Source organism: Musa acuminata, unplaced genomic scaffold (genome assembly GCF_036884655.1).
Source record: "Musa acuminata AAA Group cultivar baxijiao unplaced genomic scaffold, Cavendish_Baxijiao_AAA HiC_scaffold_1038, whole genome shotgun sequence".
Classification (NCBI taxonomy): Eukaryota; Viridiplantae; Streptophyta; class Magnoliopsida; order Zingiberales; family Musaceae; genus Musa; species Musa acuminata.
In genome coordinates this window covers 804,401-876,489 of record NW_027021252.1, presented here as the reverse complement: position 1 = coordinate 876,489, position 72,089 = coordinate 804,401, and positions in this window count along the sequence as shown.

Sequence of the window (72,089 nt, the reverse complement as noted above, 5' to 3'; positions counted from 1 at the left end):
TTTCCTTCCTACTTGCTGGTTCACTTACTGGTTCTGTTAGCGCAAGTCCTTTGTTCAAGCGGCTGCGAGTTCCCCCGGCAAGCTTAGTTGTAAGTAAAGTAGTTCGTCAGAAAGATCCCTTAGAGTCAGAGTCAGAAATACGAATGAAGTTAGCAGAGAGGAGCAATAAAAGTAGGAGAGTTCTCAAAAGGAGGAGAGCAATGATATGTATGTTTGAACAGCTGCCACACGTGGAGACATAAGGGCGTGGTCCAAGAGAAAGAGATGAGAGCAGTAGTTCCCTGTTTACTAAGTTCTCCCAAAGTAAAGGATGCTCAAAAGTCAAACGGAGGCGTGAATGCAAGATGCCAGCGGAATGATCGGCCGGACAGAGGCTCCGCGAATGACTTCCCTGATTTTCCCGACCACTTATGTGCCCTTCAGTACGGGTTTAGCTTACGACGACGACGTGTTTGGAAGTCCTCGGCTAAACGAGTATTTCTATTTTTTGAGAGAATCATTGCACTATATTAATGAAAAGGCTGCCCTAGCCCCCTAATGGCCGGTCCCGGTCCCGTTACCTTTCGGAATGGGGCGGTAAGTGTTCAACTCCCAGAGAACAGAGCAGCAGCAATACTTTGACTTCCTTTGCATTTCTGATGATCCAATGAATCCCTTTCTCAGCAAGCACAGCAAAGAGATGAACCTTCCTACTCTCAGCTAAGATATGAACCTACCCCATACAATATTATATCATCATCATCTATGGGTGGTGTATATAAGCAGTTCAGTTACCACGCCTTTCACTCACTCGCTTGAGTCGGCGTAAGATAGATTGAATGATTAGTTGACTTCAGCGTTAAGTTAAGTATTGCCAGTCCCAACTCTCTCTCTTGACAGCTAGGTTTATGCGATACGAACTGTTCAAGGTGGCTGTAGTTCATGATAAAGTCTCTAGTAGCTCATAGTAGGTTAAGGTAAAAGGTAAGGTGTCAGGTCTATGTTAGGGAAGGGAGTTTCTATTTCCATTCATGTTTGAGTTGACTCGAGGTCCGCAGCTGAATGTCCAGTTACTGTTAAAGGATCAGCTAGAGACCCCCTCGGGCTAATGATTATGTTTCTTACCTTGGGACAGGGCGAAAAGAAGGAGACTTTCCCCAAGAAGGAAGCGCTTTCCTACCAATTCAATTGACATTACCTTCATTGCTTAACACAATTCCACCTTTTCTTCTTGAGTAGCAAACAACAAACGCATCTTTTCATTCCACTGGGGACAGGCCATTCTCCTTACTTGCAAAAAGGGAAAGCAAAGAACTTAGCTCTACGACTTCACTCGCTCAGGCAACTCATCATTGAACCCTGCTAGCTACAATACCTATCAATTCATTTAAACCTGCCGGCTACAATACCTATGGCAACTGGATTCAATTCTATTTTGAGTCACATTATTATATATGCTATTTCTGGAGCATTCCCACTTTCATTCTATCTTAGAGCAGTTATTGACTTTCCCCTTTCCCGAGTCTTGTCTCTTCTACTTACTATAAGAATGAACAACCTAGAGTTAAAGGCTTAACCGAAGAGGATAGAGTGCTAAGGCAACTGAGTGGAATACGGAATACTCTTATTCTGGGTCGGCCCCTAAAAGCCAGGGAAATGAAACAAACCCTACTAAACAGGACTTACTCATAACTGCGGAAAGGTTGGTTACCTGATTGGATTCTATCTTACTAATAGGCAGAGTGAAGAGTGACTTGGCCCCTAGTTGCATCTGTGTTTGTTGGGTCAAGAAAAAGTAAGCAGTTAGAGCGGAGCCAGTAGGAATTGGTAGCGCATTCCATTCTTTTATAGCAGACTTAGAGCTAGAGCACCAGTGCCTGTGAGAAAGTTAGGAAAGGGAGCTGCTCTAGTTTCATCTCGAGCACCGAACCTATCTCCACGACAAGAAAGTGAGGAACTGCTAGTATACTTTCAAGATCCCGATCAACCTCTGCTTTAAGCGCCTACCTAATTCACTTCATGGTTGCCTACCTAATCAAGTCTCAAGTAAGCTCCCCGCTAGGCTAGCTAAGATAACAAAGGTCGAGTATCGGTCTCAGAGCCGGAAGAGGGCAACATATGGTATAGAACCCAAAGTAAAGATACTGAACACACAGGTACTTCCTCACCAGCTCCACTATCTGATGTCGGATACATATCTCTCAGTTGCTTCATCTACTGATCTCGTTTACAAAACCATAACTTCGGATTCAGTTGCTGGTTCAGAGGATCTGATTGCCCTCACTCCCGGTGTCATATATGGAAGCTACTCTCTGGGTTTGTTTACAGCCAGCCCGATCCTTGTACTTACCATAGCTTGTTGCGTTCCAGAAGCCGTTGCATAAACTCTTGTTAGTTAGTTTTCTTAAGGATCAGAATAAGGTGAATAAGCGGGATCGAGTCAAGGAACAGTATAAGAATCATCATAAGGTCAAGGTCAAGGTGTTTAGTATAGAACTCGATAATAGGAATAACTTAGATGCTCTTATATATAGAGATAGAGTGTTTAGTATAGAACTCGATAATAGGAATAACTTAGATGCTCTTATATATAGAGATAGACTGATTGATGCTCTCTTATATATAGAGATAGACTGAGCTGAGCAATCTTATAGTGTTTGACTCGGCGCAATAAGTTCTTTACGTCGGCCAGGCCCTGCCCTACTTGTCCTGTTGCTTGTGTCTAAGTCATTAAGGAGAGTTTCATAAGAACAGCGTAATCTACTGGATCGAGAGAATCGAGGCATAAGCTATATCCGGCCAGAGTAGGAACTAAACTCAATAAGAAACTGTGCGAACAAGAGAATAGAGAATCGGATGGATCGGGATCTTTAGCTGTTCTCAAGTAAGGTGAAGCCTAAAGTTCCCTTCAAGCAAGTCGAGTTCGGGCATTGTCTTGGAGATAAGTGGGAGTTCAAGTTGCAAGTATACTAGTTCAAAAAGCAGGATCTTTATATGAAACAGGATTGGAAGCGGAAGCGTTAAGTATTGCCAGGTCCAGTCAGCAAAGCAAAGAGATGGTAAGGCACACAAAGCAAAAGGAAGGCCATTACTCGGGAAAGCTAAGCAAGCAAAGGGAAAGTCAAGTCGCTCCACATAGGTCAAGTATCCAGCCCTTATAGACAAGCTTGGGGACAATTATTCCAGTTTTCCAAAAAGTTTAGGATAGGTCGGCAAAAGAACCGGGAACCATCAAGTGCATCTGCTCTGGCTTTATGTTCGAGACTTTCCAACTTCTATGTGCTTTGCAATTCCAGTTTTCGGGAGTTAACCTTTTGAATGTTCAGGAAGTATTTCTTATAAGTGCAGCAGGAAGTTCATGTTGACTTGGCTCTTTTACATTCCATAATTATAGAACCTTCAGTGGAAAGTGAAATATTGAAATATGCGGCTGCGCTATGATCTTATCTTATCTGCTGTTCTTGTTCACCAATACGTTTTTTGCCTTTACCTTGGTTTGCCCTAGTCTAGTAGGAGTCTCGGCTTAGAATAGCTCTCGTTTTTTACCCAGAGAGTAGGTATTACTGTAGGCTAGTCTTTTCAATGTGTTTTCCGCTTTGAAGGAAGGTGCTAAGAGCCTGGAGGAATAAGATAGGCTCCTCTCCTTTAGTTTGGCAGAGGGAAATCAAGTCTTAGTTTCCTTCTTAACAACTGCCCCATAGAAAAGAAAAAACCTCTCTGGAAAGTCCTTCCATCTTTCGATCACCCGTTTCGGTTCAACACTTTGGAAATCCCCCGTCCATGAAATGTGGGTCTGTATGATTAAAGGGGGAAGTCACTTTGCTTCGTGAGCCATTTATCCGAATTCTTATTTCATTCTACGAAGACAGTTGGAAGGGGAAGAAAATAGGAAGATAGGGTGGGCTTTGCCTGCTCTCTTAATGGGAATTATTTCATATAGACCCTTTTTGACTCACATAGAATAGAAGCTGACTTGCGCTTCGTACTAGCCGATATCCAAGATTCCTCCAAGAACAATGAGCTTCGCTCTACTCTAACGCTAGGTAAGCTGGGTCCTTGACGGGCGGTAACTATATCCATGCAATTCCTCAGATCCAACGCACTCAGCAGCCTTTCCGCTATCAGAACAATGAACTCCTGATAGACGCTGAGTACGCTTTTTTGCAACCCAAGAACTCAAATCACTACTGAATTCACACTCCAACGACCGACTCTTTCCTGTTTGCACTGTATTGCTCCCAACCAGAATGAATCTATAGTATTCTGTCCGAGACTAGCGAAAGGTGGCTTAGTAATGCCTAAATTCCTTGTCCGGGACATAGTCATTGGCTGGTGACATAGTCATTGTCTGGTATAGAAAGTTAGGGTGGATAAGCATCCCTACCCACAACTAGTTCATAGCTGCTATATTCCGTAATACGCTGTTTTTTGTCTGTGCTGCTCTGCCAGCTTTCTTCATTGTATCGCAGGCCTATTTCTTTAGGTTGTTAATACACAAGCTCGACACGCCTTAAGTCCACTTAAGCAGCAGCCTGGAAATCCTTATCAATCTGGGAGGAAACTAAGTCCTAAACTTCGGAGTGGCAAGCAGCAGAAAGAGAAGAGAAAGGGATTATTGTAAGCAAGCAAACAAACCACTGACTTGAGTTTAGGGGTGGGTCCGGTAAAGGAAGGTTGCGCTAATGCGAGTGACACCTCGGCTTAAAGTCAAACATCACATTTTGGGTTTCTAAAGTAAAGTAAGTGATTTGCTTGTTCCGGTATAGACTAATAAGATCCGTGAAGGCACCTTCGGGCGAGATGAGATCTACTAGAACTTGCTTTATACTTCTTCTTTCTACTTAAACACTGCCTCAAAAGACTTCTTTTCTTCAGTCCAGAAGTTCAGTCTTTGATTGAAGTAGAGACCTGAGCCCAACAAGCTTACGGGAGTTAGCCGACATTCGTTCTTAAAGTTCGAAAGCAAGGGAACTAACAAGGGAGTTAAAGCGACAAGGGTTTATTTACTTAAAGTGGAAAGTAGAGATAAGGTTCTTTACCGCCACAAGGGCTCCGTTATAGGCATACAGGTAAAAGCGATGCAAAAGAAGGATAAGAAGCCGAAGATAGAAAGTCAAGTGAAGGCACTTATACGTTGTTGCCTGCCCCGGAACTGCACTTTCCAAGCCTATACACAAGCACCGAACCTAGACACCGCGCTGAAGAAGTTTCTCATGAAACCAGAGACCTGAGAATAAGGCAAGTAAGGCAGAACTCAAACTCCCTTAACAAGAGACCTTAGTATGCCCTTTTTTCATCATTTAAGACAGGGGGGAAACTCAGAGAATTATAGGAATCTTTTACTGCCCCGTAAAGCTATTATACGGCATTTGACGCCTCAACGTTAGGAGCTCATCACCACACCACCTTTTGAATTGAACCGCTCAATCCTATGTATAATTACCAATAATGTCTATACTCAACTCCCTTCCTATTAGGTGGGGCAATAAGAATTCTCAGGATATTCATTCTCCACTACCAAGGTCAAGAAGAAACGGAACTCTATGACAAGGAGCTACAGCCTTAAATATGAGCACAAGAAGTTTCATTACCAACAAGAGGCCGACTCGGTTAAAGCAGAAGAACCACTAGTCTAGTTAAGGCTGAATAGGACTTATTTCTCTAAGTTGAACCTATGGGAAACTCATCTTATTGCAATTACCTATCTTGACTTCCTATCGGCTGTTCGTAGACATTGGAGCTTCCAATCCATCTTGCTCCCTTCCGCTTGCAGATTACTTTCTTTCTGAACCTTACCAAGGTTGAGTATACAGAGTTGAGTTCGCTTGTATCGTATAGAAAGGTTAATTGGAATCAAATCTTATATGCGAGCAGAAAGAAGGAGTTAAGAGCCTGTCTTCAGTGTTAGTGAGAATCCTAATGCCTATATCAGAAATTATTACCCTTGCTTCTTGTCTTGCTGTAGCTCCTTTGTTTGTATTTCATACTCATATTCTGTGGGTGCTTATGCAGTTGCTTTCAGAATAGAATTGGATTATTCCTCCTATCTCTTGGAGACTTAGCGCTTGGAGCTTACTTTCTACTTACGCATGAGAAAAGAAGAGATGATATTCGAGATTCCACTCAAGCTCTAGCCCTTTCCCTTTAACAGAGACCTTAGCTTAGCGCTTTATCGTCGTTTATAGACTGTTAACGGATATTATGGCAAATGACCTATACAACCACCTATCGCCTGTAGAAATTCTTTTAGCCTATGTAAAGATCGCCCCCTCACGCTAGAATAAGGAACCAGACTAACGCTTCTAACATAACTCCCTAAAACACTTGCTCACTCTATTACTCCTTGACTCTAAGCTAAGCTAGAAAAACGACCTGACCCCATATAGCGCTCACTTTTTATTGTAGTTCGGGACACTAACACTTATTATAGTTCAGTTGTGCGTTCTTTTGCCTTTGTTTCTTCCCTTGCTTATGAAAATCATAGAATTGAGGAGCTCACTGATGCACCACGCGCTTTACTTCGAGCAGTGAGATTACTTTACTTCATGCTACACAGTGTCGGTAAAGGCTAAAGTCAGGTCAGAGTGATTCTTGTAAGTTGGTCAGCTAAACCCATCGCTTTAAGAAGCTTCATCTAGCTCTTTTCGAACGCTGAGAGCAAGTCAAGTAGAAGGCATCAGAATCAGAAGCGGTGTAAAAGGTAAGTGGTAGGGTCTGCTCCAGTGAGAGTTTCATCCCTTGTTTGAGTTTCATCCTAGTCTTAGAGAGAAAAAGCAGTGTGAGTGTCATCACCACCACTTGCAACTTGACCGACGCTGTAAAGAGCATTCCCATTTCTGAATTCAACAAGTAAGTAAGAGACTCAATTCTATCTTATCTATCCTTATATAGAATGCCGATCACACCTAAAATAAACAAGCTAGTTCTTGCTAGGCATATCTATGAAATTAGGATACAGGTACTGGCTGCTATACTAGCGACTCTCCTATCAATCTGGTTACCAGTAACATGCTAAAAGCAAGCTTACTTTGACTGGATTCTGTCTACTAGCTTCTATTAGAATGGGCGACTTGCCTGGCACTGTATCCAATCTGTTACCTGACAGGCAGCTTATTGATTGTTTCCTGTCCGCTTCCCCATCCCAAGCATAGACCAGCTCTGTCACTTGTCACTCTATCTTCTCGGAAACTGCACAGGATAAGCTATGGGATCTATTGCAAGCTAGGCTACCTTTTGCAATTGGAAAGGGACCAGTTATATGTCGATTGGCAAGCTAGGTTAAGGTAGCGAGCAAGAAACAAGCCATGCCTAAACGTAGTGGTTGCCTGCTATTTGCCTAGTGTTAGCTGCCCGCCCTATCGGATAAGAACGTTCCCACTTTTGGAGCGGACTACTCGTTTGGATGACCTGAGGCATCAGGATAGCACTCTGCCAGCAGGGTTCGGGAACTCTGACTATCTCCATCCTTGGATGCCGCGATAAGTTCAACAGGCAAGGCCGGCTTTGCTTCAGATGTAGTGGATCGGTATTCTGCTATTCTCTATCGCTTGATACCAGACATAGAACCCTATCTCTATCAACCCAACAGTATCACCTTTCTTTCACATCACAGCTATAAACTCTCCTTTCTTGTCTGGACAGTCAATCATTTTTCGACGCTAGGCTTTAGTCATCCCCCAAGCTACTACTATACAAGTGGAACTCCTAACTCAGGTACCAGTGTACAAATTGCAAGACATCTTAGATGCTAAAGAGAGTGCAGAGAGTGACAAAACTAGTAGGCTAGAGGGGCTGGTACAGAGCCAAAGGCCGGGAGAAACTCTATTATGTGGCAGTTACGAAGCCAAAGGCCAGGGACAAAGGCTCTTTAGTCTGAATATACGAAACGAAGCCTAACCGTAGTTGTGTAGGAGCTAATCGACCTCAACTCCTTTCTATGTATGAATACTCGAAAGAATTGATTTCTCCTTTATAGATTACAAACAAACTGATCTGAAGCTATTGTGTAACTCATAAGAATGGAATTCCATACAAAGGACAGGTCCGTGGGAAGTGACCTTATAACAGGAATCGTCTATTTGCCCCTCTATGTTCGATGTCCGAGCGGGCGCATAACATGACATGGCAGGAAAGCAAGATGTGTTAATCGTCCCTACGGTCCTTGTACCTGTTCCGAGGGTCGTTTACTGCTTTTCGTCTTGGACTCTTTGATCTTTTCTTCTTATTTGGATTGGTTACTTGCTTGTTATAGAATCATTCCACTTCCTTTCTTTTCCTAGTTAACCCCCTAAAAAAGAAAAGAGTGACTGGAAATTGAGGAGACTAGTACCGATGGAGTACAAGATATCTGGGCCTGTTCGTAACGTTTGCTTTCTTAATAGAGAGAGGGATTGACTGCCTCTTTCTTTTCAAACGCGGATCAGGTGTTCAATACAATACATACAGATGGAAGTATGGGGAAAGGAATTCTCTCCAAGGCTGTAGCAAGCCGGATTCCAGACAGTAGGGAGCCATCAAGTGAAGTACTATCTTAGACTTATAAAGGTGGAGCCGAAAGCAAGCCATCGAGCCTAAAAAGCCGCAGCCAAAGGGATTACCGAGTCGAATGAGATGTACCGATTGGAATCCTTAAGAAATGCTTATGGAGTGGAAAGACCACGAGTATTGACTTATAGGATGGAAAGGAGTATAATAGGCAGCTTTAACAAAGCAGCAAAGGCAGAAAGAAAGCATTGACCCTTCACTAACAAGAAAGGCGAAGGACAATCTGGACTTCCTTATTGAGCTGGTACAACAAATAGAGGCGCGTAGCGGCATTTCCGCTTATGCTCTAGAAATACAGAAAGCAAAAGAAAAAAACAACCGAATGAGCAAATTCAGAAGATGGCTTCTTGTTCACGAATGCCCTGTGAAAAGGAATTATTTAATCAGAAGCATCGAATGCAAGCAGTGAGGAAGACTAATTCTCTCTTATGAAACTAGAATGAAATGCAAATTAGTCCCACACTTACCACAGGAAGGTACGCAAGCACATTTATGGAATCAGAAAAAGCGAAATATTGACATTCTGCACCTGTGATCCTACTCTCTTTATGTATTAAGCAACCGATCTCACGACGATGAGTCACCCCCTCCACGGGCAATCATTTCCTATTATTTGATTCGTCAGTGTCCAGACGACCTTTTCTTTTGTTTTGATGCGGGGTAAGGATTCGTTCCTACATCTCCTGAAGTCTACTGACCAGACCTTATTAAGTAAGAGGTAAGTAATAGGATGGCATTACTGTAACTCAAGTGAAGGTAGGTTAGGGAGTGACTTCTTTGACTCTTATCTAGTATCGGGTAAATGCCTATGCGCTATTACGCTATCCGTCTGATCTTATAATCGATAAAGTGGAAAGAGCTTTCCTTCGCTTCTAAGTCTATCTCTTAGTACTTTTGTTACATCCCTTGGGGAGTTCTTCTACCTTACCCTTATAATTCTAACGTTTCAAATAAATCATAGATGGACTCAAGCGCATATCCCCTTCCTAGGCGCTTTCCTTAAAATAGTCAGAGTCTATAGGCGGTCGGTAATTCTCAAGTGTTCTCAAGGTTTTGATTCGGGTAAGGAATGCCTCGCTTGATGCTTTATAGAATGTGCGAAAGTGTGGCATTCTATTCTTCGAAAGATAGTGAAGATGGACTGACTCGCTACTTAGGCGAACTACAATCAATAAGACGATGTTATACCGCACTTCAAACTAACCTCCTGCTCGAAGCTATTGCTTCCATGCTACGCTCAGTGAATCCCGTGCGCTCGCTATAGTTTATCGAGATGAAATGGAAAGAAGGATCTGACCATGATCTAGTCTTATACATGTCGTAGAAACTGCTATTGAAAGAATAAAGCGTCTTGACTCCTACCCATGCTGATGCTGATAGATCGGTTTACGCACCTCCACTATGAAATAAGAAAATGAAAGCTCAAGCTCCCAATCGATATAGATGGAGAAAGACTAATTAGGACGGAGTTATGTAAACCTAGCAACAACCTTATAAATGAAGCAAGGAATTTAGGTATTGGAAGATCTCTTCTATGTTCTAAGTAAAGGGTAAGCTCCATACTTATAGGGTTTGTTTGGGGATGCGCTAGTACCAGCATTACATTTCAGTGGGGCCCCACGGCGGAGTCGTTCAAAGATATAAAAGCAGAGTCGTCAATTATTATCTAAAAGCAAGCAGTCGTCAATTATAGGCATCGGTTTTCTAAAGGATTAGGGCTAAACGATAGATGAGGCAGAATTCAAGTCAAACAAATAAGAAAACAAATAAGAATTCCGAAGTTACCAGGCAGAGAATCCTAAAGAAATCTTTACTAAATCAATCTTGAGAAGTTATGTCTTTTCATTAAATAGAGAAAGTGCTGTGGATCCTAGCCTTTCTTCTAGCTACTTTGGAGAGTCACCTTTAGCTGTTGGCTGTCGAAAATAAGCAACTAAGCTAACGAATGGGACTAGCCGGGGTAAGTCGACTTAGGAGCTATACAATGAATGCCATCTATTGGAAAGAAAGCGCTATTCGTGGACCTATACCGAAACCCGCCCCCACAGCAGAAGGCCTTAAGGATGATCTTCTATCCGTCCGTAAGCTAATCTCTTGAACTCATGAAAAGCAAAGAAGGCAGAAGCCTTAAGGCGAGCGGCCAAACAAAGCCAAAAAACGAATTGCTAAACCTGTCTGCCATTTGACATAGACACCCTTACCTTATTGCTCGAGTCCATATTCTGAATACCCAACACACTAAGTATTTGGATAATAGAGGCCTATAGACACGGTTTCTAGGACAGGACCATAACCTAGCATTTCCTCCGGTAAAGGTAAACCATTGCCCCCACTAACAATTCATATAGATTGGCGGAGTGTTTACTTTCTCTCCTTTTAGTTCTACTTTAGGTTCAATCACTATATTAGTTTCAGATCGCACCAAAGTTCTATTTTGGAGAGAGAAAGTCCTACCTATTTAGAAAGAGTGGCACTCTGGCTCCAGATCTATCAACTGTGGAAGCTCGTGCAAAGAAGAAAGGCTGGCAATTACTGCGCATGAAGACGATAATGCCCCCTAAGAAAAGCTATATATCACTGGCGATACCCTAATTGAAGCTATATATCACTGGCGATAAGAGAAAGGGGAACCAGAGCAGCTTGTGACTTTAGAAGCTATAGCAAATGGCCCTACAACAATCCAAATAATAGTATAGGAAGCTTACCGGATAGTCTTAGCAGCGAGGAGCAGAGGTCGCCAGGCTCACCAATTCCTGATTGATCTGGCTTCCTTCCCGTAAGCAGTCCGTCTCGTAGGAAATGTATCAAAGTGGTCTTTCTGTAAGGACATAAGCTCGAGTTAATCCTCTGTAAGGTCCTATCAATCAGTCGAACTTTCTTCTTGCTTTCCAATTCAGTTATACAAATAGGCTCCCGGGCCATTGACTTTTCTTTGAGTTTCTTTCTTCTGTGTGTTTGACTAAGTCACTAAACAATCTATTTTTCTTGATTTCTTCCCCCGGTTGGTTAGTTCCTCATTAGTGTTGGTATGGTGCAAGGAGTTATGTAAGATCTTAGGGTTCATACCCATTCCCCCGATCCTTTCTTTTCTGTCGGAGAAGAGGAAATCACTGCCCTTGTCTTATACTTTCTACTTGAAGTTCACGTGGCCGGTATGCACCATTCTTTAAGCAAGCTTTCTTAGTTGATGTAGTGCTTGACAACTAGTAACTCACTCTCCGTAATCCTCTGATCCTTCTTTCTGTCGAAGGTAATGCTCTGCTTCCACTTTCTAATCTCGTACGCATTCTCTCTGTCAGATCCAAGCCTCTCTCAAGGAAGATCTCGCCCTTAAGCTAACTCAATACTTACCCCCTATCTAAGGTCCTATCTTATTTTAGTGAGGCAGGAGATTGAATCTTCTTTCTTCTGCTTTCCTGCACTCTCTTATAAATGCCTTATCTCAGATCTTGTCATATATCTTTTTCATTCTCTTTGGGGTTGTTTCATATATATATATCTATCTTTTTCATTCTCTTTGGGGTTTTCTCGGGTAATAGGCTTGAAAGCTTACCCGAGCGGATGATAATCTCTTGCTTAGGTTTCTCGTGCTTAATTGTACCTATGCAATCCCTCCACTCGAAACTACCCACTTCCTATAATTGCAGTTCACCTATAATTGCAGTTAACCAATAATGGCAGTTCACTAATTTCTCCTGCTATCAATTATGACATTAGAGTATTGACTTTTCGACACTCAAGATAGCAGAAAGCAGAGGAATAGACAACTCTACTCGTTCGGGTGCCATAATCCAATGGTATCCTTAACTCCCTTAACCTTACTGTTAGAGTACGAGGAGCTAGCTAGTAAGCAACAAACTCGATGGAACGCCCCAATAGGCTATAGCTATCCGAAGTCCTAAAAACTCTCATTACCCTACTAAGACCATATAAACAAGTTCGTTTTTCGACCATCAACAACTAGTTTGTTTTTCTTTAGTGACTTTTGCCATTCAATTGATTTTGATAAGCTCACGTGAACCCCTAAAACTCAGAAGGTATCACTAGCCTCACTTCAAGCCGAGGAAGCAATAACGCTCTAGCGGGTGCAATACCTATTCCCACCCTCTTTTCTTCCTGTTCTATCCGCGAGTGTTCTAACGGTGAAAGAGAAGCGGAACTGTCCTTTTGAGTCTCAAGATGTACGCGCGAAAGAGTTCAGGAGGCTAGACAGTAGCTAGCTTGACTCTATTCTCTCCCATAAGCTTTAGTAATAGGAGAATCCTCGTATGGTCGCTAGCTTGACTCTATTCTCTCCCATAAGCTTAGTAATAGGAGAATCCTCGTATTTCCACTGGATGGATCGATGGGATAGATAGGGTGAGTGCCCTTCTCCTCTCTTGCTTGTCTGAAGACTGGTCTCCAATCCACTGACTGGCGGGATAGTTTGGAGGAAAGAATAGCTATGAATTATAAGACCCTTTGAACTCGAGTAGGAGAACAATCTGCCCAGCGTTGATTCAAACTCAAACCGGTCTTAAGAAGAAGAGCTTAACCGGGCGGGCTCAGGCAGTTCCAAAGTCCAAAGTGCTTTTTTCACTGCTTTTACTAGTTTTGTTGTTATTAGATAGGAGAACCTAATCCAAAAGCATCATTTGCGGATACAGAGTAAGTAGAAAAGAAACAGAAGAAGAACCTACTGAGGGCAGAAAGAGCAGACGAAGATGGCAGCATCAAGGGAAGTCGTTTTATACGCATAAGTGCTTTCTAAGGTGGTTGTTGGTGTGGCATCATCTCACTCATCGCTAACAGCGTAAAAGGCAACAGCTTCCAAAATAACACCTTCTTAGTTCTGGGAGACCAGTGAAGAGCGAGAAGAGAACTCAAAACAAGGGCGTAAAGCAACTCGTCTCTAATAGAGCATGTTGTTCGGAGTCAAGAAGGGCATTCAGATGCTTCATTTAGTAGGAATTCCTTTACATCATAGCGTGGATAACAATAAACATAACCAAATGCAAATGGAATAGCAATGAATGAGATTTTGTAGAGTATATAGGAAATTTGGGTCTTTCACTTTGTTAAGAGGGGTATATCATAGCTCATTATCTGTAACCTCACTTACACTTACTCAGTAAAGTAAGATCGACCCCGCTAGTCGTCGTCTGATAGATCTTATCGTAGTGCTTGGCTCCTAGCTCGCCTTCTGCTTACAAGTGAATCGGAATAAAGAGCTCAATAGCACCTGACTGAGCGCCTGAGGACATAGCATCCATCGTACAATTACCCAACATAACTCCCCTAACTCCCGGCCCTCGTATTCGGCCTCTGCGGTTTGTTACCTTTGTCTTGGCTCTGGGGTATCCAACCAATTCCATTTACCCGGGTATTTGGTAGAAAAGTACTCTTCATTTTGATACGAATACAAAGAAAAGCACTTAGAGGAGCGTTCGATCGAACTACGATCTTCAAGTGCTCACTAATAAGTGGTGTCAAGGTACTCTGCTGCAGCGGAAGCGGCGAAAGAAGAAGCAAAGCAAGCCCTCTTATTGTGCGGCGTGGCAAGCACGAAAGACAGAAAATACACCCTTTTTCGTAGTGAAGTGACCGATTAGCATAGTTTAGAAGCGCTGTGAGAATAATCTGACTAGTCTTTCATCACCCCTTGTTGTGGCATGAGTTTCTTAAGCCATTGGTTCTCGGCGTGCTCCTAGCTTTACTCGATGGTTGGTCACTAGCAGACTTGTCACTCAGCGGATCAATTCCAATCTTGTGCTAATAATTCATATATGACACCTCACACACTATACTGATCTTTGTAAAACCTAAGGCCTGAACTTCGAGGCGCTCATCGGAACAAATTGAGCGTGCTCCCTCACGACCGAGACCCACCTGTTGGATATATGGATGGAGAGGTCTCTTTGACCGGAGTGTTGAAGAAAGAGTTATATACTCTTTGATCTTACAAGTTAACTGGACAACTAAGGTGGATTAATAACATACTACTATGAAATAATGGATGGTTAGTCTCTACTTTATGTGGTCGGATGGTTAGTCTCTACTTTATGTGGTCGTATTTCTAAAGCAAGAATCGAAGGTTTGTAGCAGGTATAACCATTGGCGTCCGATCCGATCTCTCACTTCAAGCTTCCAAGCCCATGAGAAACGACTGGTGGCCGTGTGCACATGCTCTACTCAATCGATCCTATATAATTGTTTGATTGGAACCCTGCTTTATGTATTTAGTATCCTCCTACCAAAGAGTATCAGCCGGAACTCATATGCCTTTGCCCGAACCTCACGGGTAGAAAACAGTAACCTCGCATGAACTCATGGCATGCCTGCATTAGAAGTATACCCTCTGGATCTTCCTCTCGTACCTTGCCGTTTACCCTCGTGCCGCAAAATCTCTAACTGTCCCATCTGACTTTCGAGGCTCTTCAATACCCGCTCCCCTTTTAGCTGCCTTCCTCAGAGGCCAAGACAGATTATATCCACTTTCGTAGTCGTAACCTGCTCTGAGATCTGTTACCCTGATCTCTGACTCTTGTTCCCCACTCTGGGGTATAGCATCGTTTTTCCTTTTTTCGGTAAAGGAGAAGTAGGTGCAAGCCCAACTCCCCAGTCTGCTTACCTACTTCCTTCCCTTATAGCAAGCAGCCTTTCTAGGAGATGTCTTACTGTCTGGACAAGGGAATGAGCTACTTGGTCCTTTCTTCGTCGGCGTCAGAACGAGTTATGTACAAGTCCTTATTCCAGTCTGCTCTTTTCTCTTCCGTTTTCTTTTCTTCACAGCGGGAACATAGATTGGTAAGAACAAGACGTTATTGATTAACATTGCATCTTCAAGACAAAGAAAGCTTTCCTGAACAAAGGAAAGTGCACGTACTTCAATACGCACATAAGCCTATTTCTCTTTCTTTTCTTATTTAGAAATCAAGACCATCCGGAAAGATGTATTCTTTCTATTCATATATAATGAAAGCATCTTATACAAAGGATTCCCCTTACCTGTGAAAAAGCCAGAATCCCGTGCTCTGCTCTCTTTCTTTCGTTTGAACCTTGATGTTAAGGTAAGTAGGACCACTAGAGATGTTAATTTACCTTACCCCTTAAGCAAGCCACACAGCAAGAAGGTACGCATGATTGATTGCTTTAAGTCGGAGACACTTTCACTAAGTAAGGCAGCTAGCTAATCCACGGAAAGTAAGGAGTCGGGGAATATAGTGAGTTTAGACCGCGTGTGGAGCTAGAATGGTGTCTATTGGTTAGGCCGTGATAGCCTCTATTTCCCATATATAATGGGCAGCCCTTACCTCATTTTAAGGTTTTAGTAAGGTAGCCAAAAGTCCGGGGCCAAGCAACGGCGGCCAAGGAAAACAGTGTGAAACCGCCCACAGCACGCACGAAGAGTGAGATCTTGCCTGTTTTCTTTTTGATGTATGCTCGCCTGTAGCCTTGAAGGAAATCTGAATTACTTACTATACTATATTCTGGATGTAAGCCTTATCTATTTTCGAATGATCAACTGCAGAAGTCAAGTATCAAAGAACCGTAGCGCAACGCAAGTAAACTGTACATGGCTAAGATGTGAGTCAAGAAGGTAAGGGAATAGAACAAGTATCGGCGCTGAGCGCTATGCAACATTTTTCTCTTCACTCCTAACAGCGGATGCAAAACTCAGATCATAGGCGCATCCCTTCACCCTTCTTTCTTTCCTGAACCCGGACCTGCTTTATACTCTCTCTTTCTTCCCCACCCGATCTAGCGTTGCTTGTCGATAAGTAATAAAACCTAACAGTTTTAAGTCAAGCTCGAGAACATGATGCGCTAGGTTTCGATCAGCTAATCGAGATAGGCTGTACTTTTCATTCTATTTGGTTACCACGTACTTTTCACTTCATGATCATGGCTCATTTCCCTCAGCTAAGAATCTTATACCTTTTGGGGGACCTTCGCAGGCATAAATCGAAGGAGAGAGAAATAGGGTTCCGACCTCGAGACCTATAGGGATGGACGCTAGTCAAAACTTCATTGTTTCATCCGCTGGTCTTAACCAACCAGCAGCAGGCGGGGGTCTAATCTTTGCGGGGATCAATTCTTTGGCGACCCACTGCCAGACGGAGACCGGATTTACCTTGACCGGGGTGAAAGCAAGCATTTTCTGACTTGGTTTTCGAAAGCCTTCTATCACTGGTGGGTGGAAGAATGAGCGAAGCCTTAAAGATCCAGTCAATGCTCGATTGATTGAAAGAAGGAATCAAAGTACTAGGTGTGTCTGTGATCTAGAATCGGTCTTTCAGAAGATAGTGGATTACTGGCGTGAAGCAAGGTGCCCCGAAGGTCTAAAGCTAGCTCTTTAGTTTATCCTGATCCTACTAGGGCTTCGGTGAATAGTTAATACTCCGCCCAGACGTTTACCCGCTTGTGACCCGGGGCTAATTAGGTTTGGATGGGATATAGTGCATGAAAGACCTTTTTTTCTATAGAGCTTTTTTCTTGGATGAAAGATACGATCCTGACTTAGAGGAAATGCCAAGACGAAACCACATAGGTGTAGGCAGGTTAGCCGCCCTCGTGTCCTACGAAAGGAGCCGAGTCAGGAGCTTGCTTGTGCTTGACTAAGAGGGGGAAGCAGAATAGTCCTGGTAGTCTGTCCTGTCCCGGTAGTGGTCCTATGTGAGCAAACCAGCCCAACGATTCATGCTTAAGGTTCTTCCTGTCCCATTTATAGGCAGAGGCTCTTAGCCCCTTGCTTGTTCCTGCATTAGTAGGGAAAGATACTAACCAAAAAAGAAGGGCTTCCGCGTGTTCTGGTTATTCCTATTATCTTGGTCGGAGGTAACTGTCAGCGATTGGGCCATAGGGCAATGGGCCTGCAGCGAGCAAGAGAACTTCTTTTATGCCTTTGTAGCTCTCTGACTTCCATTCCCGAAGACTTGTAAAGTCAGGAAGCTAAAGCAAGTAAAGCCTAGCGTTCCACTAATAGAAGAACCGAACATCACTGCTTAATCACTTCCACTAATAGAAGAACCGAACATCATATATAAGCATAGGCGTCACAATAAATGAAGAGTCAGAAAGTCAGTAGTCAGTCAGCAATTCTTTGAAGGAGTTTGTTAGCAGTAAGCTATGTTTTCGGCTGTGTTTCTATTAGTTGCGAGATAGATGCTATTGCTGGAACAAGTAATGGAACAAGTGAGCTTTCTTTGTACTTAAGTGAGTTTCGCAGTTAGGTGTTGTTACTTCTATTCTATAAGTGTCACTCACGCTAGATGATTTGATTGTGGATAGCTCTATTCTGCACTTATTGTCGACTTGAACTTGTGGATAGCTCTATTCTGCACTTATTGTCGACTTTCCACCGTACTCGTAGACAACACTCGCAACTTACATCATTCTGTCTTCTCCCATAGACTAGTATCAGAGTGAAGTGAGGAAAGAGAAAGTGAAGTAGTCTCAGAGTAGAGCGAGGAAAGAGAAAGTGCATTAGTTAGAGTGAAATGAAGAGAGAGTTAGGTAGGTGACCGCTCAGTGAACAGACTTAGAGACAATAAAACTTCTCTTGGATACTTAGCGCTTGATACGTAACTGGAGACTTTACCTGGAACAGAAACATCATTTCCTTGCTAAGATTCAGATCTCGTTGATTTAACTCGAACAGTAGCTGACTTGCGAACTGCTTCCTCTGTTGGACCTTGACCTAGACTTGTTTCTTGCGCCGAGGAAACTTCATTCATAAATGCATTCTTTTTAGCGCCTATAAGTGTATTGAATAGAAACAAGTAATATGAAATACTCCACTCTTTTTCCTTGTCTCTATCTCTGGTGTCGCCAACAGATACAGATGAAACAATAACAGTCAATTCTTAGGCTTATGATTCCATTCTTTTCAAGCTTCTTCAATACCCTGACTTTGTTACCTAACTGCTTCCCTATCTTTTTGAATCAGATCCCGCATCTTATGTTGCTCGATCAAGCTACTGATCTTATAGAATAAACTCGCACCGCACTAGCTTCAACACCTTTAATTGCTAAAGATCCTGATAAAGCTCCTTAAACGAGAACTACACATTCAGAACGATAACGTCTTTCGCCTGCATACTCACTAACACTGAACTTTGATGCTTGGACCACTACTCAACTCGGCTCGGGTAAGGCTTAACTTCAGAGAAACCCCTATTTCTGGTTAAGCCATGGGAAACTACTCTTATATCAAATCGTAAGGAGTCAGAAGTGTTTTTACTGTATTCTATCATATGAGGTGCATATTTCTTTTATTCCATTCTGAAAGCAACCTAGGGACGGGGTGAATTTGTTCTGAAAGGAAGCAGTAACTGAGAGAGTTTGTTTGCAGTCCGGTGTAGCGCTTTAGTTGGCGTGCAGATGAAAAAACGGTTATTGTGCTGTATGAAATGAAACAAGGCGTTCTGTTCTGCTAAGCATCAGTGTGTTAGTGAGCTGAGCTGCTTTGACTTGCGCTTACTTAAAGTTCTTTGACGATGCTGTAAACCCATCTTGACGATTTGGACCATAACTCTCGAAAGGATGGTAAACCCGGGGCCAAGCTACTACTAACGTAGCGACCAAGCTTAGGCGGCCAAGCAACGGACCAATGTTTGCCTTTTAGTCCTGTCTTTGTCCTTCTCGTCAACCCCCGGTAGTACTGTTCTGGTTCTTGTTCCCCACACTGCGTATTATAGAATTGAGTATCACCAACCACCCCGCTCGCTAACGCCATAATGAGTATCACCAACCACCCCGCTCGCTAACGCCATAAATCAATAAGTGAATCAGGTGTTCCTGCCTCAACTACAAGATCTGCATTAGCAGTAGGATCCGCAAGAGGGCGAGAAGCAGAGGTTGGATTGTCAGCTGCTTGTTTCCATTCTTTGACTTACTGGGTTCATTCTGTGTTTAAGGTCGTAGTGAGGCCAACTCTACTTCCTCTACTTGAGTACTTATAACTTCCTGCTCCTAAGGTATCAAATCAATAGTCTCTTTAATAACTGAATCATGACTTTCTAACTCTGGCTATACAAATACTTCTTTCAACTAGCCAAGCCAACAAGCAACCTCGATAAGAAATGGAATTGATGTTTTCCGACTTACTTACTAGTCAGTTAAGGGAGTGAGTTACGCGGCGTTGTTGACAGTTCAAGAAACACATAGCAAGTAGACAGATAAAGCCCAATTACTTAAGGGCATCCGCTTGTACTGGTCCTATATTCTCTATTTCCTCAGGGCCTATATTCTCTATTTTCTCATAGCTTAGCACAACCACTTTATCCTATTCTCTGGCAACTGACACAAGGGGCTCACTACCGTTTTAACTCAACTCCTACCGCGCCTAAGTCTCAAAACGCCTGCCGCTATTATAACTCGCTGACATTTAGCTCAACTCCCGAAAGCATCTATTGTAATAACTTTGTTATGGCTATTACTGGCTGCCGCGTAACGTTAGTAGTTACTTGGCCGCCTAGATCGGCTTGGTCATTAGTAGTTGTTTGTCTAGTAGTTGCTTGGCGGTCATTAGTAGTTGTTTGGTGGGATGAAACTGGGCATGAAACTTCCAGTCAAACATCCGACTGGTCTAGTTGCATCAGTAGCAACGGCAGCCAATAAGGAGAGAGTGAGAGTCGATGTCGGCAAGGGGACAACAAGCTACTAAGGATATTTATACAGATCCTTAAGATTACTCTTCTATTGTAGACTAGGATGAAACTAGGGGTATTCCACTAACTACTACTGATGAGAATGAGAACATCACTTATTTGGTGTTGCTGCGTGTACGCCTTTGCATACTCCTAATCGGGCTTTAATGCATTTCAAGCCTTTACTTTAACACCTTAAGCCTAAGGCCGGAGTAGACTCCAGATACACAATGAAATAGGCCACTATAAGACTCGAACAGCAGGAGTTAGGTCAAGAGAAAGGTTTGGAAGCGGGAGAGTTATGCTCAATCTAAGATCCGGATCAGCTGTACAGAAAGCAAGTATGCAAGGGTAGGCTCGGGAAGCTCCGTGTCATTATAGTCCTTAGTATATTAATGATTCTTATGGTAATGAGTTGAAATGCCAGAGAGAAATCTATTGCTACTGAAACGGATCCCTACTTATGAAAACTAGTATTGTTTACACTAGCTATAGCCTTGTTAGCAGCAGTGTCACTCCTCTTTTTGATAAATATGCGAATTCGCTCTACTAGATGGGGGGCGTAAGCAAGGCTTAGAGCCACGGATATAAGATTTGGCATGTCAAGGCTTGGGTGGGAGCCAGTAGATTGAATTGAAGCTGTTTCAAGATCAGAAGCTTTGGAAGCAGTTATGCCTTGCAAGGAAGCACTAACGGGAGCCAGAGGAGGAGCAATTGTTAACCTGTTTTCGACCTTAGCAACAACCAGTTCAAAAGAAGCATTCCTTTGCTGTTTGACTCGGTGCAAGAAACAAGTGCTGTGTTCGCCTGTCCGGTAAGAGATAGGAAATAGATACCCTGTCTGGGGTAGAGCAACTGTCTTACATCCTCACTTTCTTTCTGTCTTTCCTCTCCCCTGTAGTTTCCTTAACTCAATTCTTAAAGGAGTAGTGCTGGTCTAGTTCAAGGTCTGTTATTCAAGTCTAGTTCTTGCCCCTTCAAGTAGTGGGAAAGTGGAAGGAGGAGAACCCATTTGTTTAGTTAAGGGATAGGGGTAGTTTCATTCCAACCTTCAATTGACTAGCGGCAGGAGTTCATTTCCAGAGTGTCATTCATTTACAATAGAAGCCGGGTCAGAGACAGGTTTTGAGTTAGCTTTCCCCTTTGCGTGCTTTACCTTCTACTTAATAGTGTTTTTCTTTCCCTTGCAGCGGTCGACCCGAGGTTGGTTGTCCTGGAAAGTCATTTACCCTATCTCGGAGTTACCCTATCTCATAGTTCTCCTATCTCAGAGTTCTCCTATCTCAGAGTCATTTATACCCCATCTCAATACAATATGTGTATAGCTGGATTCCATTCCCATTCTTTCTTTAGAGTTGTGCGCTTACGCTTATTCTCGGGGAACAAGGACCTAATAAGCGCTTATGTGAGGGGTGCGCCTACTCGTTAAAGTAGTAAGTCAGGAGTTTTTTTAGGAAAGGAAAGGAAGCAAGCAACAGAATAAACAGAATCATTATTGTTGCGAGGTGTGCTAACGTGGTGTGCTCACGTGAGTTCGAATAAGAATATAGAGATAGGGTAGCTTCAACCTGGCTGGCCCAGACTTATTTAATGGTTGCACTGGACTGATGGAGATACTAAGTAATTTCAATGAGAATGACTAAAAGAAATTCCAGGGTTCACTGATATTTCATTATAATAATCAATAAGGTGGTAGCTGATTCCAATAGCACCAGTGAAAGTTTGAAACCACGGGGTAGTATAGACTCGACTCCAAACAAGCAGAGGGTTTAAGAAGAGAGTATCCAATGTGCTCTTTATAGCCTTAAAGCAGTGGTTCGGGAATGAAACACGGACATCAGAGGAATACGTAGTAAGTCAAGTAAGAAAACAATTCGAAAGTAGGAATAAGGAGTAGGATAATCAAACAAAGAATCAATATTGACACAAGAAAAGGGAATTCACCAGTGCACTAAGAGACTGAAACTGCACTCGGGAATGAAAGAAACCGGAATTCAACCATCAAGTAAGGGCACCGAGATTCTACAGTTTTGTAAAGAATTAGTGGAAAAGCAAGGGTACCAATATCATATAGAACTGTCATGGCACCAATAAGACCTTAGTCGGGAACTCAAACTCTCACTAGGATAGAAACGATGTCAACAAGACTGACCTTAGAGCCTTGCTTGTGCTAGTTCGACCTTGTCCCAAGTCTTATATACTGAGCTACAAAACGGAGAGTGGAGTTATTTACCGCGGGAGCACATTTCCTTAGTGGTACGCTGAGTTGCACTAAGTAGATAGGAGAATCAAAAAAGGGGGTAATAAGGAATCCAGATAATAAGTAGGAGTCATAAGTAGGAGAGTGACCCCAGTGCTAACAAGAATAGAGCTAACGGACGGAAAGGTGGAACCCAACTACTGATAAGAGGAATCAAACCTATGCTAATCGGAATGACGCAAAGAAGCTTGAATCCAACTACTATTATTAGACCTTAGCTACTGACTTCGAAGCGGAACCTATTACTTATGGGAATCAAACTGTTAACAAACGGATAGTAGTAGAGGACATAGAACCAAACTCCGTATTAGAAGAATTGCACCCGGAATGCGACTAGTAAGTCATAGGCTTAAATCACTACAGGAAAGAAAGGCATTAGTAATAACAAGAATAGAACAGGGGAATACGAGAGTCAAGTGTCAATCAAAAGAATAGAACGCGAGAGCCAACACCAAGAACTGTAAGCGTTAACCTAGGAGCGGAGCCTATATCTACTGCTTTAAGCCTGGGTTCACCTCTTCCTTTCTTTCAAGCTATTATTCCTTTCAGAAAGTCTGGATCAGCTGTAAAAGAGCCTCGAGGCTATTCTTCCCCACTGAAATGGTTCCCCCCATACTAAATACATACTATAGGAATGAAACCTAGGAAGTCAGAACTCAACTCGATACATGGAATCTGGAGCGTGGGAATGCAATAGGAAAACGAGAACCAAACACGTATTACACAAAACATACACACATCAACTTAGGGCTACCTTCGCTAATTCTGCGAGGAGCCATTCACTCGTTCTGTGTGTGCGCGGCCGTGTACTCAACTAGGTGTTTGACGTGTACTCCACTAAGCCCTAAGCCCTTGAGTAGCACCATTCATTCAGAAAGTCTCTAAGTTCATTCTGCAAAGTGGCAGAAAGTCTCTAAGCTAATTCTGCAAAGTGGTATCGCTCATTCGGCGAGGATTCGAATTACATACAGACAGCAGAACCAGGTTGGAAGTTGGAATGAAAGAATTGAGTTTACCAGCGAAAAACAAAGACTGGTTTTTGGCCCCCCATTGGTCTATCAATTCGCCTCATCTCTCGAGAGAGAAGTCCGACATCTGATTCACTTGCTGCGCTGTCTATGGCAGAAATTCCTTGCTTTACTCCCGCTTTCATATATAAGGAAACTCAAGCCAACAGGTTCAAGTGAGTCAACGATATCCCCATGGCCTTTCGTTAACTCAACTCTTCCTTACTTTAGCGATAGCGATGGTTCAGCAATTCCTATGGTTTTTCTTTTCGGGTGCGTTAAGACCAGAGTTGGATTCAAAGCGAAATCAGCTCTCGCTCGCCCCTACTAACGGGCTTAACCGAACCGGGGAACGTAAGTTCAATAACCGTGGGTCCTATCTCTTGGACCAGAACTCATCTTATGGCTCACAGGCAGGCAGGCTTAATCAATGAGAGAGAGTTGCGTATAGGTAGGGTAGGCGGCTCATAAAAGGCATTTCCCCAGCTTTATGGGTGCTCCAAACTGATGGTTCTCCCCACCTCTTTCTTTGAAGCAGAAAGGCAAAGAGCTGTTCGCGGTTTCTCTTGTTCAAACTAATAAGTTTCTCTTGTTCAAACTAATCAAAAGGGTGATGAAAGAAATTCGAAGGCGAAAGATTCCTGAAAATAGCTCATCACGAGAAGTAGTCCTTTGGTTCCAGATTCACACGCCCGGCACAAGAGAAGGAAGGGCAATATCATAGGCACTGGCATCTTGACTACTTGCAATACTAACTATATAAGAGCACTTTCCATACTGACTATATTCCATACTTACTATATAAGAGAAAGTGGAGGGAATGATAGGAGAGCCTATTTGCGCTGATTTGCTGCTTTCTTAGCTTAGAAAAGGAGTTACCTAGCTAGTGGAGCGAGGGGAGGTGCTGTGATGTGACATCATTTTCCACGATTCCCACATTTCTATATCTCTGCCTTATGTTTAGTTTATAAATCAATAGTTTATATAATCAAATCAATAGTTTATATAATCTGCCAGCAATAAGAGGAATAGGATATATGTGAGCCCAGTCTTGGCTTGCTTCGCATAGGCTACACATGGGTGGGAAGAATCGATTGAATCCGAAATGCACTTAACTTAGATTAGATAAGTGGGCATTAGAATGAATAGGTCTTCGATTGCTTACTCTTTGTTTTTTGACCTTACTCTCGAGTATCAATCAACATAAAGTTAGGTAGGACTAAACTATTAGCATAGAAAGAGGAGTTCCCTGATCCGGACCTGATAAAGACTGGGATTTCTCTTTTCTTTCCTAGGGGCAGTTGCGGGATAAGATAAAAAGAAGGAAGAACCGAATCTTTCTCTGTGAACGAATCCTAGTTAAAGTTAGCCTGGCACTCAGAGGATAAGATCAAGGTGTGACCTAAGCAAGTCTCTTCTGTTAGAGCACTAATTCCGTTATCGAATCTGCTACAAGGTCAATAGGAGTAGGACCTTTGATTGGGATTGGTAGTTCCGTCACTTCAGGATTCAATGGTTGTTTGTTAACTGTGAAAGAACCTGGCAAAAAAGTCCTAATCAAAGCAGGCGAAATGCGATGAACCAGGCTCCAGGCCAAGGGAAATGATTGAGCGAAAGGGCCAAGCAACGACTAGACAAGACGGCAAGCAACTACGGTTACTTCTTTCTATTATACCCCCTAAGGCTAGGCACACCTATAAGGCACCAGTGGATCTGAAGTCAACAAAGTACCTTCTTCATGGGTGGGGGTTCGGGTGATTCTCTTTCTGACCTTGCCGACCTAGACCTTACTTTAGCCTCGGATTCCTCACCAGCTCCTTCTGATTCTCGAACTCCCCTGGCCCACCTCTCTTATTAATGACTATCTTCTCCTTTACCGACCCTACCTCTACTCAAGCTCTTCTAACTTCATTCTGACTTGCTTCATTCTGTAACTACCTAAGTCAATTCTCAGTGGTACCGGTTTAAGACCTGAGCTACCCAACATCAGTCTGAGCAGCACTGGTATCAGGCTTGGAAGCTGCAGTTGGGGTCTGATTGGTACTTGTTTCAGCCTTTGACTGCTTAGGCCAATTCTGTATACGTGGAGACAGGGCTTAGGCTTCTACTTACTAGCTCCACTCTGCCACTCCTTGGTTTGAGTCTATCCCTCCTTAGCATCAGGCTGAGCAGCCACCGTAGCAGACTTGGATTGACTGGTTTGTTTCTGTAACTGGTTAGCTCTATTCTCAGCGGCACTAGCTCCATTCCCGGTACTGCTTAAGGACAGTCTGGTTGGGGCAGTGTTCTAGTCTGTTAGTACACTGTTGCATTCTCGAGCTACCTAGGTCAATTCTGTAGAGTCAACTTAAGGCTTAAGGCTTATACTGCCTAGTTTGATTCCTTGACTCTCATCTACCTCTTCTCTGGGTCCTATACTCATATACCTCTGACAACTATACCTCTGGCTCATAACTCTAACTCGACCTTCCACTTATGCTCATTCACCAGGCAAGTAACTACTAACGACCAAGGTATGATGGATATGGGTCAAAAACAATAGGCAGCATAGCTACGTTTGAATCACGAATAGAGGCACCCCGAAGTAAGCTCCCCGCTCTGCTACTGGAAACACTCTACTTTTGCCGCGCTGAGTCTTGTTCCGAGTCCACAAAGACTATCATTTCTTATTGATCGGTAAACTTTGAATCCAACAACTCGAGAGTGGATTCGGCTTCTAGAACTGGAACTGGGGCAGATGCGGATATATAAGTGGTTTTCGACAAGCATACGGCTCTACAGGATCAGAAGATGGAGCGGGTGAGGGCCAAGGTTTGGTTCCGATACTGCTTAGGGGCATTCTGAGTCTATCTAGCACTGGTTCAAGTCTGGCTGTTATTAGATTAGTTCTATCTTTGCTATCCGTAATTCGATTCTGTTAGCAGTAAGTGTATTCTGACTCTTTATTTGTATTCTGTAAGACATAGCTGTTGACTTCCCAGTTCCCAGTTTCGTTCTTTCCATTAGTAGTGACTTTGTGGATCCTTACTTTAGTTGTAAGTCGCTAGGCAGTGTTGGATTCTTGATTGCGGGTTTCTTTCTTATTGATTGAATTCCCGGTTGGTTGGGGGTTAAATATACTAGGTTTGTGTCAGTAAGGGAAATAGACTAGGTTTGTGCCCGGCAGTACCCCACTACTAAGTGGGATTCCTTATTCTTGTATTGATTCTACAAGTTAGTCGTGGAAGAGACAAGTACAAATACCAGTTTTGAGCAAGGGGAAATAAGAGCAGGGCTAATATCATAGGGCAGTAGGCCAGAGCCCGGGGGACAGTATTTCAGAATAAAAGCAAGGAGCTGAGAGCCTTTGAGATCAGTAAGATAAGCCCGAGTTCTAAGGTAAAGTACGAGAAGCTGTAACCGTATTCTGATTTCTTTGCTCAACTCCTCTTATTGTTAGTCTAGTTCGAATCTTTCTATTAGTAGTCGATTTCTCCTAGTTCCCTGTTCCATTATTTCTATAGGCAGTTTAGGAGCAGTAAGCGAGAATACAAGTCAAAGGAGTTTCGTTCAGATCGTATGGGTTGGTAGCTCAGTCTCTTACTACAGTGTTTTATTCTGGGGTTCCTTACTGGTACTTGAGAGCGCGGGAGGGGCAGGACCAAACCCATAAACTATAATTGCAATAAATAAGTGTGAGTTTGGTAGCCAGGAGGGGTAGACTGAATAACAGGATAGTCAGAGTACACAAACGTTGGAGAACGAAAGCGAGGAGAGCCAGATACAATGTCAGTAGATAAAGAATGCAAATGGCAAACCACCAATATGAATAAGAATCCAGAAGTTAATAAAGAATCTAGCTATCCAGTAGAAGACTCACAATCAAACTAAAGCATTGATGACGTGAGTAATAGAGTGATACAGTTAAGAGTTGGGTATCCTGACTTATTGGAATGTCGGGAACAGGCCTAGTCGCTGGTAGAGTAGAATACCGAACTAAACTCATCAATTTCAGAATGAGATAGGGAAAATCCAGACTCAAACATAGGAATGTAGGTCGGGAGCAGAAGAGTCAAAAGAAAACCCTACAGTAAGGAGAGAAAATGTCAGTTTAAAGAACGAAAGAAGGAGATGCCTGGTCCTTAGAAGGTATAGGCAGACTGAGCGACAGGGTAAGTTGGAATAGGAGTTAGCGGAGGTCTCTCACTATGGAATGTCAGTATGAATTGTCAGAACCAAAGGAGAGATACATAATTGAAGTCCGAGAAGCGGTAGGTAAAACATGAAAGTCAAGAAAAGAGCATCGTAATGGTAGTGTAAGGTCGGTAGCACTTGCTCGATTGCCTGTTTTTGAGTGAAAGTAGAAGAAGCTATAGTTAGAGCCTTTTGTCCAGCCCAGGAGTCAATTCCGTTTTGACCTTTTGTATTCCTCTGTTCGATGTTTCAGTATAATAAGTACGAGTTAGATCCTTTGTATTGAGATTGAGTGCCCAGGACACATAGTGGAATCCCATATAGAGTAGTATAGAATAGTAAAGTAATCCAACTAAAAGCCAGGAAAGGGAGGTTAACACTAATAAGTCAGAGTGGATAGCTGTTCGTAGGGAATACCAATAATAAAGTAGTGGATCCCCGGGTATCGAGTTAACGTATTAGAAGTCATAGTTGCTTGGTTAGTTCAGTTCCCATGCTTATTACGTATTTACTTCTCCGGTTGTTGTTATTGTATACTTTTACTGTTGTTGTTGTCATTGGGCTAATGCAGACTTACCTACTTGTCTATACTTGGCAGTTGAGTTCCCGAACACAGGACGCAGTTGTCTTGACTTAACTCCCTTCTTGATGAAGAGCATTACCCATTAATACATGATACTCCCTTATTGATACCTAACTTTATACCTTTAGACAAGCAATATAGTCGGGTAACTGCTTTACTTCGAGCTGTAGGGCTAATTTTCCGTAAATCATTCATTCATTCAATCATCATTAATCAAATAAGGATAAGTCGCATACATACTCTATCAAAGTAGCAACACAGCACAGCAGACTCTATTCTGCCTTACAACCCTTCAAATACTCCGTTCCTAAGCGCGTGAACTCTTCACTTGTTTCTTAGAATTCCATAAACACTGCTTACTCCTAACGCACTAGTATCTTGCTTAGTGACTTTGTTTTCTTTTCGCCTAGTTACGGAATGGAATGCTTATAGCTTCCTTTAATCACGAGTTGAGGCATAAGAGGTTATAGTGCACCCATTACGGAATAGAGGCATAAGAGGTTATAGTGCACCCATTACGGAATAGAGGTACCCTCACTGCTTACTCAACCCTTGACTTGCTTGGGCCCTTCTTTCGACCCGGGCCCCTTACTATAAAGAATGGAATCTAGCGTTCATATGAGATATAAATGAGTAACAACACTGCAACAAGCTTTGTATAATGAACAATCCACTCGAAAACTAACGTAAGCTCCCCCAAGAGTCTGGAAGCTAACGCACTTGTTCTGTTCGAAAACGCTAACTCTTGACGCTCTTTCTTTTCCTTATTGTCCCCACTTCTTCTGCACCAACACTGACTCTCGCTTATTTCCTGCCCTTACATCCTCTGCGCCAACGCTTACTCTCGGGGTGCTGACGCGGACTTTCGGGTTCTTTGCGAGTGTGAAGCATCTATTTACTCAGTTGTGCTTGGACTTAATAAAGAATCTAATCTCTACAGCCCACTACACTCCTAGCTAACCTTCTATTTTCTAAGCTTGTTCTGTGAAGACCACTCATACGTTAGCGCAACTTGCATTCTATTTTCGAAGCTTGTTTCTCTCTTGTGAAGGCTCTTTTCTTTGGGTGTGCAAGGGAAGCTGTGTATTTACAACCATCAAGGGAATCAGCTAGTGCCCCTCAGCTTGTTGTGGGAAGTCAAGAAAGGGTAGCCAGAAGTCTTGTCTGATATAAGAGATGAGCCAGAGGAGAGAGAAGTATCAGCTTTGAGGCTCGGGTAGTTTACTTACTTGCTGAATCCCAGTAGTAGGAGTCCTGTTTACAGGTAAGGGAGTCGAGGTAGGCTAGGAAAGAAGCTAGTCCAGAGCCAGGGGTTTAGGATCAGAGAAGAGCCAGCCCTTAAGCTTGTTGTGGGAAGTAAATAAAGATGAGCCAGAGTTCAAAGATCATAAGTTTCAAGCAGCCCTTAAGTGAATGGTTAGAGTCTTCAGACCGGGAGTCCAGGTTAGGTTGGAAAGGGATGTTTTGTTTGGTGCTCTAGCTCTAAGTCATAGTGATAGGTCATAGGGGTAGGTTTGGTATACAAGTCCAGTGCCCTTAAGTAATTGGCATGGTTTTGAAAGCCCTAAGTAGTAAAGTTTAATCAGTAGTTGTTAGTTGACAGAACACTAGCTTAAGGAGCTGAGCTAGAAGTTCCGTTGATTCATAAGTCGTAGTAGTACTTTTCTAGTTCCTGTTCTAAAGTATGGTTATGAGAGGTGGGCAAGGGAACCATCAAGCTAAGTTTGAGAAGAAGCTTATTCATTACCTGTTATAGTGAAATCCCTAGTTGAGTCTTCAGCTGACAAGTATTGTAGTAGTAAAGTGGAATCTCCAGTAGTAGGCTTTCAGCACCTTATTTAAAGTAGTAATCAAAGTAGTAGTCCAGAAGTACTGAGTTGTGCCGCGTATTAAGTATAAGACTCGGAATTGAACTGAACTCTGACCTAAGTAATCAAAGAATAAGAATGGACCTCAGTTGTTGGAATGAAAGAGAAGAGAGGGCCGAAAACAGGAGTGGTTAGTTTCCAGAGCAATAGGGTCAAGATGTTAGGAAGAAATGACTTCTAAGGCCAGTTGCAATCTACAGTGTGCGTATAGGCGGAATGGAACTCGTTTTTCTCTTGTTTTTCATTGAACTAGGGGACAATCAACAACTACAAAGGCGGGAATCGGACAGGACAAGCTGACAAGTAACTCGAAACTAAGGAGCCAGTAGTTTATGAGAGGGTAGCAAGTATACGAGGCCCTTATAGTAAGTTGGTCAGCTATTCAAGAAAGTCTAGTTCTTGCCCCAACTGGTAGTATATTAGTCTAAAGGTCGGGTCGGGCACTTATAAGAGGTCGGGGTAGTGTTCGCTCAAAGCTCAGAATTGAACTAACTAAACTCAGACTGAAACCTGTATGTATGAGAATGCAGCTAAGTAGGTGTAGACTGAAGCTAGGGCTGCTAAGGATCAAACTAGTGCCAGCGAGAATGAGGCTAAGGAGTAACAGACTAGTACTGGTGCCGATCAGACTCATGAGCTAACTAATATAAGAATCAAACCGGTAACAACAAGCCTGAAAGCACTAAAGATAGGGCTCGCAGGTATAGCACTAAGAATTGCACTCACTCGTCCAAGGCTTAAAGCAAGGGTAGCGAGATTACACCCAGTTCTGCTCTAGTTGCATCCTATTTAGAAGCTGTGCCAGGAATTTCGTATTGATGATTGGCAAGACCAATATCCTTCTTTCTTATAGAATCTGCTCTCCTTTTTTCATAAGAGAATATATTCTTTAGTAAGTTGTCTTCTACTGTGTCGGTAGAGAAGCCGAGTATTGAGCTCCTGTCGCGCAACAAGAGAAATAAGGTGAACTCTGGACTTGACTTGACTTTAATCTGATATGATACCGCTTCTTTTGATCCACTTTCCACTGACTTCTGAAGTGGAGCTACTGGCTATTAAGTTAGTTAAGCATGAATCCAGCTATATGGACAGTTGAGTCCTAAGTGAAGACCTGTCTTATTTATCCATTTGCTATAAGCCAAGGAACGTAGTTAGTGTAGCGCCCTTATTGTAAGTTGCTGTTTTACGGGTTTGATGAAATCGGTAACCATCTATCGGTAACTATCTATCTTACGAATCTTTCGACTTAATATAAGGGCAACTAAAACAACCATCCTATGGCTCTGCGAACTCTTTCTCTTCCACCTCTGTAAACTGTCAACAAATCTATACTTAACTTACTAGAAGGCCTCTTGCAACTGGTAACATCTCTTTGAAACTTCCCGCAGACCTCTTACTTGCGCCTGCTCCTTCATACGATGAAACCAGAACTTTTCACTATACTTGCTTACTTAGAGCTAGAGCACCAACACTCCCAGACTTTAGATCTTTAGGTTGATACCTTCTTTCTTATATGATACTAGAGTGAAGAGTGACTTGCCCCAGAGTGAAGAGTGACTTGCCCCTGCTAGACAAAGAGACAGGCGACTCGAAAACACGTTAACTCAGGACTTGGTCAAGAACAGGAGCAGACCCACTTTCCTACTTGCTCACCTCGCCTACTATCTCACCTCTTAGTTCCATTCTTTAATGCAATTACTAGATGCACTGGTGGAATACTAGATGCACTGGTGGAATTCTGATCTTAGTAGTTTCCGTTCCATTCTGATCTTTAGAATAGTTATATAGACCAGCCAGCCCGTATACCTCGACCCCGTCTACCTCGACTCGCGTTACAATTCTTCCTTTCGGGGGATTCTTTCAATTCTGTAATTCTGTTAGTATAGTTTCCTTTCCTGGCACTGCTTACAGCCTTCCTTCGATTGCGCTATTTGGAGTACCTATTTTCTTCTCTCTCTTTCATTCTCTCCCTACAGGACCATAAGTAGACTCATCGCCAACAAATACAGATGAAACTAGACCACGACCACTAGACTACTATACAACTAGTATTTCTTCTGGGCTGGCAACCAGGACTACTACGCCTAGAAGTAACTAAAACTACCGGCTAGAATCCCTTAGTTCCCTACTGAGCCTAGAATCCCTTAGTTCCCTACGGAGCACATTGGTTCTACTACTCCACTCAATTTGTCTAGGTTCTCGTCGTTCTCTTTCTCCATTTACTACTTGCTTAACACATAGGTTATACTAATGGATTAATTGACTACAAGGGTAATACGACAACCAGTCCCCGACATCCACCTTTTCTCTCTTAACAAGGGTCGATGTAATTGAGCAAGAGCAAGAACTGGCAATGAACTTACCGCTTCATAAGTTTCCAGTTGAAGGAGAAGCATCGGAAGTAACCAACCCCAGCAACTAGTCTACCTATCCTTTATCTTAGGCTCGCTCACTACCCCTAGTAGAAAGAACCCAACGACGAATAATAAGAAGAAAAACTCAGAATAGGGAATTGAACACTATCCCCGTGCCGACAACTTCATAATATACAAATACAGATTGGAACCACGGGCAACAAGACTAGAGTCGGGCATACAATAATGGAAATGAAACCTAATGCCTTGGTACCGAGGAACACTATACAAGAACTCAACTCGGAACTAGGGCTTCTCATACTCAAAAAGGAAATAGGGACATTCAATCAATGCTAACAGAAATGCATAGAACACAGGCTTTCACCGGTGCTTCTAAGAACCAACCTCATAATAAAGAATACACCTTACTTATAACAGGGCTTTGGTACTAGGCCGCCAACTATTCACATTGGAACTAAGCTCGCTAGCTACATTCTCTAATTAACGATCCGATCCTTGCTTTTACTTATCAACACCTGTACTACTTCCTGGTATTCTCTCTACCTCGACTTCGAACCTTGCCTTACCGGCTATCACTATTGCCTTTCGCTCTTCTACCGCTACCTATGAGCATACCTTGCCTTACCTTCTCTTAGGCTCTCAGCACCTTGCTTTTGAATTCCCAAACCTCCCTTACCGGAGCTGAACTCTACCTTGAATCTTGGCATCCCGCTACCTCAACTCTCAAGTAATATATGGTTATTTGCGCTGAGGGAACTAACTATCTTATATAAGAGATATATAATAGAATATCATTGGCACGGATGAAACTAGCTTAAGAAGAGAAGGAGCCTTCTGAATCACCTAAGCAGTGAAAGCCCGCAAGCAAGGACTATGCTTTGGGCAAGAAAGACAATGAATTCCAGAAAGATAACGAATTTGATGAAAAGTCTAATTAGAGAAATCAAATGTACTATGCCTCTACAAGCTGGCTACGTTACCTACACCATCATCTGGCAATAAATAGACTGTTGAAGTGAAGCGACATAGAATAGAGTTCTTTCTTGCGTGATCCACATATCTATTGATTCTGTAAAGCTAATACCATTCAACGTTAAGTCAGCATCTACATCACGATACGTACACTACTCATACCATCATTGCAAGGCTAAGCAAAGGGCGGGCTCTAGCCTATGTTCGTAAGTCTCTAAGTTTCCTTCTTTACTGTGTAGAAAGATTGAGCTATAAAGGCATAGCTAACTATCATATACTGGACTGGCGATAGATGGTGCGTAGCAGCTCGACATAGGGTAGCTAGCTCGACAGCTAAGGCCATCAGCTTTCTTTATTTGTTAGCTTCCCGAAGAGATGAGATGCGTCTTCGAATCAAAGGGAGAGGAAGTATGGTCTTGCTTGGGAAAATGGATGGAATTCTGAATGGAACAAGCCCCCAAGAAGGCAGGCAGGATTTAGTACCAAAAGAAGGCAGGCAGGATTTAGTAGGGTCATTTTTCTTGAAAGACGTAGGGGATGCAGGATAGCCTCTTATATTCTCATTTGGATTCCGAGACTCCGTTTACCCGGGCCCCTTTTTCCTTGCTCACCCTTTCTTTCTCTTTCGGGGATTTTCGAAGTGTTCCTATTCTTATGATGAGATCAGTAGTATTCCTATTCTTATGATTAGATCAGTAGGAAGGAAGAACAACTTAACGGGATCTATTTTTCATTACCAAAACGGAGGTAACCCTTTTTCTTCTTTCTTTGCTAAGCTCTTCAATTTGAGGAGTGAACCCGAGCCGAGTCTAATAATGAATTCGTTTTTGGAAATTGTCCATGTCTGCTTGTTCTTCTGTACGGCCATATTACAAGTCATTTGCTAACATTTCGGGAACCTTTGGTGGTCTTTTTGTTCCAAACATCGCATCCTGTATTGCTGGTTCCTTTTTCAAAGAGCTAGCTCATTAGCTATCAGTGATTGGGGCTTGTTGAAAGCATCTACTCGAGTGTTTCGATAAACGTACCAGTCATCTCAACCATTCCAAATTCCTATCTTTCTAGCCAGCAGCCTATTACGTAAACAGCTTTGTCAACAAAGACATATACATTGTCAAATAAATCCTTTGGCCAGGTTAAGTCAAGAGAAATCGCAGGATAAACCGTGGGGAGATTAGTGAAGCTAACGGTCGATATAAGCTCAAACAATTCCCAAGCACAACAATTGCAATAGCTGCTGCTTGAAAAGCTCAGGTAGTTCTTGGGACCTTCACATTCACAAGATCTCAATGGATAAGGTAGTGGTTATAGAGTAATGAAAGAGCCGATTGTCTGATGTGCTCGTCAGGTAGGAAGGAGATGACCATCGTGCTGATTCGGGGAAAAGACAGCAAAGAAGCTCTATCGAATGAAGACCGTGCTCCCTTCTTTATAGGGAGGATATCCAAGAATGAAGACCGTGCTCCCTTCTTTATAGGGAGGATATCTTCTGCCCGCGGCTAAGTAGTGAAAGGGTGGTTCTCCCCTAAGGCTGGAGAGGATCCTTACCGCTAAGAAATATTCTAATGTTATATCTACGCCATGATATCAATCAGGTGGTTTAGAACTCAATGAATATGGCTTCATCTTCCGCTATATTCTCTCTTTGAAATCAGGCTTTACCTGGGCCGCTTCTCTACCGAGATCCCTTCGATGGATGTCACCGTGCTTGTCTCTTCTCAACAGGATTTGGATGCTATTTAAGACTTCTGGAATATGGAATATAACTACTAGCATCGGTCCCTTCCACTCGGCAAAGACCCCTCTATCGTTCGAGCAAAGGACGCCTAACCTTACAGAGGAAATACCTCGATGCGAAAGAGCTAGATCATTAGTTTATCTGGGAGGAATTCCTTAGGACTTTTCTTAGTAATGGTAACGAAGGTATGCCAAGGGAAGCTCGGGCCAACCTATGTCTCAGTAGCTGCCCGAGAAAGGACCACTCAATCCAGACAGGTTCTCGCAAGTGCCTTTCAAACGAGAGGCAAGCCATGGAAGTACCGCTAGGTAGGGAGCTCGCTCCTACGGAATTGGATGTCTGATCCAAATAAGGGCCTTCCAACGGAGATTCATGAAGAGAAGAGAGGACCCGTAGTCACAACGCGTGTCGAGCCTATGAGTGGAGTGGAACTTATAAGAAAAAAAGACCCGACAGAGCAGGAAGTGACCAAGTGCGGTTTACTACAGAACCCGCCCCGTCTATCTAATCGAGATCTAGAGGATTACACCTTACCCCTGAACAGATTAAGATCAGCTTCGACCAAACCTAGGGTAAACTACCGGTTCTTTACAAGGGCCGGGCCCACTATGAAATAAAGTGGTACGTGAGTCTTCTGCACAGGTAGCAAGAACAAGGTTCCTCTCGCACTCGCCCGCATAAGATAGAAAGGAGGCTATGACAACCACTACTGGATTTGAGACTCTTTCTTTACAGGATTTACAACATGAGAAGCTTTACAGACAGATATGTGAGAAAGGAATGAATTGAATCTGATAGATAAACCGGCTTAGGAGACTACTTTTGTATACCCTGATTCCAGAACTAATAGCCTAATTCCAGCGTAGATTTGCTTGCTCCCCCAATATAAAGGATTCTATGGCATCTAGGTTCGCTTTCATCCCCTCAGTAACGAATTCCCTTACTAACAACCAATCGAACTCTGCGCCATGCCAGAAAGATTGATTTCATGTGTACGGTGAGGAGCCCCTTGCCTCTAACCCTTTCAGCACCGAGGCATTCCAAGTCTCCGGCCGTGTTTTTGGTATACCGCATCCTTCTTTCTTGTGTAGGGTTAAACGTTCCCTTCCCTTCCTATTGCCTCAGCTACTATGGAAATTGCTAGGGAGAATGGCTCGACGGAAAAGGGATAGGTAAGAGAATAAGATCTCCGACCAGCGCCCAGTCGCCTTCTCTTTCCTAGCTAACAGATCGAACAACGTTGACCCCGAACCTACTCCGGATCCCTTCATGTTGATTTCTCTCTTTATCACATCACCTGGTGAATTTGTTGATTTCTCTCTTTATCACATCACTGGCTTTCAGCACCTTCTGACGGAACTGCTTGCTTAATGAAATATATCTCTTCTCTTGCGCATCGCATACATATCCGTTATGATTATTACCGCCCCGTGTGGATCTATACTCCCCTCATAGTTGTTTTTACTTGCCCACAAACAAAGGACTTGCTCATAACCTTAGGACATTGCCGCCAATACTAAACTGGAACTGGCAAGAAAGCAGCTGACAAGCGTACTGCGGATTCCATTGATCCATATTATTTACCTGAGAAAGCTTTTGATCTCGGCTACTTGAAGTTCAGAATCCAATCTATCTCTTGTGCATCGAGCACCCAGTATTGAATTTAGTAAATACCGACCATCCGCACAACGTATTGTTGCTTCGAGTCAAACAGTCATCTAATCCTTCTTTCGAGTCGTTTAACCTATGCCCATGGTCAAGAGCTGGGCAATGAGGAACCCCTGCCCTGGTTGTTGTTGTTGACGATGAGTATCTTTCTGTTTGATCTCCCCTCTCTTTAATACTGCTGAGGTGTTGTCTCCAGGAAAAGACTCTCAATGGGCTGGCAGGTATGAAAGCCTAAAACTAAAGGTGCTGAAAGCCACTCAAGCAAGCACAATAAGAAGAAGAATAAGAGTCAGAAGATCCCATTTGGTAATCAATAACGGAATAAGTAAGCGAGGAGAGCCCATATGGAAGTCATTAAGTAGAGTTTTCGGGAGTGAGCTTGGAGCTTACGGAGTTGACCGCGATAGAGGAGAAATGACAGTAGCAGAAGAATTTGTTGACCACGATAGATTCAATGAAATAAAGCAGTGCTCTTCAATTCCTAAATGATATGAGTGAGATGCTAGCTCGATAGATGAGATTAATGTTTGACAAGGGCGAGAGCACTTATAGAGTAATGGAGCATAACCCCAACCTAGGTATTACTAGACTCTAGGTACAATCCAGTACATCTAACAATCGAACTCGAAACAGGCAATTTCGCTATATTAAGTAGGAGAATGAAAAAGGGAATTAAGAGACGAGCTACTAACTTGGATTCTGAGAATGGGTCTACTTTTGACTGCCACTACACTCTTATAGTGCTTTTCATCCTGTATTGATAGCTTTTGTATGTCACATCCACCACCAACACACACCTAGTTATATCTATTTCTCATTTCAAAACCATGCCTTTTACCTTTCCGAGCAGAGATATAGGTTCGGGCAAGCCGAGCAGAGAGATAGGTGTAGACAAGCCATAACCGGCAAGCTTAGTATAATGTTACACGGCAGTGTGTTGTTAAGAAGCAAGTATGCAAGGAAGTAGTATTGGTTTGGCATAAGAGTATAGTAATTCTACTGAGCCGTAGCGGTTAAAAGAATAAAGGAAGGAAGCGACAAAGCCATCAGGATTGCCCGCCTCGCCTTTAGTTAAGTCTGCCTTTATTGTGTCTATTGGTCCGATACCTTGGAACACAAATATGATTCCATTGCCTATGAGAATGGAGCTACTTCTTCTAATACTAAAAACAGAAAGAAATAGGGTACTGCTGGCTACAGGGAATCCAAACACCACTACTTTTTGACCAACCCCAGCTACGGCTTCTTAGAACCGAACTAGTGCTTTGAACTCTCCCCTTTTTCCTAATCATTCAGTATTTCTTAACCACATATACAAAATGGAATAATCAAATACAAAAGCCAGAATTTCATTTATGGGTACGCTCCCTCGATCCAGCCTTATCTAATACACAAAGCCTTATTGCATTAAGTAGGGGGCTTTCAGCACCTTACTTTCTTCCCTACTTCTTTAGACAACTACGACTATACTATAAGACAACAACTACTACCATTAGAATCCAATTACTAGCTATCATACTTTAGCACTACAGAGGAGCTTTCACTCTTCCGCTACCCCTTGAGTCCACAACTACTAGATCCAAATCCGTATGCACTTTATCCTAGCCTGCCCTGCCAGCCCTTAACTCTCTAGCTACTGATCTAGATCCTTTCTTTAATCAATCAATACTATAATAACCCTCATAAGGGAATTACACCGGTGCCCATAAGAATCAAAACCCGGCTAACAATATCTTAAACCCAGCCCGGGAACTACACGAAAAAGCAGGAATCCGACTACTCACTATTAGACTGAAAACACTGACCTAAATACTGTATCTTAAGAAAAAGAATCGAGCTAGGCGCCCGGGTCCTATGCTTGATTGTTAGCATGCCACAACCAATAGAAACTTCTATGCTCCGGTTTGAGTCTAAGAACTCCCGTCGATGCTTCCAAGTCGGCTACCTGTCTAATGTATACGAACCATCAGACTAATAGCAGTACTTACTGATAAGAGGACAGCGCAATCCAAGAATATACTTTCTTTGTGGGCATATATTAAATAGACTCAGAACGGTAAGCAGAAGAACTGGACTCAGCAGTACAATAAGAAGTAGGCATATAGAGAAAGAAGAGCTGCAATCACACTACAAAGACGAAGAGGAACTGCACCTAAAAGGGAAGAATCAAGCACTACCTTATTCGATTGGCCCAGTAGGCAAAGGACTAGACCAGTACCAACACAGCAGCCCGAGCCTTAACTCTTGACTTTCACTCTCACGATCCCGCTTCCACGCCGCTACTCCTTAGTTGTATCCTTGCTTCCAAAGATCGGTCTCCCGCTCCCTCTTCAACTTAGAGCTATTATTAACCTGACATCTCTTCCTTTTAGTTGTGCTTTCCTGTATATCAACCTTATTTCCTGCTGTTAGAGGTCTTTATCCCTTTGCTTTCATCCTATAGCTATTGATCTCAAAGCTGTCCTTCTTGTCTTTAACTCTTCAATTACTGCTTCTCGTTCTGCAATTACTTCCATATATAAGAATGGACTACTGCCCTTCCATACTTAAACAAAGAAATAGGGTTTGAACTCGGAACTAGGAATTCTACACTACCCGGGCACATAGATTGAACCCCTACTGCCAGTTAGTCTCCTACTGCTATATCTCATTCTTTACCTTAACCCTGATAGGCTGCATTCTGAAATTGCTTATTACCACATTTAACTGTAGAGAAACCGGGAATGGAATAGAGGTACTGGCGAGAATGGAATGATGCCTTATAATACATTAACTCCAAACAGGTGACCAAGCTACAGCTTATGAGAATTCACCAGTATAGTATCCGATGAAACTCAAATACATAATAAAGAAATAACACCCAAGAGAGTTAATAAGGAATCCTACTCAACGGCGCAAGAAAGGTAGACTAAGAGAGGGAGATGGTAGACTTACAGGTGAAATAGGTGATCCGAATCAGTAGAAGTAGAATGCATGTAAAGCATTAGTGTGAGGCTAAGGGATAGGAAAGTCAGGCTCTAGGCAAAGAAGCCAGGATCCAATTTCTTATTTATATAGAAGCAAGGGTGCGTATAGAAAGGTAGGCTTTCAAACAAGCAAAGTCAGACCAATAGCAAGGAAGGGTTATTCTTGTTGGCACCAAGCCAAGTCCGAGAAACACTAATTCCATTAATTACTACAAGATAAAGTATGAGAAACACTAGGTTTTGTTTGCCGGGTTTCGATTCTTATATGCTCGAGTGTGATCCATAGGGTAGCAGCTCCAATCCAACCTTATATGATAGGTATGAAATCTTATTTGACTTATTTCTAGGCTCGGGCGTAAGTATTAGTTCTTGAACCAAATCCTTCTTATTATGTGTTTGATCTTGTGTGTTCCTACTTCATCCTTTGACTTATTATAGTTATTCTTGTCTGTCGGCTTGGTTATACGAAACAGCTCCTCCGCGCAACGAGAAAGAGTGGAGCGGAGTGTTGTTCGTAGTAAGGTAAGCCTAGATCCAGGAACTACAGAATTGAAATACGTAATGTAGGGTTCCGCGGTAGTTTGCAGTTAAAGGATCCGAAGTCAGTGTTAAAGAGTTCGTTTTTAGGTCGAGTTCCCGATTGAAAGTTGTGTTCCATTGAAGTGGAAGTTCCCCGAATCTTCTCTCTCTTTTCTCAACTGCTGAGGTAAAGTATCAAGTAAGTAGGGCAGCCTTCGCTTAGTAACATCAGATACTGGCCCTTAAGTTGAAGCTAATGTGGTTGGTTGGAGCCTGAATGGAGTATCTTTAATCCCGAGTTTCATCCCTTGTTTCATCCTATATAGAAGAATAAGGAAGATCATATCTTTTCTCTACTGCCCACTCACTACACGAGCTAAAGGAAGGAAGGTAAGGGGGCGTTTCAAAACAAAGAAAGTGAAAGAGACCAGAGAAAGAAATAGGGGTTCTTTCAGCGCTAACTGACTTTTTAGGTGCTAATGTAAGCTTACTTGAGCGGTTCGGTTCCGTTCTAGTATTGTCTGCAAGAAATGAAGCAGTGCTAAAGTCTTTATTGTTCACCTTGTCTCTCACTTATTGAATGAAAGGACGAAGAATCGGTAAGAGAAGAAGCGGGCCCACTCCCACTGGAATGTGTTAAGGCTTATGGAAGTTATTTCTTGTGTTATTGTCTGCAAAAGAGGTTATTGGTTTACTTTCCTAAGTAGTGTTTGGCTTAACCTAAACGAGTAGTAGAGTTAGTGAGGGAACTCATTAAGACACACACACCCATGGTTGGTAACGTCACTGGTTGTCTTTCCGTTCGAGGTTAGGATGAGGAGTAGAGAGAATCTGATGGGGTTCAAAAGTAAGCAACAGCACAATGGGTTAAGATTTCTAAAGTGGAGTTGAACGAGGTGATTCTGTTATCTTAAAAGTAGAGAATAAAGAGAAAGAGCATCTTACATAAAAGTAGCCCAGCCCGGATAGCCCCTTTACGTGCTTGCTTGTCTTGGGGGCAATCAATAATCAAGTTGGGTTTGTTTGGTGCTTGTCGTGCTTTCGATTTATGTGTATCAAATAAGGATGGAAAGTTTGACCCAGTATAAAGAGGTTGGTTCTTGTCGTGCCGCTGCTTGTCCCGTTGCTTGTCGTTTCTGTTCTCAAGGAGAGTGAAGTTAATGTCTCATCCCCTGTTTTTTCAAGCGGTATTGCTTGTGTACATAAGTCCAAAAGTAGAGTTCTTGGCGCAAGTGCAAGTAAAAGTACTGGGCATTTCAAAAGGAGATTCTTCCCTGAAACCTCTTGGCTTCAGATCCTTCACTTTAACTACGACTTCTGTTAGAGAGCATCACGTCTTGTTAGGACTGGCCTGTCTTATTGATTATAAAAAGAATTGACTGATCCATATTATTATATGGCTTTTTCACTTGCTGCTTTTGGACTGGTTTTCCATAAGAGTTTCCTCCACCAAAATGGAATCAATTATGATATGATAAAACACATTATACTATGCGATAAGGAAATACTTAACGAGCTGGACATTAAGGCAGAATGAGATTGAGTAAAGTAAGTCTAAAGCCTCTAGAGGCAAGGTTTCAAGAAGGCGGTGTAAGTTTGTAAGCAAAGAGAGGTAGAGCGAAAGGGACAACCCCACGACTCTCTACCGCGCAACACAAACGCAACTGTAGTTATAACAATTAAGGGATTCGAATCAACCTAGCAGTAAAGAGAGTCAATAAAAGAATACAGGATATAGGTACGGCCCAGCGCCTAAGCAGTACAATCAGAGAATGTAATCAGTGCTTCTCGTACTTTTATTGCTACTAAGATAAAGATAAGAATATGACTATGGGCAAACTCACTCGAAACTAAGGCTTCAATGCTGTCCACAAATTCTGGCTTGACTCACCACTCCCTGACATACCTTTGGCTTTCATCCTGCTACTACCACCTATGATCCTTACTGCTCTCGCCCCTAACTCCGAGTATGCTTATACTAACTTGAAGTCCTGTTTGTTAGCTAAAGTTTGACACTAGCTCTCTCCCCTCCCACTACGATGTTCTCATTACTATGTTGTAGTATGCCTTTCCCGCCTCTGGGTCTGCGTTGAGAGTTTTGTAGTCTGCTAATGTCCCCACTTTTTCTTTATTATACTAGTAGATGTGCCCCTCCTCTAGTATTCTGAGTCCAGTTCGCTACCTATGCTATTGTCTAGGCTAGGCTACCCGTGCTATTGATACAATATATGTGCCCATTTATTGATACTAATAACTATCAGATTGAACACTGCCTAGCAATACTGAACTTCCAACTTGGAATTCGCTAGTACTTAGAAGACCCGCCCTACAAACCCAGACTCGAACAAATGCCCTAAAATCTTTATTCGAACAGGCACTCCCGATCTCAAAACTCCTTAGCGCTTGTTTGAGGTCTGTTTCTCTATACTCTCAAATTGGAATCACCTCCCCACACAGAAAGAATAGAACTGCCGCCTCTCGTGCCTTAACTCACAGCTGGGAACCACCCCCTACTAATACAGAATATCAAAACACTGCCAACAAAACCAGACTTATTCTGATAACCCCTACTGCCTTCAATACCTTGTTGAGTATTCTCCTCCATTGGATTCAAGTTATCAAGAACTGATCTAACAGCTGATTCAGTTGGGTCTGGCAGCTGATTCTGTTGGGTCTGGACCTGTCCTGTATTCATAATTTATGGAATCTTTATTACCCTAAGAGTATATAAATGAGAGTCATCTTTATTACCTTTCTATATACTCCACGATACGAGCTTCTTCCCCTGAACCATACTTTTACAAGCCAAGCACTGAACAAGCGTTAGATGGGCATGAGAAAAGAAAAGATTAGGCTTCGGCGTATGATCCCGGTCTTTCAACTCATTAACTTTATTAATCGCCAACGTAATATAAGTTAGCACCGAACACCTTTCCTTTCGAACATCATTTCCTGGCACAGCTTAGTATTCTGCTTCCTCACCCTTACCCTTACATCGATCCTTACTCGTCACTTAAAGAATCTACTTGACTTGTTTAATGTCTTGATATCTTAATTCAAGTGCAGAGGTGAAACTTCTTAGATCAAATAAATAGGGGTTCACGGAGCAGTTAAGGCAATAGGAAGCTCGGCGGGAAATCTTTCTAGGGGTTCAGTTGCAAGCGGAGCTCTAGCTTTGTAGGAGAGTGATTGTCTGTTTGTGTGCAAGTTCCGTATTTAAGTGTTGGTGATGGGAATGAATCATGAATAGAAGTATCAGTTCTTTGGGTAGGTCTCCAGTTCCAGTTAAGTATATAGTAGCAAGTACAGTTTCGGGAGCTTCCGCGCTAAAGAGATAGTCCAATTTCCATGAATGAGTTGTACTAACAGCAAGAGATGGATCAAATTCATGATTAGTTTACTGCTCCACAGCTACTAGGTCGTTAATGTGATACGGCGCTCGAAAGAAAGCAATAAAAGGTTTACTTGGCGCTCGATAGCTTCCCGGTTGACTTTACTCGCTCAAGAAGGATTCCTGGGGCCCGCTTGCTTCTTTTGAGAAACTTTCCACAGCCTCAGATCCAGATACAGCATATAGTTTCTTTACCTACTCCCGTATACGTATACAGCATAACTCTTTTCTTGTATCGTATTCTTGAAGTTTTTTCTATTCCCGTATCTCCTATAACTGAACTTCCTACATCTATCTTTGAAAGTTCCCACTAAGGATATACTTCTTCTGCTTGCTTTTGCGCTTTACTCTAAATCAGGTGTGAAAGCTCTCTTTATCTAAGTTGAACCTATGGGAAACAACTCGAATGAATCCATCATTTCAGACCCGACCGACCTCCGCTTAAAATGAATTAACGCCTAACATATTATTTGTTCGAAGAGCCACTCTCCAGTACAGGATAGGACAACTCATGGCGCACCTGTAGCATGATCTTTAAGTGGAATTTCTCCAGTCAGAGTTTCATCCACGAGATCGTCAGCTATAGAAGAAGTTATTACTTAAAGTGGAAAGTCAAGTTAAGGATCGGAATAATAAAGTAGAGTTCGACAAGCAACAGCTCTAAAGTAAGTAGCAAGGAAAGTGTAGGTCGGGGTAAGACTAAGTATAGAATGTAGTTATGATTCTGAAGCAAGTAGTTCTGTTCGAGTTACATCCTATTAAGAAGTCAGTTAGGGAAGAAGCAGCGAGTTATTAGATGAGGTTTCAATACGAGTTCCAGATTCCAGATCCATTTTCTTGGCTGAGAGGTTATTGGCGCTTTTCTGCTTGAATTGCTGCTGACCTCTGAATTGAGCCTGTTCCTTCTGTACTGCATCGATTCTCTCCCCAGGACTAAATACTCTACGAGAGACTTGTAAAGCAATAACTGTTGGACCAGTATAACAGGAATTCCAGAAAGAAGTTGCATATGATTAAGTAGTAACCTCAATCGTGACTCCTTTACTCCTAAGCTAACATTAGCCCGACATCTTGTTCTGTTACTATTATCTTTCCGTCCTTTCCTTCTGAAGCGCTGTATCCTCTAGCTTAGTTAAGTCTCTTTATATGCTCTTTCTTTTCTCTCAACTTCACTATATTCTTATTCTTCCCTGAACTAAACTGAACTTCCCGCTTAAGATCCTTCTCTAACTTTCTGATCTTGTTTATTACCCCCAGCTTCTTTTCCAGCTTCTGCAGTTTCTCATTCCATTCGAAAAGATAGATGGGTTTACAGACCCGAGTAGTACTCTCAATCAGGGTTTACTGCAAACAAATCCTTATGTGGCTCAAGTCGTTACCGATGTAGTTCAATAGAGTCAAATAATTTCCATTCTCAAGGTGATTGAGCGTAAGGAGCTTCTATGCGTTGATCTTTGACAGCACTGCAATCTTCTGCTTTATGACTAACTTATGCGTTCGATAAGAAAGATGCAATTCCAGGTGGAGAGAGGGGTAGTTGAAAATGGAAACTATCAACTCCTCTACGCGCACCGCTTCTGATCTGATTGCTTGTTCTGTCCTGACATATATCTCTAAGGGCATGAATGCATTTCTCATCTATCGAACACATGTGGTATAGAAGCTTCTAAATACACACTCTCTATGGAACTCGGCTAATGTAGAAACACACTCTCTATGGAACTCGACTAAGCTAATGTCGAAGAAAAAGACTCGTCACCAATTAACTAGGATGAAACAAGAACAGATGATGGACACTAGCGGCAGGCAAGAACAGGTGGATAGAGGTTTCACAGGTATAGATAGGTTTGGTGCGAGTTAAGTCTAGAATCCAGTTTTCGTTTTAAGACAGCGTGTTGAGTTCGCCACTTATGGTTAATGCTCTAGCATTTTGTATAGAAAAAGTGCATTCTTGAATCAGAGGAATCAGAGGTGCAATTCTATTCTGACTTCTTTGAGAGTAGAGATCGGGCTAGAGTAGAGAGGTCGGTCAAGCTGTTGCTAGAAGATATCACCACGGAGGGGGCAAACTCCCTTACTAAACTAAGACCAGAGTATACCCGACGAAACGACTAAACAAGCGACGGCGTAAGACATTGTTTGTTGGACTCGCTCAACACTCCTTCGTTAGGGCAACGCTCAATTAACACTATGGACTTGAGAGTCGAGCACTTGGCATAGATGAAAGAAAGTCAAGATACTGCTTACCTTTGATTGGGCTTCTAAACTGTCACTGCTTACCTTTTTGATTGAACTAGTTGCGCTAACATGAGCTCTTTTTTGACATGTTTGTTGCGTTGCTAAAAGCTAATTCTCTTTATTGGCATACTCATCCTAACCCGCCTATTACTTAGGAAATTCCTAACCAGCCTATTACTTAGGAATTGAGATCTTGCAACTTTACTTGCGAATAACTAACTAACGTTTCTTGGTACTTCAGTATTAGAGGTCAAAGTTGGATTCCCTAGTTCCGGATTCGGTTTTTGACTTATTAGTGGAATTGCTATTTTCTCATTATAGTCGTTGTAGGCATTCATCGTAGTTGGGGCACTGTTCCATTCTTTCAGTACAGCAGCTAAGTCTTATGATCAGTATTTGCATTCTTTTACTTACTTAGCTTCTTTTACTTACGAGGGGTTCTCGGCTTTACCTCGTGGGGGCAATCATATAGTCTAGTTCCACTGAAATATAGGTTCGGTGCCCAAGAAGAGAATAGGAGAAAGTGCTTGTGTTAAGCAATGAGGAAAAGGATTGAGCTGTTCTTATTAAGGATTGAGTTTCGAAAGATAGAAGTCCTTTGTTCGGGGGATTTCTTATTTGTTATTTCCGAGTGTTGTTTTCGCCCGCCAAGCTGCTTGTATATAAGGGTTTGTCTAGTAGTAGCTTGGCCCCAGGCATCTAATATTCATTTACTGCCCAGCAGGCTTAGGCTCCTTACTTGCTATTCGCTCTGGCACTGCCGATCTCAAAACTCCTTAGCTCTTGGTTGAGTATGCTACTTCTTCCCGAAAGTCTATTTGGTTATTTGCGTTAAGTGACTTAGGGTAATGAACCATTGAACAAAGAATTGAGTTAGTAATAACAAGAGCGGAAGGACGTTTTTAACATAGAAGAGAAAATGATGTGAAATGAGAAGATGTTAGTTGGTTGTTTCGAGCTAGTTACCGCTGACATAAAAGAAAGGTATATGCATAACACATGCAAGTAGGACAGGGAGTCTAATTCAAGCAAGAAAAGTGTATGGTGCTACAATAAAGCTTGTCTTTCCGTACAATGGATGTCACTGGCACTTTTCAAGGTCGAGTCAGAAGCCCTTTTCGAATGCCTCTTTTTGTGCTCTTTCTTGAATACATGGAATTCGATGCTTGACTTCTTTCACTGGGGGACCTCTTACAAAGAAACGTCAGCCAGCGTGGAAGCCCCCAATACTTTCAAACTACGCATCCACTGACACTAGGATCGTCAAAAGTGAAGAAAGCTTCTTTTCCTGCTGGTCAAAGTTAGGAGCTGCAGAATGACTTATTGCTTCCTGTTCATGTGCATATAGAAAGATCCTTGTGTGCTGGTATCAACCGAGAAAGAAACGATGACTCGAAACCTTAAGCGAGCTCTTCTCAGGCAACTGTCGAACTTTTGCCTTTTATCGCTGCAAGTAAAGTTCCGCGCTAAACCAAATGAAGACATCTGTGCCATGATCAAGAACAACATACATGAGAAAAAGCTTCACCGATTGCTCCTAAGATTGCTAATGATTATTCCTTTTTTAACAAGGCAACAATCTTTATGCCAGCGTTCCTAGCCTTGAATCCGCGGAAACAACCTGCGCTTTGGATCCGTTTACCTGAGCTCCCTATTTAGTACTTCGACAGTTCTCCAAATATGGGGACCTTCGATACTTAGTTATGATGAAGATTAAGTCGCAGACCATAAGATAAGATAAGGGGATGAAAGGAAGTAGAAAGACCATAAGATCAGGAAAGGCAGAAAAACATATTGTAGGTATATTCCGTTGAAAGTGAAGATTGCTCCACCTCAGTCGAACGAAAAGAAAAGGAGGTTTTTCTCAGGTTGAATTGAGTTTCTGTTAGCTTGCTTACTCTCCTAGTTAGAAAAAGGATCTTTGGTTCATTATTTCATTTAGATCTGGGTAGTGGAGAGTCCCATAGATAGTCTTCTTCCTTTGAAAAGCTTACAAAAAAGTATGGATTAATAGAGTATTTCATATTCATTAACAGAATTGGTACTTTATCTGGACTGTTTTGGACCCTTCTTTCTTGCTCTAGTAGTCGCTTGGCCAAGTGTCGTTCTTGTTGTTGGCGATGAGTATCCTTCCGTTGGAGGTCCAGTATCAAGTAGAGTGGAAAGATAGGGGTATCGGTATTGGTATATAGTCGAATAGGGTGGAGGATAATCTTCCTTGTTTATAGGTAGGTTCTAGTGGGTGCTTGTGTGTAGCAATGAAAGTGGAGTTTCTTCCTATTACTATTTTCTTACTTAGAGAACTCGGGCGTGAAACCAATAAACTATGCAAGTACGTTATTCTTACCTAACAGAACTCAGCTCAGCTTTCTAGGACTCCCCCCCACCTACGACAACACTAAAACAAGCAAGTGTGCTAAGGTAAAGCAAAGAGCAGAACTACACGACAATCAACTCTCTCATAGATTCCAAACCCAGAGAATCAGGCTAGAATCTCGGTTAAGGCAATCAGGCTTTATTCTCTACAAGGAAGTACTGTTTTCCATCGCCTGTCTTCATCGGCTAAAAGAGTGACTTGACTGTTCAATTAGAAGCTGCAAGTAGGTAATCTTAAACAGAATCCGCAGCTCCCGACAAAGAAAGAACTTGTTGGAGTTAAGTTCCTTCGAGTGTTGTAGTGGAGAATAGCCTGGAAAGAAAGATTGGTTCAGGGAAGCAGGGGCAGGGTTCAGGTAATAATATAGTACTTCCGAAGCCCCAAGTTAATCAGTAGAGAGAGGTAGAGGTGCCCTTATTCTATAACGCTATACATTTGTAGTTCCTTGTCGGCTCATAACACCCTACAAACGCGCAACGTCTTGCTCCTCCAAACTCCTTATGTGCGGATCAATCCAATCCTCTGGCAGATCAATCCAATCCTCTTATTAAATCATTACTTCTTCTTTACTAAACTCCCGTTCGTTAGCTACAGTAACTCCCTGACGAAAGGAAAGAATATTGGATAGCGCTACATCCTAAGAGAAGAAAAGTCACTAAACCACCCATTCTTCCCCTGCTCCCACTGCTGATGATCTTTATCTCGTAACTGAACTTGGGCTAAGGTAAAGGCTACAAGCTACCTTGGTGTTGACATTTTCCACTTAACCGCAAGTAGGTCAATAAGCGATAGCGCACCACGTCTTGTTGGGATCATAGGGTCGTGTGCTTGTTAATTCTGTTTCTGTTCGAGTTAAGTGATAGTCCCCTGGTTGGAAGCTTAATTGTAAGGCTCTTTTGCTTGTGTTAAGCAAAGAAGAAATAGAGAAGTTGTGGTTTGAGTTTCTATACTTGTCCAGTAGTGGACTGGCAGTTCTCTTTATAAAGAAAGGATAGGATCACTGATTCCACTTCCGCATCTAGTAGTCGCTTGGCAGTAGATTAGTCTCATTCGCCTTATAGTAAGTTGGGGACCCAGTCACTAATTCCCGTGTTTTGGTGAGTGGTAGTAATCAATTGTTAGTTGTTTCATGAAATACCTTATCCGGCTTGCTTGTCTTATGGCTCTGTACTCTGGACTACTCCGACGACTCTACTGGTTGGGTATTACACTCATAAACTACAGGCTCGGCTCCTATTAACTTCTTGAAACAAGCAGCTGCCTTCAATACCTCTTATCCTACATCTCGGGCTCTTTTACCTCTGGCTCATCTACTTCTCCTCTGTAAACTAATACAGTTATTGCTCTAGTCTACTCTGGACTACTCTACTACTACTATAGCATCAGGGAATTAATACCTTAGCTTAGTGACTTGGCCCTTTTCAACTACCTTCTTAGAATTTATACCTTTACTAGATGCTTAGTACTAGATGGAACTCAGTAGTAACAGAATGAAAACACTACCCAGATGCGACCTCAACTCTCACTGTAGCTGACACTTGAACAGGAACAGGGGTGCGAGCGGAAGTCAAGTATCTGTCTGTTCTTGTTTGTCGAGTGTGAGTTGAATACCGGTCTTCTCCCTTAGTTACTGGTAGTTAGTTGCATTCTGATCTAACCGCCTAGTGTTCAATTCTGTAACTCCTACTTTCCTACTTGTGAGTTGAATTCTTATAATACAGTTATTGCTCTGGGCTCTAGACTACTATACAGGTTGGGGGCCAAGCAACGGATAGACAAGTGGACAAATAGGCAAGTCAATCCGGTCCTCTACTATTTGCTATGAGCCAAGTAACGACTAACAAAGCAACTGCTACAAATGTCCGTAGTGAGAAGTTCACCACCACAACAAGTAAGTCAACTAAGTAAGTAAACCTACCCGCCAAGTCAGTCAAAAAGCCTAGTACAAGTAAGTCAACTCCCCTTCCTCTCTAGCCGAACTCTATTAAAGCTTAGTTTCATTCTGATCCTCTGTTTTCTACCTCTCCGATGTCAACAAATACTTCCTCAACTCTGGCTCTGGCTCTTTGAACTCAACTTAGTTAGTGCGAGGCTTTTTCAGCAGGGTTTCTTCTGTAAGTAGTAGGCTTGCTAGTAGTAGCAGAGTAGTTGCATCCCCAACTAGTAGCAGAGTAGTTGCATCTGTCTTTGTTGCGAGAGGAGAGAGAGAGGCTCCGATCAACCCTCTGATTTAATGAGTACCTTTTTCTATTCAATACACCAATACAAAACTTGCTCTTTTGCCGAACGAAGAACTCTATTACTTACTCGGTTAAAGCAAATAGAAAGCCTACCACAACAGCTGAGCCCGGTGTTGGGTCAATAAGGTAATTCTCATCGTCAACAAATAAAGATTATACAAGGGATGAAACAAGAGGCTCTGAAAGAGTAGAAGCCTTCCGAAACTCCAGAAGAAGAAGTTGAACCTGTTGATAGCGCCTCCCATCCCAATAGAGATATTTGTCAACCTAAAACCAATATATCTATTGCTGCAGATCGTATAACCGGAATAGGCAATTATAACCTGACCCTGTGAACTGTTTCTTCTTGATAAAGGTAAAGAAAGGCGCCGCACCCGACTCTAGAAAAGAAAGCCAATCACAAAACTGGAAGTCCTGGGTTAACCATCTTATTCTGTAGATCCAGCCTTTGCTCTTCCCTTCCTCGCCGACCTAGTGCTCTTTATAGTCAACCAACCGAACCTAGTGCTATTGACTTAAATTCGAAGTGGAGAGTATCCGTTTTCCTTTAATAAGAGAGTTTCCTCAGTGCCAGTTCCATTTTGTATTTATGCGCTCTCCACTCAAAGGTAAGAATTAGACTATCAAAGCAAGAATTCCACTCCGAGATCGGAAACTGAATCAGGAGGAGCTAGATCAGGTACCGGCTTAGAAGCGGTCTTATACTCCTTGTCCTGTTGTCGGTGAAGAAAGGAGAGGCCCTTATTGTAAGTTTTGTCCTGTTGTTGGTGAAGAAAGGAGAGGCCCTTATTGTAAGTTGAGGGAAGCAGTGAAGTTGCCAGTTGCCATAGGTCTAGTAGCAACAGAGGAGCAAGAGGTCAGAGTTAGATGAGCCGAATTCAGCAAGGTGTCATGGAAAGAGGTTATTGGCGCTTTTCTGCTTGAATTGCGGGTAGTAACTTATCTTTCTCCTAAGAAGACGAATGAACGTTGCTTGGTTGTTTTGAACTTACTTGACGAAGAGAACTGTAACTCGCTGGCAGGTCACTCTCATCTCACGCACAGGATATGGACGGACCACACTCGATCTTCATATAAGAGATGCAAGTAGGAATAGATGAGCTTGTTAAATCCTCTAAATTCCATGAATGATGGGTTTCGTTTATACCACTCCAAATAGCTGGCCGTCTTGATCGCAGAGAAATGCATTACTCGTAAACTAGGATTGACACTGGATTGGATCACTAGTATTGAACTGAACTAGCTTATAGGCCCTTTACCTGTATTTAGGTGATTTATAGGCCCTTTACCCATGAATGCCTCTCCTGATTAGATGATGTGCTACCTATCAGTATTGATCAACTGTCCCTGATGCCATGTCACTCAAGATTCCACTCTACCACGCCCGCACAAAAAGCCAAAAGTAACTATAGGTCGATCGAGTAAAGAAGAAGGTTTATAGACCAGTATGGAATTGGAGCACAGTTCCGTTGATATGATTACGCGAGCCCTAGTATAGAGGTTTCGTTTTCAGCTGTGGAGTGGAAATGATCTCGTAAGCTTTCCAATTCTTGCAAGAGTAGAAAGGGGAATAAGGCGAGAACTTAGAGTTCGTTACAGCTCTCGGCTCTTGCTAGTTACCCGATAAAGAGCTTCGCATTTGCCAGTGTTATCTCCTATTATAGATAGAATGAACTAACAATACTGTGTCTACTTTAGTAAAGCTGTTCCACTCTTGCTTTTGGTGCAAGAAGCGATGCCCCTTCCCTTGCTTTCGCCCTTTATTATGCAGGATTATACACGAAATAGGAAGACATTGAAGAGAGGCACAACTCAACTAGAAAGAAAGAATATCACTGAAATCTGAGAGAAGAGATTAACCTAACAGCTTCCTTCGTAACTCACTTAACTCCAAAACGAATAGGCGAACCCTCAAAAGTCAACTAAGGCACTTTGGCTTTGGCGAAAGAAAAGAAGAACTCACTCCGCTAGACAGCCTACCGCAACACTTAAGTACTTGACTTCTAGCCTAAAGCTTGTTTTCACTTCTTTTCTTTGTTCGCAATTCATATAAGTTTTAAAGCAAGGAATATGCACATATAATACTATAGAATTGATTAAAGATAGAATTGATTAAAGAGACTATGACTTGAAAAGAACTCTATCTCTAGCACTTGCTTGTTCCTTTGTGGAATCAAAAGAGAGCGGAACCCAGAAACCTCTATACCACTGAAACGCCCTAGCGCACCACGAAACAAATAGCTTACGGAGTTACTCACCTAAGCGCTCACCTAAGCACCCGATCAAGCAAGAAAGATATGGATCCCCCAAAAACTACAAGGAAAGCCGCCCTGTCATATACATATTAGTACAACACGAACCCTCACCCTTAACCATCGGAATAGGACATCCTACTTACTGCTTTATGGGACTAGCAGCTTTCTTACTTCACTTGATACTTGATAGTACTTTCTTTTGACTTTCTTACTTCACTTGATACTTGATAGTACTTTCTTTTGACTTGATACTTTACTTGATACTTTACTAGGAGCGCCAACATCAAAACTGGACTTTTCTACTTTACTTGGAGCGCAACTACAGTTGGACCTGTGTGAAGAGCTACCGAATTGACTTACTCAGGCGAGCGGAACTAAACTGGCTTTTCTATTTGTTTCCGTTCCTTGTTCCTATGCTTGTTTCAAATCATCTACCTAGCATATGATATACTAACGAAAGTAAAAACACAGAGCATTGCTTCCTAAAAAACTCACAACACTGCGAAACTCCAATAAGGGAGGGAGGGCGAACTAAACTCGCTTGTTGAATGTCATGCACATCAACTAATAGAGGAACGTAACCTCACTGTAGACTCTAAACTTGGAGAACGCTACCCAATACTTAATAGGCAGCTACCCAATACGGAAGAAGCACCTCTCACGCACCCGCTAAAGTCAGCAGCTAATAACGCAAACATAAGCACTTGCTCGCTAACGCACTTAGGAAACTATGTTTACTTCTCTCTTCTGGAACTCTTCTTCAGCGCGTGGTGTACAGCCGAACCCGAACTCCACTCACTTAACTACGGCGAAATCATATAATCTATCTAGCATGTGATATAAGTGTAAGTAAACGACACATAGCACTTAGATCCGCATCTCCCACTTGTTTGTTTGTTTGCGCCCTATCTATCTGATTATTCTTAGACTTCTTATTTCTCTTATTAGACTTCTTATTTCTCTTATTATTCTGAGACTTCTTCTTATTCATCTACTTTTCTTCTCCGTTCAAGAAATGACTTTGATGCGTATACATTGCCTTTGTTTGAGTGACTTCCGGCTGTTGTTGTAGTTCCCTCGGATCAGAGTGCCCTTTCCCTCTCCTCTTTGTTTGAGGTAGGTTCCATACCCTCCATGTACTGGAGAGTTTCTCCCGAGTGTCACAGTATGTTGATATCCCCTTATGCTTCAGTTATCTCTCTCGTTGTTGTTTGAGAGAGGTGATCTCTGCTCGACAGGAGAGGTTATCTCGAGTCCTACTGCTTCGATGGAATGCTTGATTGACTGGACTGAAGCGGCCTACTTTGAACTAACAACCACAACTTATAGAGTAATTTGGACTACATACGGGTGGGCTACTAAGGCGTATAAAGGAATTTGGACTACATACGGGTGGGCTATTAAGGCAGGCAACTTTCTTACAAGGTGACTTCGTTCGCTTCCTTTCGCGATATCTTCTCTATTTTCTCTATTTGCTTTTCCGAATCGGAAGATATTCGTAGTATAAACCTTCTTCTCTGACTTTGCCGATATCCAAAGATCTCTCTCTTTACTAAGCCATTTCACACGTTGCACTGAGATGAGAACACCCCAGACTTATACTTGCCTTTTTTCATACCAGAGCTCTGGATTAGCATTCCCAATACACGTAACAAAGAAACTTCTCATTATTTATTTAGCCTTCCATTCTTATGCTCCTTCGACCTCATTCCCACACTCCTTAGTTGAAGTATTACTTTCCAAACTTATAGGTTATACTGCAAGAGCGCATTACTTGAGAGTTATCGGAAGTCGCCGGTAAGTCCATTAATAATGCTAACTGACAAGTAACTACATCCAACTATGGCATTCAGAATTGAACTAGTAGGTATCGGAATGGAACTAGTGGTACTAAGACTGAACCCAGGGAGTTACAGAATTGACCTCAGGAGCCGGGTGCTCGATAGTCAGAATGAAAGCAAGCAAGGGAAAGAATAGAGCTGGTGGGTAGAAACCTTAAGCCTTGTGTCACGTATACAGAATTGACCCCAGCAGTAACAGGAGCAGGAGTAGTTGACAGAGGCGCGGAAGCAAGCTTGAGTGGAAGTAGGCAGAATACCGAGTGGAAGTCTAAGTTTAGTCCCATACTATTTCTCTATTTGCTATGAGCCAAGGAACAGAATGTGATGCGGCAGTCCGGGGCGAAAGAAAGAAATAAGTATTTGTTTAAAGAGGAGAGGTCGGGCACTTATTAGAGGTCGGGTCGGGTATCTGAAAAGGAGTTCAATCCGTTCTCTTATATAAGATAGCAGAAAGGGGAGCGGGAGTTCGCCTAGCTGGTGTAAGCGGAAACAGCACCGACCTTGCTAGTGTTTTTTCCAATGAATCTCTATAAGGGCTTACCCGAGCCGAAGAGTCTTAACGAGTTATTAGTAAGCCCACCGATTGCCTGATGCTATAGTTGTGTCATGGAACTACTTGTTCAACTCAGAGCAATCAAGCTAGGTGAAACTCAGAGCAATCAAGCTAGGTTTCAACTCAGAGCAATCACTTTAGTGGGAAGCAGTGAAGTAAGAAGTAGAGGCTAGAGTGACTATAGGTAGATGAGCCATAGGTATAGTATAGAGGTCAAGTGGAAAGTGTAGTTCCATTTTCATAGAAAGTAGCGAGTGGGAGTTCAAAGAGCCATATGTATAGGAGCCTCATTCTGTTAATAGTTGCCATAGGTAATAGGTCGCATATAAGTTAGCAGAGAGGAGCCGAATTAAGGTATAGTATCCATCGGTATAGGATATCTGAGTTGAATACCGGTAGTAGTAGTATACGTAAAGAGTACAGAGCCATAAGACAAGCAAGCCACATAAGGTATTTAATGAAACTCCCGAATACAGGCACCTGAGTTAGACACTCGACTGGAAGTTGTGAATTGAACTAGCCTCAGGTACTGAAGTAAAGAATAGGAGAGGAAGCCTATAAGTACTGAAGTAAAGGATCGGGTTGGTGCTCTAGCTCTAGGAAAGTAGCTAGGCAAAGAAAGGAAAGGGTTAGTTAGGTCGACGAGACCAGAAGCTCAATCTGTAAGTTATGAGTAAGTCCTGTGTCCCTAGTATACGAGTAGTTGCATCTGTCTGACTTTAAGAGCTCGGGGCAGAGGAAGAGACAAGAAACTATGCCATGTTTTATAGGCACTAAATGAATTATAAGGCCAGTTGATGAGTGTAAATGAAGGATTGACCATCAAACCCCATAAGTGATGTTATAGTGAATTTGACACCTATATACGGAAGGGAAGGTATCAACCTAAAGATATAAAGTATCGGGTTGGTGCTCTAGCTCCTTGTGATAGAGTTGAATACCGGTAGTGAACTAAAGAATCGAGTTGACTTCCAACTTTCGGAATTGAGAAACAAAGATGAGCCAAGTAACTGCTACAAAAGCATAGGCCAAGCAACGAGCGTAGTCCAGAGCCATTACTTTATGAGTTTACAGAGGTGGAGGTGAGCTAGTCAGATAGAGTTAGTTCGGGTCGGGCACTTATAAGAGGTCGGTTCGGGTGTTTGACTTCAAGTGGAATCCCTAGGTGGTTAACTCATAAGAATGGAGTTGACTTACCGCTAACAGTCCTTTCAGTTCACATAAAAGAATAAATATAGTTTCTTTACCGCCCCTTCGCATACTAAGGAGTACCCTCTCTTCTCTCTACTTGGCCCTACTTGGCTACTTTTAGGGCATATACTATTCGAACTGGAACAATACAGGAATATGGAATCTTTCTCTTACCTTACACAGATTACTTTCCTGTTGAGCCCGCCTCGCAAGTAACGTATGTGGTTGACCGCTAACAGAGTTCTTTGTTTAAAGTGCTGTTAATTAAGTGGAATTCCCAGTTTCATCCTAGTTTAGTTTGTTGGCCCTGAAAGTAGAGGTAAGGTCGGCAAGGGAACCATACATAGCTCTTTATGTAGTCGTTTCATTCCAATTTCCATTAATATTCATATCGGATAATAGGATAACACTTAACTTGACTTAGCGAGATCATCTGCTGTAACAGAATCCATATCATATCTTGGGGTGCGAAAGTCAGGGGAGAATGCCCAGTTATAAAGTCAAGTTCGGGTGCTTTACCTTGTATTTATATGAGTTCGGGTAAGAAGATAGTAGTACTGGTCGCGAATACAGGACTTGGTTCTGTTGCTTGCCTCTGAGTTGATAGTTGAATTCTTTGTTTCATCTGTCTTTGTTGCTATTCGAACCTTGCTGTTTCATCAGTATTTGTAGCAGTTGCATCTGTCTTTGTAGCCAGAGGAGAAGTATACCGAATTCAGTTAGCAGAGATGAGTCTGAGTTAGATGAGCCATAGTTCCAGTTGTCTGAGTTAGATGAGAATAGGTGGGAGCCAGACCAGAGTTCAAAGAGCTAAAGTGGAAAGCTGCTCGAGTTAGAGTGGAAGACAGGTAGTACTGTTCGAGGTAGTAGTAGCAAGAAGAGAGGTGGCCAGGCAAGGGAAGAAAGTAGAGCCAGAGTGAAAAGAGACGGAATTGAGTATTTATTGGCTTTACCATGGTCCAAGCATGTTGGTTAAGGTAAGGCTTAAGAGCATTAAGGTTCAGGTAAGCCTTAAGAGGAGAGGTAGGCCAGATAAGAGAGTTAGATGAGCTCGGGGTTCACACTTATGAGAGGTCGGGTCGGGGTTAACACTTATAAGAGAAGTTATTGTTTCGGGTCGGGGTAAATACATATTTCTTTGCTAGGAGAGAGAGGCTAGGCTCCTCTTGTACTAGGCCTCATTCAGTTACTAGATCATAAGCAGTTGACAGATAAGAAACAGAAGAGTTGTTCAATTGTTTTTATCATCTTTGTTCTGAACTTGTAAATGACATCTTATAATAGGTGGAGCAGAGACAGCAGCTGAGTCGGGTGCTACTTAATATACTATGGGCATTGGTAGCATTCTTTTCCAACTCTGATCTTAGTTCCAGAAGGTATGCAGTGCTAGGAAAGTTCACCAAAACCCGTCTTTTTTGATAGCTTCGTGGTTGGTTGTCCACTTGTCGGCTTGCTTGGCTCTTTGTTGAGAGTTATTCGCCTTAGAGTCATTTGCCGTTGTTATAAGTGAGTGAGTTTGTAGAGCTTAGAGTAAAGTAAGGAGTAAGGAGGCAGTAAGTTGTTAGGTTGAAAGCGTTAGTGAGGGGTTCGGTGCCGATATCCGTTTTTAAAGCAATGCAGGAGTTATGAGTTAGTGTATGAAGTAGTAAATAGGCCAAGAAAGTGAGTTGTTGCTAGTCGGCTTGTCTAGGGAAAACTCAATAGTATACGCTTTGCCCAGGAATAGCTGAACTGGAAGGATAGGAAGTATTTGTTTAAAGAGGAGAGGCAAGAGATGATATGAATTCTGAAACCAATGAGCCAAGCAACTACAGTTCTAAGAGCAAGAGCCTGAGTCTAGGTCGGCAAGGTCAGTTGAGTGTTCAAGTCTGGTTTCGGGTGCTAGTACTTATCTTTATGAGTTATATATCCAATCTGGTACCTGAGTTTAGAGTGTTGAAAGAGCTGTTTAGGAATAAGAATGAGTTTCGTGTGACAGGTGCTGAAGTAACAGAATAAGCAGTATCAGAATTATGATCAGATGCTGGATTAAGTGATTCAGTGTAAAAGTAGATAGAGGATAAGAAGTCAAAAGTATCCAATCCAGTTCCAGTTTCAAGAGCAGTTTCAGATGCTAGATCAGGAGTAGGATCGGCAGCAGTATCAGAGGCTAAAGTAAGCAGAACAGGATCATCAGCGGTAAACGGTTCTGTTCGAGGAAAGGAAACTATAGAATGGAATTGACTACTAAACTAATAGAAAGAGGGCTTTGATACAGAAGCTGGGTTCAGGGCAGACTAAGGGCGGACATACTATCTTACTAACTTTGAGGCGAGGTCCACTAACAAGCTTAAGGATCCGGATCCGAAGCCTGGTGCTAGTGCCACCGATCCCCCGTATCTAGTAGTAGCCAGAGGAGAGTTCGGATAAATGCAATGAACTAGTTGGAATTAGCTAAGAAGCAAGAAGGCTTTCAGCACCTTAAATTACTGTAAGAAGTGCAAAACCGTCTTTCCTTCGTCTAAAGCCAGTGCAATTACGCTAACAAGCGAGATGAAGGAAAGTAGACTGACTGAGACAGACTTAATACAGGTAACCAATGCCATCATTAGTCTAGCTCACCCTGGATTCGGAGCATCTAAGAGCGTTGGTCAAGTAGTTGTTTAGAGAGAAAGATTACGCCCACGAGTGAAAAAGCGACTTTCACACTTCAATTGGAATTAGGCACGAATCAGTCCTTTCCTTTCAAGCAAGAAAGAAAGAAGCACTCGGCTTACTCACCTGGAAAGCACCCTAAGGGAGAGAAGAGATAGTTTGTTTCTAGGTAACGAGTCTAGTATAAGGCTCAAACACATCAATGCTGCCTTATTGACAAATAATACATGACATGGTTTCAAGGGTGCTCAATTACTTAGTTATATCACATGCTGTTCCATTTCCATTTATTAATTATTTGTTGGACAAGGGGTAAGGGAACGGAGTGGAATTCATAGTTTCTAGTTAGAAGTTTGAAGCGCGTTAAAAGCTCAACAACCAAAGAAGAATCATCTAACTCAGTATAAGAAAGAGGAAAGAGGAATGCCATCTTGATAGGCAATAATGCATTAGAACAGTTGCTTGTTTACTCTTATGATGCATTGTAGCCGTATATGAGCAAGACCAGATCCTCTTGCGTTTTCCCGGTCAAAAAGGTAGCAACCAAGTTTTACCTAATAGCAAGCCCATTTGGAATTAGATCTTTGCGTTTTCCCGTGAAACAACACTGCCGCGTAACTTACGTAGTTACTTGCCTCATAGCACTGGCATTTTCCCTCCTAAGGCACAAAAAAGGATTGCTCTTATTCCGTTTTCCCGGGATTTTTGGTTGCAACCCAGGTTTCCCTCCTGTAGGGTCTGATTGAGATTACAATTTTACGTTTTCCCGGGATTTTTGATAGCAAATAGAGAAAGTGGTTAACTCGACCTCTGCTCTGTAAACAAATACAGATGAAAGTCAAACACCCGACCCTCAAAAGTCAGTGCACTACCCTTACTTTGGGCAACACCCGAACTCTTTTCTTTAGAAAGAAACTAATAGCTTCCCGCACCTCTTTCTCTCCCTCTCCTCTAGATGCACTGGTTTAAGTCTGCCCAGCGCACTGGTTTAAGTCCGAGTCTACCCGGTCTCATTCTCTGTCTCACTTGTTTCAGGCTTAGATGCACCCGTTTCGGGCTTAGATGCACTCGTTTCAGTCTGATAATACCTAGCCTGCAGTCCCATACTCGCTACCCTGGCTTTAAGTCTTATAGTTAGTAGTTGAAGCCTTGGATTGGGCAGCTCCATTCTATCCCTAAGGCGTCTACTGACTAGCTCCACTCACTGACTCTCTACTTAAGCCTGTAACTGCATAGCTCCGTTCTGTGACTCCTTTGTTGAAGCCTGTAACAACATAGCAACAGCCTTACTAGCTACATGCCCATACCTAGCAGCACTACCATCAGTCTGTGATGCACTTGTTTTAGTCTGACCCAATGCAATGCTCCATTCTTGCACTCCTCAGTTCCATTCTGAAATTACGTATTCATAGGTTAGAGTTGCATTCTGATCTAGTGGCACTGGATGCACTGGTTATAGCCTTGGTTGTTGCTGGGTTCATTCCTGGTAGCACTGGCTCCATTCTTAATAGGAGTAGTATAAGTCTTAAGCACTAGCCATCGGTCTGTCACTTATGGGTTGAAGCCACCAAGGCACGGATAGACAAGACACTACTAATGTGTCGCGTCAGTGAGCTAATAGCGGTAGCGAGCCCTCAGTGGTTGTACTCTTGCTAGCTGTCTTAGCCTCGGATTCACTGCTTTCAGTCTGATTGGGCACCATATGAGGCTTGCACTCACTCGTTCCATTCTTTGCCCCCTTAGCTCCATTCTCAGTAGCCCTAGCATCCGTCTGTGACTCCTTTGTTGAAGTCTTATCAGACACCGCTCTCAGTCTTACACTCGCTTGTATAAGGCTTGGATTCATGGGTTGCATTCTGTGATTTACTGGTTGGATCTGTCATCCTTAATAAGAAGAGAGAAATGTAATCCTTAATAAGAACAGCTCAATCCTTAATAAGATAATATAGAATTATGGAGGGGCCAAGCAATGACTATACCTCTTACCTCTGACAACGAGAACTATCTTCTGGCTCATCTAACTCATTCTTTTATATAAGTGATTCCACTCGGGATTCCACAACTACCTTAACAAGCAAGTAAGTAAACAAGCCTTCCCTGATACCCAAGTAAACAAGCCTTCCCTGACACCGAGTCCACTAATTCTTCTTTCTTCACTTCAAGTCCAGTGTTCAGCTATCGCATTCCCTTACTTACTAGTTGGATTCTGAACTTCCTACTAGCTCACCTCTGAGTGGAATTCTGTAATTCACTATTAGTGATGCACTGTTTCGTTCTGTAACTACCTTGGTCAATTCATTAACCCCTACTTATTAGTTCAATTCTTAGTCATATGAGTTTGATTCTTGGTCAGTGGATGGGCCGAAAACATCTACTGTAATAACTTCGTTATGACTGGGAACTGCAGCTCTGCCGCGCAACGTTAGTAGTTGCTTGGCCTTGTTGTTAGTGGTTTCATCCTTGCCCCATTCCCCTCATGCTTGAAGGCTTATACTTATTAGTCTCATTCTTATACTGACTAGTTCGATCTTAGTTTCACTAGCTCCACGCTTAGACTGCTTAGGGACATTCTGTCACTCACCAACATCAGCCTGTAACACCCGCCTCTCATTCTCACTGCCACTGGGTAGAGACCTTAGCTATCAATACAGAGAAGCAATGCCACTAGCAACAGTCTGTAACACCCGGAGATCCGTCTGAGGCATGTGGGTTGCATTCTGATAGTAGTTAGCTCCCGAACACAGGACTTATACATAACTTGTAATATATCTTATTGTTGCTGCCGCTCTCTTAACTCGCTGACATTTAGCTCAACTCCTACCGCGCCTAGATCGGCTTGGTCATTAGTAGTTGTTTGTCGAGTAGTTACTTGCCTGTTAAAAAGTATCTTTCTTGTTCTGGTTTAATCCCAGTAGTGGTAGTCCCGTGTAAGGGAGTTGAATGTTCCTGTTCGAAAGTCAAGAGTGAGAGTTAGTTCTAGTCGGGTGCTCAAACATTAGATTAGAGGGTCAGGTGCTCAAACATTAGATTAGAGGTCGGGGCAGACAATAAGAATCGAATGGGATGAATAAATTTGATCAAAATTCAAATAATCTAGAAAAGTCGACAAGGCTACCGCTACACATTATCCGTTACTTGGCTCTCCGAGTGTCTTGGCGTAGATAATTTAGGTTCATTTTCTCTATCTTTATTAAGGATTCCAGATTGATAGACTCAGAATGTCCCTAAGCTTGGTCATTAGTAGTGGCTTGGTCTTACGTAGTTGCTTGGTCGTTAGTAGTTACTTGCCTGGTGAAGTGGAATCAGTAGCTGAGGCAGCCAATGAGTGATAGTAGCCAGTGTCTAGTACTAAGTCCCTTGTATTAGTATATATACCTCAGTAAGGTTAAGGTTCTAAAGTCTGGTGAGGAGAGAAGAGAGAGGCAAGGGAAGCTAAGAGAAAGGAAAGGAAGGCTAACAGTAAATAGTTTCTAGTTTGATATAGCTAGTAGAGCTAGACGGAGTGGGGAGGTAGTCAGAACGATAGTAAGGAGAGGCTTTCAGCACCTAGCTTGCACATAAGAATTTTAGTGAGAAGTATCCGAATGAGATAAAGAAATTGCAGTTTTATAGAGATTAGGTCAGCATAGCCTTGTTAGCGATGGTTTGATTCTGCTATTAAAGTAGTAGAAGCACCATTTCTATTCTTTCTAGTGTCTCGCCATCGTCAGCTGCCCTTGTTGGCTGTGTATCAGTAGCGGTTTCATTGTTGTTTGCAGTATTGGTCTTGTCGGTAGGTGTTTTCGTCCTTCAGAACACTAGTTATAGGTTTCAATAAAGTAAAGGCAGGTTCGGGTGCCCGGGTTCCATTCCAGTTATGGGCGTTGGATTCCTCCTAGGGTGTATAGGAATTGGTAAGATCTAGTGCAGTATAGACTTGAGTAGCCAGTATCAGATTAAGAACTAGCGCTTAAGAGTCCAGAAAATAATACAAAATATACTACGTACTAAAATAAGCAATGTAAGTCCGGGAGCTAGTGTATCAAGAATGGAAGTGAGTAGTGCTAGCTTGGGTGCAAGGGATCCGTATCAGTAGCTCAATTTCATCGACCCTAGTTATTAGCTGAGTTGTCGGAGTTAGGTTGTTAGTAGAGGCTTTCAGCACCTTCCTCTGTTCCTTTGTTCGTGTGACGCGTCAGGCGCGGGGCTTGCCTGTCTGGGAACTCCGCTAGGGTGGTGGACTTCAGTTACTCGGGTCGGGCACTCACTATAGGTCGGGCCCTTAGTTGACTTACTTTGTGGGGTGGTTCACTGACTTGCTTGTTAGGGGAGGCTTGTTTACTGACTTTGTTTGCTTACTTGCCGAGTTTCATCTGTAATCTTATATAAGAGATAATTCTTGTTGGAATGTTTTCACAGGGTCGGGCACTCACTATAGGTCGGGCCCTTAGTTGACTTACTTTGTGGGGTTGGGGCTTGTGGAATTCTTTATTTGTTGCTCTAGTCGCTGGGTGTTAGATTCTCGATTCCAAAGAAAGCCGCTTCTAGGACAAGTGAAGTATTAGTTACTAAGAATAGGGAGAGTATTTCTCTATTGGGGACATAATACATAATTGCTAGCGCATACAGGATACAACTGATTCTTTAGTTCCTACTCCCGATACAGATCTTTGAACTGCTTCCTTACCTTACCGGGACGGGATGAAAAAACCTATCATTTATCTACTTAACCGGGATGAAAAAACCTATCATTTATCTACTTAACTCCCTTCACTTATAGTACTCTACTCCTTGTCCTTGCTTGCTCTGGTTCCTACCTTGTTTGCTCTGGGTCCTATAATTCTTTCTGTCCTTCTTTAGCGCTAAGTCACCCGTAGAAAGATCATCTCCAAGAGCATATAGATAAGTTGGTGCTAAGGAGAAGAGTGGTTCCTGGCTACGCGGTGCTTGTTTCATCCCATACAGAAGAATCTGATTGGCTTGCCCGACTTCTCCTTTCAGAAGCGTTTGATGCTGACTTTCTTAGTTAGTTAGTTGGCTTTCAGCACCTCTGTTTTCGCCTGGAGCAAGTCCTTTCTTTTTGGGGGATCCTGATCTTCTGCTGGAACAGTATCAAGCGTAAGTTCAGTCATTGGCTAAGGTGAGGCGCTAACGGTCAAAGGAAAGTGGAGGTTGGCAAAGGGGAAGCTGTTAGGTTACTTTCAAGGATTGGGTACTAACAAAGTTCCAGGAAGACGCGCGAGTAGAGGCCTCTTTCTCTCAATACTTTATTTCATTTCGATATCCTTATGCGCTGTACCTTATTTATAGTTTAGTTCGGTGCTTGGCTCTCAGTCGGTGCGGTGGAGATAGGTTCTGCTCTTGTGTTGGCGACGGGAATCCTATGTAAATGTCAATTGAAGACAGAATGCTTAGCCCATGTAGCAGTTAAGCAATGGAGTCCCCTTCTTTCTGTTCGAGGTGATTCTGTTACAGTAATAGAATAAACAGTCTCAAGTAAGTCAGCAAACAGTTATTTCAGTATAGTTCTTGGAGATCAAAGCAGGCCGGGCCAATGAAAGTTATAGGAGAAGTTTCCGTAGAAGAGAGAAAGTCAGTCAGCTGGTCGCTCCAGAAGGCTTGTGTCTCCCGTCTGTGTGGTGGGTGTGTTGGCTCAGTATGTGGTTAGATTCCTCTGATCGATTCGATCCGGTGCCCATGTAAGGTCTTCGGGCTATAGGAGAGGTCGTTCATTCAAGCTTATAGACCTAAGCTATAGGGAGAGGTCGTTCAAGCTTATAGACTGACTGAAATCCCTGTGTGTTCCTGCCCTTTATTTAAGCCTACCTGTCCTCCGTTCCTGTTCTCTATTGGTATCTCTCCTGTCCGTTCCTGCTCGCTAGTGATATCTCTTATTATGATAGTGATATCGCCTTGTTTGATAGTGATATCGTCCGAAGACTTAGTTAATGGTCGCTCATAGACTGCGAGGTACATTCGATGCCGGGGGACCTTCTATGCACGTCCGATCCGATAGCCCCCGTTGACTGAGTGAATGGTCGCTTACTGAATGAGTTATCCTACAAAAAGAGTGAATTACCCTACCGTGCTTTATTGAAGAACGAGTGTGGACCTACCGTGCTCTATTGTTGCCCAGCCCCTAAATGAATTAGTTATTTGACTTAAAGTGCATGTCCTCCGCTCTAGGTGTGTTTGTTTCTTCCGTGCCACGGGTGCGGTGGTGGACACCTCGATGAATGAGAGCGATTACAATCGACCATCGAAAGACTTATTCATGTTAATAGCAGAATGAGCTATGTGGCTCTAAGAATGAATGGTTCTACTGATAGAATGAGATCACCTATCCTGACTTGTAAACTGGCACTGCTACTATAAGATTGGAACCACTGCTTATAGGAGTCCAGCTCATAACCGGGAATGCATCTAAAAGGTAAGGGAATGCGTCCACTGATCAAGAATGAACTAGTTGTATATGGTATTATAGTAGTGCCTAGTTACTGTACGAGCTAGCGTATCTAATAAGAGAATGATAGTAGTCAATTCCATTCTTCAGTAGTAGGCTTTCAGCACCTTCTATGCTTTTGTAGTAGTTGATTGGCCCTTTCTTATGTGAGCTTGCTTTCAACCCTATATAGAGCAATCAGTATTGCACGCCTTTCTCTTAAACGAAAATTCTACTTACTCCAATTCTGACTCCTACGCGTAGTCTCTCTTTCACTCCCTTCGCTCTGCCACTCATGCCTATCAGGCTTACTGCCCGACACCAAAGTATGCCTTTCCTTTCTCTTAGTCACAAAAACTACCTAACGACCTACGCTACCACCTACTTACTTAAATGCCTATGTTCCAGGAGTGGACAGCGATATAAGTTCTAAGCTAAGTCCCTAACAAGCAAGGATACAGTAAAGTCAGCATTTTTTGAATGAGATAAAGGCCACTAAAGACTAAGATCGGGTCAGGTCAGCTTTGTTAGCAACAGCTCAATTCTGGATTCTAATGAAAAGTCCTGGAAGCACTATGGGTAGCACCAGTCCTATTCTATTAGCAGAGGAATAAGATTTGGATGTCAGGTTATAGGACCAATAGACAGTAATGTCCGTTTTCTAGCTAGGAGCATTGGAATAAAAGACAGAAGTCAGGCTTGGTCTACTATGGTTCATTCCGTATTTCCCACTTGAAAGAAAGAGGCTATGGGTTGTGTTGGAGAGCACGCCGGTTTGGTGCTTTAAGGTCAGTTAAGTCAGAATCAAAGCCGGGAGAGAGGCATAATCGAGTAGGGGGAAGTCAAACTCCAAGTAAGTAGCGGGGGGCCCAGATAAGAGAACGGTCGCCTAAAAGGTAGGGGTGGCAGCCTTTTCCGTATAGTAGTGGATTTCCTGGGGTGGATTTGGATGACGTTACCAATGAGCCAAATTCAGATTAGATTAGTTTGGTGGAGTACCAAATTCTTATTAGATGTTAGTAAGGGCGGAGCTCTCCTAGTAACGCGGGTAGGAGGCAAGGTATAAGCTATGCGTTTAAGCCTAAAGCCTAGAAGCAAAGATGCACGAAACAAATAAAAAGGACTTACCAGTTGGGTTAGTAAGACTGGAAGCGAGGAGCGTAAGGGCTATAGAGCTAACAAGCAAGAGTGGAGGGCAGGAGTCACAGATCGAGAAAAGGATTTTAGTAAGAATCAGTCCAATAAGTAGGGCTTGTCCTTTTTGGTAAGAAGTAAAGCTTGCAGTTGGTGGTTAAAGTCGGGTTGCCCGTAGTCGGATTTTGGTTAGCACCGGTTGGATTCGTCTAGTAGTCGTTTTGCTCCCATAGTAAGTAGTTAGCTTCCCTTCCCTGACACACTGAGTCAACTTTGGATTTCTTCTTTTGAGCACAGCGCCGAGTACGAGTATCTAAATGTGGAATATTACCGATCTTTTCTATACCTTCTTGAGGCTTCTAATCCAAATCTGGCTTATGCCTCGGTACCTTCTCCTGCTTATTATCGAGTTGACTTTCAAGCTTCTTCTCTTTTCGACTTTCCTCCCACAGCTTAAGCGTTACTTGGGTATTCGTTCGCAAAGATATATATCTTCTTTATACAATTCAACAAGAGCAGAAAGACAAGAAGAATCCGTAAATTCTCCACGTCCACATAACCTTGCTTCCTTGCTAGTACTAGATTATTTCCCTTAACTCGAAAGCGCCAGCATCCTATCCTGACTTTCATGCTTGGACCATGACGCACTTCCTTCACATTTATGCTTGATGTTTGGACCACATAAGGGTTTGTTTGCTGTAACCCCGGATTTCTCTAAGTAAGACCTCTGCACTCTGCACCCCGGAAAGCGGGAAAGTCACCTAAGCGAAAATAGTCAATTCACTAACGAAACTCAAAAGCTCACTAGCACTAACTCAGGCGAACGGAACTCAATTCCTAACATACAACTGCTTCCCTTTGACTTAGACGAACTCACTAAGACATTTAGGCTTAGAGAATGGAATTTAGCATAGTACTATGTAATAGGGTAAACTCCCTACTTACTTGTTGAACACAGCGTTACTGCTTTGCTTCCTAATATAGATTATATGGGTGAACAAGCAAGTGCGAAAGAGCAGCAACCAGGCGTTAGGGAGTTAGTGGTTTCGCAGTTCAACTCATTCTTTTGGTAGGGCTTGCTTGGCCCTTGCTTGCTAAAGCCCCCTCTATCTCTTTGAGCCAGTAACCAGAGTTGTACTAAAGCGATGCACTGACTCAGCTCTTTCTCGGGTATAGTAAGTAAAGAATCTCAAGTATCTGACCCCACCCATAGAATATCTTCCCTCACCAACTCCTAGGGCTTTCGAAAGAGAAGAAAGAGGCGGTATCACAGTCTCTTCGAGCGGGGCAGTGCATCAATCCTTCGATTTCACCCCGGAGAATATTAAGACAATTGTGGTTCGAGTCACCCCTGAGAATATTCATAGATAATAGAATCTCCTTCGAGTCACCTCTGAGAATATTAAGACAATTGTGGTTCGAGTCACCCCTGAGAATGAATATTAATAGAATATAAGATAATCTAAGGAGAATCCAAGACAGGAGAGAACAATGGAAATTATCTTTGACTTACAATTGTCTGAAGAAGTCACTATATTGTAAGCTTTTCCGCTCGTAATGCTTGTAAACGATTTGACCTTGTCTACGCCACCGAATGCTTTTTGGAAGTATTTCCCAATCCTCTTTGGATGTCTTTGCTGGAGCACTAAGTCATTCCCAAGCCTCTTTCCTTTTTATGTCTTTGCTGGAGCACTAATATAGAACCTATTGTATCATCAAGTCCTTGGTAGTTGCTGGTCTCTGACTTTTAGGCTGTAGATGTATTCGGAGACTGACGCGAGTCGAGGTCGGCAAGTTCAGCTATTCCTGGTTTCAAGTCATTCAGAAAGAGTACCCCCGATCCAGCTCCTACTCTAAGGCGGATCTAATCCATATATCTTATTTATTAATTCTATCTTATATTTATAGTTGCCTGAGTTAGCAGAGATGAGCCTGAGTTAGACTAGCTGTTACTTTGCAGACAAGTAGACATAGGAGTAAGGGTAAAGAGGATTGAAAAGAGGTGTGTAAGTCAACTACCGCAACACAACCACTTCTTTCTTACTCTCTCGAGCCAGTTTACCCTTCCTTCTACTTTGGTGATAAGATGTACCGACAATAAGTCTTGCAGCTAATACGCAGTGGTGGAGTCGACCGTACCTTATGGGAAAATCTTAGATCATATAGCAGTGCCGCTCTCTGCTCTGGCCAATCAATCCTTGCCTTGCGTTATCCAAATGATTGTACCCTTACTTGACTTAAGCCCGTTGCATTAGCTTGCTCAGTCGGAGATCCTGCACTAAAAGAAATCAGGAGATACAGAGGTGCTGTACCCTAGCCGATCAGTACTCTCGTATAGAGAGAGACTCGCTCATAACGAGTTATAACCGCCGGGACTTGGTAATAATTATCAAATACAGGACAACGTGCGAAATACTGACTTGGTAATAACCTTTTACAGGGGGGAGCTACGATTGAATCTTTCCGAATAATAACAGAATGACTTGAGTACCTAGTGGAATCCGTGTTTGCTACTCATTTCATTCCCATACTTACTGTGTTTTGAATTAAGACTTGAGTGCTCCTTCTCGAAAGGAAGAATTCGACTCCATCTTGCCAACCTACCTACTGCTCCTTGAAACCAACCAACCCGTCTTTGCAGCAATCAAGGGAATCTGTAACAAACAACCAACCCAACCACTGCTGCTTTCTCATCTACTTCTCCTCTTGCCACTCGGGATGGCGCCTATGCCTATATAGAAGCTGTCCGGGGTGGAGCAACCGTCTTCGGGGTGGAGCAACCGTCTTATAATATATCATATAGTAAGGGCCAAGACACTGTGCTCGAGTTCCAATTGTTAGATGGGCAAGCTAGATCTATCCTTCTTTCTTATCTGTAAACAAATACTGTTATTGCTCTCATCTCATCTAATTCAGACAACTAGAAAGGAATTCGACTTCTTCTCCCTTGGCAACTATCTACCTGGGCAACTATCTACCTGTCATTGCTACACACAAGCACTCTCAACTCCCCCGTAGCCAACAAAGGATTACACTGCCCTGAACTCGACCCTAACTTTCTACTTTAGAACAATCCGTTTAGTTAACCAACCAGAGGTGTGTTATCGACCCGAACTAACTCTATCTTCCTTGCCGACCCGAACTAACTCTATCTGACTTGCCCACCTCGACAGGGTGAAATGCATTGTTGCCCGCAGAGCAGCTTGTTGGACAATTAGTTTAGTAACCGCTCTTTGCCTTTTTCTACTACTGTAGTTGTTTGTCGGTTATAACTCTATTATTAACTGACTGTTTCTTGTCTTCTTTTCGGGTTGGCGAGAAGGAGCTAGAGGGTGATGAGTTACCTAGATATACATTACTTTGATTTCCAATTCCATTCTCAAATAAGCTATCTGATCGCTCGAAAGAGGGTATTTGTTTTCCTCTCGGTCCTTGGCGCAGGGATGAGCTATAGTTATTAAAGAATCAAGTCAGAATTAAGGCTTAATTGGCACCTCGGGAATAATGACAAAGGTGACAAACACAGGTGCAAAATTGTCGACGAGAAAAGGGCCAGTTCCTGTTCCATCGGGAAAGCCTTTCACTCCCCACTTATATATCTGCATTTGCCCTGGGCACAGAAAGAGACTTTACTTGAACTTGACGAAACCCACTCAACTCTCCCTGACGCCATGAACACCTGGGCTACCTTCTTCACGTCATCATCCCTTTAGACTCGGACAAGGGGTTTCTTCTGTCTTTTCTTGCGCACCTCTTCCTAAGGACGAGCGAGCCCTATGAGCTTTTCAATGGAATGCGCCCAGTGAGCCCAAGTCCTGAATGCGCCTCGGATCAGTTGAGCTCTTTACAAGCCAAAGCAGGGGAATATGGGTAAGAGGTTTTGGATGAAAGGCTGGCCAGAGCCAAATGCTGCCTCGTTCATGTTTTTGAGAAAGAAAGTGGCGGCGCTAAGGCGATATATGATTCTGCGTTTTGGACTTTTATGCCAGACATAAACAAGAGAGTAAGGGAATGAATTCCTTCTCACTGATGGGGCGACTTTCAGGTACAAGTGTTGTGTGGGGTCGAAAGATGCAAGCAAGGGCTCTGCTATCGGTGCTATTGATCGGCTCTGCATGTCTTTCCTACGAGGCGGGGGCTACCCTGGTCCCTTTATTAGCAAAGAGTCAATAAAAACAACGTGTATATCGGGCGGGCAGTTGGATGTATTGGGGGTAAATAAATGATTCTAAGGAGCTTTTCCCAAGGGCATGGTAGAAGTCAATATCAAAAAGGAAGTGCACCTCGATTAGATAAACAGGCTTAAGGAGAGAACCCCGCTTTTTTGTACAATATTAGCTTTTCTTCTTAATGAAATGGTCATTGAACGCGATTCCTTCTGTGCTTAGGTTCGATACCGCTGAAACATGGAAGAGTCTTAATAAGAAATCCAAAAGCAAGATCAAAGATTTCATAAGGGTAAGAGAAGAGAGTTCCACAGTGGGGGCACGAATGGGATTGACTCGACTGCAGCCAACTGGAACTGTAGCGCTTGAGGCCAATTTCCTTGAATTGGAACATGAAAATCAGGTGGGGGGAAGAAAGAAAGCTGTGATTACCTGGGTGTGTAGGAGATGGAATTCCTATGCTCTGCTATACACTGAGATTAGTTACAACTGTTCTTTTTTCGTTCGAATCTTTTCTTTCAACTGTGGAAGATAGGGTCACCTGCCCTCTTTTTAAAGGAAGGGAATAAGTATTGGATTCGGGCTGGGAATCATAGAAGCGATGGTATTCTCCACAAAAGGGCAAGTATGCTATCTTTCTTTTTTGTGTCATATCTATAAGGGATATAAAACATTCCCCGTGCAAGCAAGAGTTCAAGTATATTCCACCATTCCATTTTACCAAGTGAAACATTTGCCCTCAACTAATAACCTTTTGCAGAAAGCTATGGTAGGTAGGATAATTAGATGCCGTGACGACATACCTTGGGAGTTTCTCTTTTAGCCTGAAAGTCCGTCTGATAAAGCCTTCCTTATTCCTGTTTCATTAACTATATGTATGGTTCGCTCTGGACCTAGACGTAGAAAAAACTCTATGAAAAAAGCAAAAAGAGCTATAAATCGTATTCTGCCTCCACCGGATTTGAATAATATGTTTTCTATAGGGGAGTATCCACAACAAACTGCAATAATACCCTACCGACATTAGATCCTGACTCTCAAATACTGTATTGCTGGTGTTCATGCCGAGCCTGACTTTCCTGCCTAGCGTAGCGGGCTATGTCCCGCGTATAGTTCACCTACTACTACCAATATGAATAAGAAAACAGAATAAGAGGAATGATTGCTGTGGGCGCTGAGTCAGAAAGAAACTAGTAAGGATAAGGTTAGGCCTACTCCATTGGAATTAGAACCACTCCACCTTGAGGAAGAAATACAAGAAGAAAGAATTGGACGGGCGCTTCTCATAATGAAACAAAGGCATACAAGATTGAAATAAGAGCAAGGGAAGAAAAGTGGTACTAACAGGGCTCTCCTCTCCTACTAT